We start from the raw sequence: 66,549 nt of genomic DNA, 5'->3' as shown, positions 1-66,549 counted from the left end.
TGGAGTCAGTTAGCGTGTCGCCACAAGTGCCAAAAAAAGAGCCAAACTCCCCCTACAAAAAGGAACTTTTTCAAACTCTGGACAGAGAGTCGGCACTGGGGGGAAGAAGAGAGGGCATACAGAAGAAACGTTATCCGAAGGACACTCTTTTTCACCGGGACTGATATTTGAGTTTACTCCGCTATCAGAGCGGCGGTCAGCGGGTCGCGGCCGGTGGAAACCCCTGGGGTATTCGCATCGCTTGTCAGGGCGTGTGCGTTGTTTTTTGAAAATATCCACCACCAGTTTTTCATTTAGACACTTTATTGTAGAAGCTAAAGCCATGGTTGGGGAAACAGAGGTGAAGGAGAGACCCAAGTCCAACCCGGACTACCTAATGCAGCTGATGAACGACAGGAAGGTGATGAGCTCCCTGCCCAACTTCAGCGGCATCTTCTCGCATCTGGAGCGGCTGCTGGATGAAGGTAACTTGGTTTATTTCCAGGGAGTTAAACCCCGTTTATTGGAGACTCTAACCACTTGTCACACTACAGAGACAATTACCTTTTTTCTTGGCTAATTTGATGGTCAGTGTCATAAAACTGACATTATTGACTCACTTTATTGAAAAGTCATTAACTGCCCGAATTCCTCTCTGGCTCCTAGGAAACAAATGTCACCTCCATCACACCCTGAATGATGCGGACGATAAATTATGAAACTCTTTCATTGTACTTGTTGCTTTTCACTGAATTCCCTTACAGAGATGAGGTAGTAAATACAAATTAAAAAACCAAAAGAGATGTGAACCTTAAGTAGCATATTTAATGTGTTGAGAGCAGCAGATGAGCACACACACACACACACACACACACACACACACACACACACACACACACACACACACACACACACACACACACACACACACACACACACACACACACACGGGCAGTTGGTGATGGGAACAAACAGACAGTTGTTAGTCTTTCCCAGTGACCTAATGCGCAGGCTTATGTGAATGCTGCAGCCCATCCCTGAGCAGGAACGAGAGCATGTCACTGAGTAAAATATTTGATTTGAGGCTACTTTACATGCTGCATGTGCAACTAATCAATGCCCTTCACTTGTTGATGTCTAACAGTTTTTGTTTTTTTTGCAGTTCTGAAGTAACACAATCTCACGGCATTGCAACAGTTGATTTCAAAGTGAGGTCTTATTTGCCAAACGTCCCCTTTTTAGAATGTCAAGGCCTGTTGTTGCTACTGTTGTTTCACATCAGGATCACCAAGATCCTGACTTTGTGCGCTTTGACAAGTCTCATGACGCAGCAAGGTTGATCTCATACCAGACGACCTCTGCAGCCTGACAAATAGGTCAAGTTAACATCTCCAGTCGTGTACATGTTGACGACTGACAGCCGGGCTTATTCGTCCCTCACCCTTAATAACGTGACACCCTCGGTTAGAATGAAAGGCATTGTGCCATGCTCATTTTCAGCCTGGCTTTGTCTTCTGCCTGAGTAATGTGGACAAGGGCATTGTACCAAAAAAGTTTTGCAGGGTAACAAGAAAGCCTGTCAGTCAAACATCTTGACCGGCTGCATGTTTGTGGCATATTTGGAAACACAGTGCGGTGAAGTCCGGTTTAAATATAAACCATTGACAAGTTGAAGTGATGAGATAAGGCCTGCTACAGTCCCCCCCACCACCACCACCACCCTTTATCTCTCTCTCCTTCCTCCACTCTCTTGTTCTTCTTTCACTTCTCATTTTCCTCAATGCTCTAACTGAAGTGTGACAAAAGCCCTGCTTGCCTGTGCAGATTTGTTTGTGTGTGTCTGTGTGTGTATGTATGTGTGTGTGAATTTTAATTGTCACTCTTAGTCTGTAACAGGTCAGAAGAGGTTATTAGAGGATCATCATTGTCCCTGTAGCTGTGGCTGTAATTATAGCATCCTACTGTAGTTATTATGGTCAGACTTATCAGAGCAGGGAGACATGCCTGTCAGCCTGCTTAGGTCAGATGATATTTGTGCCTCGAGGCAGATATTCTGTCGTGTGTGTGTGTTGGTGTGAGTTCAAGCCGGGGGTCTGTTGGTATGTGTTGCGTATGTGTTTGTGTAGCGCAGTAGTCAGTTATTATTGTGCCAGCGTGTCATTACAAAGGCATCAGAGGCTAACATAGGTCATTGAGACAACACCAAACAAGCAGACAGCCAGACAAACATCTCATTTATTTAGGATGGAGTTTCCGCACCAAACCTAAGGCAACATTTGGACCATTTTGGTACATTTTAAGAAAAAATTGCTACAATTCCAACAATTGCCAACATTTTTTGCGATTATTTGTAACTAAATTAATATCTTTTAGTTTTAGACTGTCGGTCTGAAAAACACATATGAAGACTCCTAGGAATATTTATTCCAATTATGAAATAATAGCCGATAAATGATTGTCTGTTTATAATAGAAAATTGCTTTCCTAGACAAAAAAAGGTCAATATCAACACACGCAGATACAGTAGGTGGCAAAGAAAAACAAGCGCATCACGACAAGACATGTCACAATTTGAAATACACGTTTTTTAATGTATATTTTTACATTTATCCATAAACTCCAGGATATTAGCTTCTTTTAAAAGAAAAGAAAGTCAAATGATCTTATGTGTATCGGCCATGAGAAACAGCTGATATTGGTATCAGGTAAAGAAAAAAAAAACATCATGAATCTTCGCTTTTACTGTTGCCTTGAGCATATGATTTATTGAGGAATCTGAAAATGTTTTGAAAAATAATCACTAGTTGCAGCCTTACTGCTTTGTAAAAATATCGATGGCGGTCTATATTGATGTTGCAACACTGTCTTCTACAATAAACACTAAAGGGTCGAGTAGGTCAATGTGACCATGCTGACATGTCTGTTTTTTTTCCTGTTATTTACTGAGTAAAAGGGTAAAATGTGTGTGTGTGTGTGTGTGTGTGTGTGTGTGTGTGTGTGTGTGTGTGTGTGTGTGTGTGTGTGTGTGTGTGTGTGTGTGTGTGTGTGTGTGTGTGTGTGTGTGTGTGTGTGTGTGTGTGTGTGTGTGTGTGTGTGTGTGTGTGTCTGTGTGTGTCTGTGTGTGTTGGACACAGTTGGAAATAGAAATGGAAATAAATAAATTGTCTGTAATAGAAGAGGCCTGGTTGCAGAGCATTAGGTGGTTAGATTCTACGTTGGGTTGTATAATTCTGGTAACCGTCTGTCTGTCTGACTGTCCGTCTGTCCCACTCAGAATTTCCTGTAATTCTGGTGACAGTGAGTCATCGTCCTAGTTAAGGACGGTCTGAAGAAACGTGACACTTATGGTTGCTCATTTACACTCAGTTTAATTTTCCTCCCTCTTTCTGTCTTCCAGAGATCGGCAGGGTACGCAAGGACATGTACAACGACACAGTGAACGGTGGCATGTTCAACGGGCGGGACATGGAGGAGCTTCCCGAAGCTGTTGGCCCCGTGGCTCAGCTCCAGGAGAAGCTCTACGTGCCTGTCAAAGAGTACCCAGACGTGAGTGGATAAATACGTGACCTTTGACCTTTGACAAGAGTTTCTGTTTACTTTATCAGGTCATTTTATCTCCTCTTAGTGACAGAAAGGGCTGCCAAATAGTTACTGAGGCTTTTAATCACAGCTTTTCATTTAATCTTAAAGCTGATTTCATTCTGAGATCATCTCTGCTCACACCCGATGATGTAATCGAGACTTCAAATAAATCAATAATGAACCCAGGCCAGTGTTTCCAAAAAGATAAAAATGAATATATCACATTATGTTTGAGTCAATATTCCCAATCACAATATTTCATTTAACACCATATATATTCATGAGAGCTAATTGCACCGAAGTGAAGAAACAAGTACGTATCAGCCCCCGCCAAGCACAGTTAAGCGCTCCAATGTAAGTTACGTTGATCCAGATTGAAATGGCTCACATGATATTCTCCGCGCATCAGCTCGCCAATCACTGAATACAATGACAGGCTGTCCTCACTCACATGACAGGAGGTTAACAGGACACACACACTGCAAAACGGTTGAGACAAGGTTACATTTAGAGAGCAGTTCCTCCTTCTGGGTTTGTGTGAGTGTGTCGAGGGTTATAGTAGAGCAAATGTGTTGCAACTAAAGTGAACATTAGTTTAAGCTTGGTGGAAGAGGCTAGACAAATGGTTTGAGAGACAAATGTGAGAGACAGGGGAATGAAACACACACACACAGAGGGACAGCTGTCTAGTTAGTCACTCAGTCTTAGTGACAGATAAGGTTAAGAGAACGGCGCTGTCCTGTTATAACACCAGCACCAGCCAGCACCCAAATAATAATCTATTTTCGTCTCTGTTAGTAACACATCGCAGATGCACAAACATTCACTTGCAGCACATGCAGATACACACACATTGTGAATAGACAGTCTTTGATGTATGTGTGTGTGTGTATTTCTTCCTCCAGGCCTTCTCTTTGATTATCAATGAGACTGTTTTTGCTCTTTGGTGTAGTTTAACTTTGTAGGGAGGATCCTGGGCCCACGTGGACTGACGGCAAAACAACTGGAAGCAGAGACCGGCTGCAAGATAATGGTGCGAGGCAAGGGCTCCATGAGAGACAAGAAGAAGGTATGCACACTGAGAAACACACACAAACACACAATATACATGCTTTCATGGTCAGTTTCACTTGAGTAGCTCTGTACGTATAGATGTTATGCATGTTCACATCACCTTTACTTAAAGGTTACTTAATAGTTTGAAAGTCTTGTTTTCTGGTCAAGCAGAAGAGAAAATCCAAAGCCCTCACGTGTCTGTACACTAAATATGAAGCTGCAGCCAAGAGACCTTAGCTTAGACTCAAAATGGGGGGAAGCTTGACTCTGTCCAAAAGTAAAAACAGTATTCTCTTCTCTCCAACCAAAGACTCCAGATGATAGAGTTACATTGATTAGTTAACTAAACTAATGTAGAATGTGTTAACTAATCAATAAGAGTATCTATTGACAAATGATCTCCAACTCTTTTGATAGTCTCCTAGACATGTTCATGCTTAAAATGCTGTATACAGCCACTCCAATATAGAAGTCTCTGGAATTTGACCCATTTAACTGAACATCTTTTGGACTAACAAAACAAGCAGCCAAGGGGAAGCTGGGAACAGGCTTAGAAATACCATTACCCAGTGAAACCATAAGGTGGCATATTTACACAGCACTTTTTGTTCGGCTATAATACTGAGATATAACGTGTTCAATTAGTGTGCATTAGGAAGCTTGAGAAGTTCTGCTTAGCACTTAGCTTCAGATAGAGCCAGGCGAGCTGTTTTGCCCAGTTTCCAGTCCTTATGCAAAGCTAAGCTAACTGGCTTGGGGTTGATTCTACAGATATGAGAGTGGTATCATGTTTTCTTATCTTACTCTCTGCAAGAGAACCCAAAACATTGGCAGCAGTTGGTTCCAATTCACTTTAGCAACGTTTTAAAAGTCAACCTTCAGAAACATTTGGTTAAGCCAGGGATGCCGTCCAGATGCACTTAATGTGTACTTCCATTACTGTCAAAGGAACAATGTTGACATGCTTCAAATTGATTTCATTTTAGTAATGCAATACCACTCAGCAACAACAAAACAATAAAGATGGGTACATGGTGTTCAGATGCATTTAAGAGGAGCAGCTTTGACCTGGAAGGAAGTCAATAGCAGGCTGCAGGCTGAGAAAAATACAAGGATCCATCTATCTATCTATCTATCTATCTATCTATCGATCTATCTATCTACCTATCTATCTATCTATCTACCTATCTATCTATCTACCTATCTATCTATCTATCTATCTATCTATCTATCTATCTATCTATCTATCTATCTACCTATCTATCTATCTATCTATCTATCTACCTATCTATCTATCTATCTATCTATCTATCTATCTATCTATCTATCTATCTATCTATCTATCTATCTATCTATCTATCTATCTATCTATCTATCTATCTATTTATATATATATATATCTATCTATCTATCTATCTATCTATCTATCTATCTATATATCTATCTATCTATCTATCTATCTATCTATCTATCTATCTATCTATTTATCTATCTATCTATCTATCTCTCCCTCCTCTCCCTTTTCTCTCAGAATGAGTTTTTGGTTGTCAGTTTTTCTGTCCTGGTGTTCGGTCCATCTGTTCCCTCTTCCTCTCCCCTGGTGTCTGCTGTTGGACGGCTCAAGCTTTCCAAACGGCAGGTGGAGCAAGTCCAGCATTCCTCCCCGTCCCCTCTCTCTCCAGAACATTCTCTACCTCTCACGCCCCTCAGAGAGAGAGAGAGACACACACAGAGACAGAGAGGAAGGAAAACAGAGACACAGTGGGAGGCAGTGGGGGAGATGAGAGGAAGATGTTGACTTTTGGTGTTTTTCAGAATGATGCATCTCACTTGACAAAACATAGCGGATAGGATGTCCCAGCATGCCTTACTGAATACACAGAGCACTTCATAATTTCACTTTGAACTAGGGATGAAACAAACCGTTAATCTCATTAGATATGTTTAAATAACTGATTGTTCCCGCTCTGAAATGTAAAGTTGTACTTAAAGGTGACTTTTCCCGTAAAATGTGTACTTTTTTAGCTGAGAGTTAGATGCGAAGATTGATATTACCCTCATATCTGTTTGTTGAATATGAAGCTACAGCTGGGAGGAGGAGGTTAGCTTAGCATCAAGACTGGAAACAAGAGGAAACAGCTGGTCTGGCTTTGAAGTCACTGCGGACAGCCAAGAAATAGGTCCAACACATAAAGTTCCGGTAATGTTTAAACAAAAGTAGTTTGTAAGACGGGTTGCCTAACATATTGGAGATAAAAAGTGATCAAAGTTGTTTGGACACACGCATTGAGAGGGGGGTTGGATATTGTTTAAATACGCACTACTCAACAGTATGGAAGTCTTCATAGTGTTGCACTAAGTTGTTCACATGAAAAGTGAGAAGAGGAACTAAAGATTCGTGTGCAGTCTCACTCTTTCACCTCTGCACAGCTGGACGATCACGGCATGGAGTTCAGTGTGAATGTTGGAATTTCAGAAAGTTACTCTCCAATCTGATGTTGGAAAGCCGTGGGGGGAATTGGTTTCTGAAGCTTTTCATCCATCCAATAACCACTTTCAAAGAAGCATAATGGAAGCTTAACCACCCATGAAACCACAATTTGTCATTTTAATTTAGCTTTATTTTTAAAAGATAAAGAAATCAAGATTCAATTTACTGATTTGGTGAGCTTTAGAGTTGGACTCTAGTAAGCATTTCACTGAGCGAGGCTAGATGTATTCCAGACTTGGCTAAGCTAATAGTATCTGGACTGTAGCTTCAGATTGAACAGATCACATTGTCATATTGATTTTTCCCTTTTAACTCCTAGCAAGAAAGCAAATAAGCAGATTTCCCAAAATATAAAAAGTATCTTTTTAGCACATCAGTGCTTTAAGCAAGTATTTTACATGATTAAAACTTAGCGACTTAGCATGCAAACATTTGTATTTAGCACTTATTACAAAGAACTGAGGTCGCCATCAGTTTTGAATGTATTTCATGATGAAAGTAGTGGGCAAAGTGCCTGTAGTGCAAAGTGCCCCTACAAGATCTACCAGACCAAATAGTTCCCAGTTGTAAATTATAAAAAAAGCTTCTCTAACGAGTTCCCAGAACCAAATACACTTTCTTAAATTGCTTAATTTGATGAGCATGGAATAAAATACAGATTTGTAATTGTATTTGGAATGGAAAGCTATCCAAAACAGACATTTACAAATCTAACCATGTTCATCTGTTTTGTTCTATTAACTAAAGGGAAGGAGACCAACAAATACAACCAACAACAAGGTCATTATTATTATTTTTGACTTAATAAACTACTATAATCATAGATGCTGTGGTCAAAATCTGAATTTCAATTAGTAGACTATTAGGCATTAGTTTAGATAAAGTGTCGGTGAGAAAAAAGGGAGTGAATAGATAAGGAAATAGCTAAGTAAAGTGTGATTTGGGGAGTGCTTCCTTTAATAAAATGCACTGTTAAACTTGAATTCTTTGAAAAGCAACAAGGTTATTTCACGAGTTTGATAACTCTTCCAAAGCTCCGTTACACAACCTTGAGCCTAGTGTGTAGTCTGAGGCCATCCAGAAAATCAAGCCAAACTAGAAGAAAAAGTGAAATCCTGTCCTCTCACTGTGCCAGTCATGAGCTTGTGTGGTGCATTCAAACGGAGCTTTAAAAAAGCTTTTTGTGTTTCAGGAGGAGATGAACCGAGGGAAGCCCAACTGGGAGCACCTCAGCGAAGATCTCCACGTCCTGATCACAGTGGAGGACACCCACAACCGGGCCAAGATCAAACTCCAGCGGGCTATCAACGAGGTCAAGAAACTTCTCGTGCCAGCTGTGAGTATCAGTGCGAACCCCTTCAGTGTCCCATATTATGGTCTGGACTGATGGAAAAGCTGCGTGTGACTAGATGAGAGTTCACTGTGTTGGTATGCATGGAAGGGGGAAGGGGATTGTCAGTCCAAAAACTGTGTGTGTTTGTGTCTTTTTTTTGTGTTTTTGTGTGTGTCTCTGTGTGTATGAGAGAGTATGTGTAAGGGGTTAGGGTAATTAGGGAACACGCATAAAGGGGTTTCCATAGTAACCCCGGGTTGTTTGAAAGGCTGCGGGAATGAATGGAGAGTCTGTTCACTTGTTCTCCCCACTCCATCACTCCTTTCACTCGTTCACAACTCACTTCATTCCCAACTACTGGCTACAGTATTCCTTTTTCTTCCTGTTTTTTTGTCATCCACACAAAAGGACATTTTGATTGCACTCCTCCACATTTCTCACATTCTACAGCCCACCTACGTCCCCCCTACGGACATACATGCATGAACGTGATGACAAATAAGTAACGCATTGATTACATAGATGCAGGAACTGTCTTAATTATCCCGTTAGACGCATTAGCACAAAAGCTCATATTGCGAAAATCACAAGGCACCTTCCTTTTTTCCCTCTTTGCATTATTCACGACAATAGAAACTGAATGAATAGACCAGCAGGGGGATTTCTATTATAGCAATCAGCCGTCACTTCCGCTCTGGTCACAACACGGGGTCGGCCAACTCCAGAAGTTAAAGGATGTAAGAAATATATGTGGGCAATCAGGAGCTGGACACCTGTTAATCTTTGTTAGTGACTGCGTGCGTGCGTGCGTGCGTGCGTGCGTGCGTGCGTGCGTGTGTGTGTGTGCGTGTGTGTGCGTGTGTGTGTGTGTGTGTGTGTGTGTGTGTGTGTGTGTGTGTGTGTGTGTGTGTGTGTGTGTGTGTGTGTGTGTGTGTGTGTGTGTGTGTGTGTGTGTGTGTGTGTGTGTGTGTGTGTTGAGGGTATGGTTAATGATATGTGTTAATTTAACCCAGCCAACCTTGCTTTCCAACTGTAAATCAGTCAAGCTTTTCACCAAGCTGTAACTGGAGCTAGGAAGTTAAATATGTCCTGTGTGGTGAAGTCACTGTATTCAAGGACTGGTCAACTGCATTTCAGACAATGACATTTGTTTACATGCACACTAATGTTACACTATGGTTACGAACTTGATAAATATTCATGTTGCAAACAATCCAACTGACATACGGTTCAGAAGGCTGGGGTTGATGTACATGCTTCAAGAAAAACAGGTGGTCGGAAGTAAAACACACTTTGAAACATTATGAAAAAGCTTTTTATTTTACAAGCTTTTTGATTTGCACAAATAAAGCATTTTGGACCTGTTTAAGAAGGTGGTTTTCGGAACAAAAGAGAGAGGCTGTGTTCCCCCGGTCTAACAAATCTGCCACCGGTAGAACACTTTGAAATAATTGGAGTTGTGCATATCAACATTTGTCTGGGAATATTATGGAGATATCCTTCTTTTTACTGTTTTATTCAATCATATTAGAGTAAATATATTTTGGTTTTGGGCTAAAAAATAAAAGAATAAAGACATCATCTCAGAATTTGAGAAACTGTGATGGACATTTTCAATTTGTTCTGATATATCATAGCCCTAACCAGATTTGATAAAGAAAATCATGTAATAAACAGTAAATCATGTAAATCATGTAAACAGTAAATCATGTAAACAGCCTTGTAGGAATATTGTTTTTGATTTTTCTAGGGCAAAACCTGAAATATTTTGTGCATGTTGTGTTAATATAATAGAAGGCTAGTGCAAACACAACTACGTCTTCCCCCTGACTTCATTATTTGTTCCTGCATAGTGTAACATTTGCTGACTTTTTGACTCCCACAAAAGGGAATTAATTCACTTGTCAAATGACTGAATGACTGTCCTTGCTAAGTAAGCTGATTGTGCTGTTCTGCTCTGGTGTAGGCTGAGGGGGAGGACAACCTGAAGAAAATGCAGTTGATGGAGCTGGCCATTCTCAATGGGACCTACAGAGACGCCAATGTCAAGATGTGTAAGGATGACATCATGGTTAACTTGTGGAGGAGGGTTGGTGGGTCTGGGTACAGGAGTCCACTGTACATATGAACAATGCCTTTGTTTTTCCTGGTAAATAGACTGTTTGTCTTCTCCTCTTCTTCCCTGTCTATTGTTTGTGTGTGGGTGTGTGCATACTTGCATTATTGCAAATTTGTGTGCTGCACAGCCTGCGCTGGCTTCCCTATGGGGACACCTCAGGCGCCTCGGCTCATCACAGGTCCGACGTCGTGCCTGCCTCCCTCAATGCGCAACTCCGCCCAACTCCCCACGCAGACCATGTTGCCTCTGATTCGTCAGATCCAGAGTTCCGCCCTCATGCAGGGAGCCAATCCACACCAGGCGCTGGTGCAGCAAGGGCCTGAATCTGGAATCATCTACGCACCCTACGACTATCCCTACACACTTACGCCATCCATATTGGAATACCCGATTGACTCAACTGGAGTTTTAGGTACTTAGAAAGAAAAAGTTCATAATTTCATATAGAGTCAATGGATGTATTATGAGAACTGGATACTGGCCTTCAATGGAAATTGCTTACCAATCGCATACGTCAACAACAACAAAACTAAAACCTAGGACACCAATTATTCGACCGAACATCAAGCAATATTTGCATTATTGATGGTGGCTAATTGTTGTTTGAGTTATTTACAGTCAGAGTTGGATAACTGAAAACATGGTATTCAACAAGCTATTTCAATTTGGTCCCGTTCTATGACAAATGCAGGCTCATTATTAAATACCGCCCCACATCTGAGTATCTCCACTTGAGGCTTGAGAACTACCGTTGCATTTTAAAGCATGTCAATCAGAGCATCGCTAACATCAAAGCATGTAAACATGTTCTGGTAAATCCAAAAATACATGTATGAACCGGAACATTTGCATGCTATATTATGGCATCAATGCTGAAAAAGGGCATCTTCAATTCAACCCATTATCTTTGAAAGTGGGTTTTATTTGACCTACACCAACAGTGAAGAACGAGCTGTTTCATTAATGTCGATGATTTAAAGAATTTGCAAAGTTAGTTAAATATCAACCTTTTTTGAGGTTAGAGTAAGAGCCACGGAAAATGTGCCCGTACGTCCCTACATGCACAAAATAGTTTCTTACTTCTGAAGTAGCGAACCTCGAGCGAAGACCAAAGTTTTAAGAATCTTGACAGCCGTGATATTTTCAGATTTTGTACCATGGTTTGCAACTGGTACAATTTGGAGGCCAAATCCAGCTCTTGTAATACATCCGGGTAAAATGTATAAATGTATACTGAAGCTAATTGTTGGGCTAACAGTCCCTTCTTCCTGTGTTTTCGCAGGTATGGCTTTCCCAACCAAAGGCTAGGGTGATAGCAACCCTTCCTAGCACACTCAAGGACTGGCTTGCAGAGACCCCTCCCCCCTCCCTACATACTTGTCCCACATAGCAAACACTCAAAGTTTGCTCATACTTTAGGATGACAGACAGTCATTCTGTAGTCAAGTGTCCATTCCTGTTAATTTCCTCTTTGTATTAGCAGACTAGTGTTGTGGTTTGACAGCTATTTAACTTTTTTTAATAGTTCAGCTTCCGCTTGTAATTTTAACACATTTTAGTGAACTCATAGATATTTTAGCGCCGCTGTTTGTGATTTAATATAACCTTATTTTAATCACAGAGCTATAGAGTGACTTTGCTTACAGCTGATGTTGAATCTACTAGTGAAGCTTAGTGAGAAATTAGTGGTTTGGATTCATATTTTCTTTAGAGAACAGAAGACCACAAAACAACAAGAATTCTGTGTCTCAGAGAAGCAAGATGTTTTCGTTCTTTTTTACTTATTTTTCGCCCTCAGCCTTGAACACTTTGTAAATTCCTGGTTTCACTGATGTTGGTGCCATGGGTGGACTGTTTGATGTCTTTCTGATGAGTAACCTTCTGTGTTCTGTTTTGGCGATGTCAATGGCTGTTAGCAGGTGCCATGACCACTAAGGTACGACGCCACGACAAGAGAATCCATCCTTACCAAAGGGTAGTGACCCCAGACAGAGGTTAGTTAGCTCACCAGCCACTTTATGTGTATGTGTGTGTGTGTGCGTGCATGCGGACCAATGGACCAATTTCAGTTTACACTTGTTTGTAGAACCGCATGCCTAAAGTAAAGAAAATAAATATCAGGCGCAAAGGGTCACACGCTGAAGCAGCTTCAGTGTAAAATGTGAAACGTTTTTGTTGCAGTGAAGTGAAATAAGCGAGTAGATTTGGGAGGAACTATGTGAGGGGTGACAGCTGTGGCGTTGTCTTCACTCACCCTGGTAGATAAACTGGACGGCTTGCAGGCCGGGACCCTCTCAATTATAATGGATCGCTCCGTTCATGTGACTCAGTCCTTGTGACTATGGAGTCCTCTCTCAGAATTTTTTCGTTGTTGATGTTTTTATCTCTTCAGTACTATTTTTAAACCCTGCAAATAACTGTGGGAAGTTTTATTTATACCCAATTTCATTCCAGTAGATTGCCACAAATGTTTTTATTATTATTAATTAAATCCTGTGTTGTGCCCAATGACTATATGACACTTAAAGTAACAGTGATTGTCTTTTTTTCTGAAGGTCATCCAATTCAATATGATCTTTGGTCTTAACTACTAAAACACAGCGTGTGATAACTACTGAGGTCTGTGTTACAAGCTCTTTTGTATAAAATACTGTTTTTTGTGGTCTTATCAGTCGCCCACTGGACTTGATCATTGGGGCTGTTTACATCTTTCATATATTTCCTAGCCAGAGTGGTGCTGTTACCATGTATTTAGCTGCAAAAATAAATTTGTATATAGGGATTTTAAGGATTTAAGTGCTTATATGAAACTTATCGAACAAGATCGCTTTGGAAATAGTATTTTTCTTTTCTTTTTTTTTTTAGTTTGTATATTTTTATTTTTGTTTCTACGATATGCTTTTTATAGATGAAGTGTCTCCATGTAAACTTCAAACTTTTATTCAAGGTGTGTAGCTACTACTGTTTTAGTCACCTCGAAAGGTGGCAATGAAGGCAGTGTTTTGCTCTGTCTATTTAAGACGAGGTGGCCTTCTCAATTCACAGGCCTCTTGACTGTTTTATGCAATAGAAAATGGACTAGCTAGCTACGATATATGTGTGTGTGTGTGTGTGTGTGTGTGTGAGAGCGGTGGTGCTCTTGTTGTACATGATGGACAAAAAACACTAAAAGGCAATAAAGATGACTATTGAAAAAAAAATCTCTAAACAAAACCAAAGCCTCTAAATTCTTGTAGCTAGTCTGTCTACTGTTAAATTGTTTCTAAATACCCTCTTAAATCACCATCTCTTAACCTCTCATCACTATCTCTTTTGGTGCCTTTTTGCTTACTGTAGTCATTACGTGCTCTTCTAATACTTCATAGCAAATTGATCAAACCATATTCACAACTTTTACACACAGATTTTACGTCTGCTGCTCAACAATAGCTCTACTTGTCAGTAAGCGTCAGTATTTCTGAGGCCCAGACACTTTTCTTGGACATAAAGGTCACTCTCTCACCCACATGAAACCATGCCGTCTCCCTCTCTGTCCATGGTTTCACTGTCTGTCGAGTAGTATCACTATAGCAGCGGTCCCACAGCAGGAGGGGCATCTCCTAAAACGTAACCCTGCTAACACCTTCATGAGCACACGTGAGCATCGCTAACCAGCCATTCCTCGTGTCACCACCCGTGGTTGATGTGAGTCCTTCTGAATGGTCATGCAGGGCTCATGAAGGTGTTGCGCAGCTCCTCCTGTAGCGCCCCTCATGCTGTGAGACTGTAGTAGATCTGCCTTGTTGTCATCCTGACGCCACTAGCTGACACTAATCTCTCTTCTATCTTTTTTTCTTTTTATGTCCCCTTTTATGTGCCCTTTTTGTTTCCTTTCCACGTCTGTCCGTCTGTGTCTGTCTAACTCTAGCTGCCACGGCAACTAACCCATGACCCCTTGACCTTCTGACCTTTCCGCCCACTGATGACCCACCCATCTCCGCCTGCTGGCGTGCTCATTGGCCCACGGCCCCGTCACTCCCCAAGCTCAGCCAACCAGACCAGCACATTGGGAACAACCCGGCTGCTTCTGTCTAATCAGCCAACCAGACGACAGCGATCATGGGAATAAACCTCAGGACCCCGCCCACCACCAAGTCCTAACCCAAACTTTACCAAACGTGCCTTCCTTCCCAAAGTCCAAAGCCAGTCGGAGAATGTTTTATAACCAGTCGAAATCCCAATCTGTAACAGCTGCTGCCTTGCATAACAAGTAGACTTTACTGGGGATGGGCTCCTAAACCCAGCTGTCCTGCCCACAGCCCATGTGATGCAATAATAATGACTATTAATATCATGGTAACTATACTGATGATAATGGTACTTATCCAGCACAGAAACCTTCCACAACACTAAAACAAAGAAGGATATGTTGGTATTCACAAGCTTCTTTTCTCCTCTTATTTAAAGGAAAATCGACCAAATGATCATTTGTATATTAAATTCTCACCCCATGAGACATATATCTGTGAAGAAAACGTAGTTTTTATCGCACGACTACATGGTGAACAAAGAATCGAAAAACTGTTGATAATTTAAGAATTGTCTTAATTTTTTGATTCTCTTTTCACCGTGGTGGAATGCAGTAAGACAAAGTTTTCCTCAAGAATTCAAGGGGAAACTGGGTGAGTATTTGACATGCTACTGGCAATTTTGAGTGGAAGAACTAATTATTGTTTTCCGCACACTTTTTAAAGGGAATAATGAGATACATTAATTGTTTACAGATTATAATTGGCTTTTACATGTTAATATGTATACACACTTTCTCTTGAGTGGTAAAACAAACAATGTATTTAAATTGTTACTTGTTACTTTTCTTCTCGTATTATTTTGTGCGTTAATTCCTTAAAAGATGAGTGATTTTAAATGTTTCCTTTGGCAAATAAGACAAAAAAGCCATCGCTAGAGTAAGGTAAACATTTTCAAGGTAAAAAAAACCTGTGATCAGAGAAGGAATCCAAAATGCCAAAGTATCTTTTTGAGCTTTTTCTAAATAAGTAAATAATCTCAATACTGACTCAACATATGCAGTATAAATGCAATGTCTGTACTACAGTACGGACACACACACAGAGGGAAGGTTGCACTTCTTATTTCTAAACAGAGGACTTACACAGCGATGCCTTTTTCACACTACAGTATTGTACGAGCTTGAACAACAGTACCTTTATTTATTTGAGAGCGATGGAACAATGTTACACCTAAATCTTTCCCTGCATTGTGGGTTTGTGCCCAGCATGAAATTCTGTCCTTTGGGTTTATGCAGATTATTTGTCATTATCTACATTTTATGGCCCACATCCTCTTCTCAATTCAGATGTTAGTGCCAAAAAAGTGGCTCATTTGAATCGGAAGTGCAATGCGGTATTGAAGCAGCAGCTACGATGTTTGAAATGTTTATGTGTGAGGTTTGGATACCTCCGGAGAGCAGTGTTATATTCTATCTTTTTGTTTGTTTGTGTTTTTGATTGTTTTTGTCCATATTTCTGCATGTGTATCCACTTTTTCAGAAGGTGTGCTACGGTTAAACACACGCAAACCAACTGATGCCTTGACATACAAAAAAAAGAAGAAATCATGGAGCCGTAACATTTGTAACAAGTTTATAATGTATTTTTATATTCTATTTTGTACGTGAGCATAACATTAAATGACCTTTTCAGATACAAAACATCATGCCTTATTACGGAGAGTAATTTGATGAATTTAACGATCCTTCATGTGTCAATATTAGTAACCAATGTCCTAATATACTGGAATCTCTGATGTCCTCTGTACGATGAGCCTTTGAGATCCTTACTTGCCTTCTGTGCCTTTTGTAGACTATAAGTGTGACATTAACAGTGTAGAACAACATTAATCTACTCTTCAGTGACAAGTGTAGGTTACTAACTGTTACCACTTCTGTGACTATTAACCACTTTAATGGTATCTGTGTCTGCTTTGGAGTCCTTTACAAAGAAAACACGTGTGTCTAAAAAATTGAAAGATATGTGTTGAACTTTTAACTTTGAAAGTGAGCAGGAATAACTCTTTGTACACTATTAAACTCATAGTTGTTAAACTAACACACTTTGTTGCTTTTTCTCTGTAGCTCTTAATTATGCAAATCAGCTTCCTTTCTGCATACTAATCACCAAACACTCCTTAGATACCGCGGAGGGGGGAAGAGAAACTGGCAGATACTTGAGACAAAATGCAGGGAAAAGGCCACAACATGTTTTTCCCACTTCTCCTTTTCTGTGCTCCTTCTCTTGTTCTCCTCCTGCTATTTAAGTAGACATTACACACATGGATGTCTGTAATAAGAGAGAACAAAACACACCCAGCTCACCATGGTTTCTCTGAGGCATGCACATGTATAACAGAAAAGGAGACGGGGAAAGGGGGGGGGCTCAGGTTTGGAGAATGGCTGGGGAATTAAGGGGAAATTGATTGTGCAAGCTCGCCCTCAAACATCTGCAGAGTAAATATAACACGGGATCATAGTCTGTCCCCGATGTCTCTGGAATGTCTCATGGTAGCTAGATTTGTTTCAATTAGGCTCTTCTTTGTCTCTCTCCTTGGGTGTAATTATTAAAAATCAAACCCTAAAGAGGGTCATTTGAAAAAAAAGGGGGAGGGCAGTGGGAGCCTTTGACGCTTGAAGTTCCCTTTAAACTGCACATTTAAGGTTTCACACGCCAGAAGAAGGGGAAAAAAGGTTTCCGTGGTGAATGCAGCAGTGGGTGGCTCATTCGTCCTCTTCCTGCCCTTCCTGCCTTCATTGTGGAGTTGAGGGGTGATATTGAACTTCAGGCTTGGACTTGAGCCTGCATGCTCAGTGGCCGATCACAGACAGAGAGAGAGAGGGGGAGAAAGAGAGAGGGGGAGAGAAAGGACATAATGTGACCGCTGCTGACAATCTGGACAGGAAGAAGCGGAGTGAGAGATAGCGAGTGGGAGAAAGTACAAGAATACACTGTGTGGATATCAATGGGTGGGGGTGCATGAGTGTTTGGATGGATGGGTGTGCACTCTTCTGTTTTTCCTGTTTTCATTCAAGTTTTTTTAAGAGTCTAAAACACTCTTCCAGCATCTGCTAATGTATTCTGCAGTCAGCTCTTCTCCACTGCCAACACTGGGGCCCACAGAGCTCCCAGCGCTTACAATCAATGTGTGAGAGAGTGTGTGTGTGTGTGTGTGTGTGTGTGTGTGTGTGTGTGTGTGTGTGTGTGTGTGTGTGTGTGTGTGTGTGTGTGTGTGTGTGTGTGTGTGTGTGTGTGTGTGTGTGTGTGTGTGTGTGTGTGTGTGTGTGTGTGTGTGTGTGAGTGAGATAAAGAGAGAAAGTGTGAGGAAAAGACAGGTTGATTTACATTACTATGTATACACAGAATTCTCTACATAATGAGCAGCTCCAGATTCTCCCTGCTTGGTAAATATTTGATAGCGGAGTGGCGGAATGATTTTCGAGCTGAAGAATGAGAATCCTATAAGCAGCTCAGAAGTTGTATTTCAAACCTTTCTCTCTCTCTCCCTCTCTTGCCCTCTTCCCATGTAAATAAGGCCAACTCCCCCTAACTCCACACACCCCTCTGAGGCAGTTTAAAGACCCAACACTGTCTCCTTGTCTCCTTGACAACCAGCATACACTGGGGTCCTGTCGTGGCCTCTCTGTCTTTTGTGTTTGGGAGCTCAGAGAGACAGAAAGAAAGAGAAAGAAAGTGTGAGAGAGAGGAAAAGAGGAAGCAAAAGAAGGCCGGAAGAAAAAAAGACGACATAGATGACATCACAGCTAGTTTATCCCACAACTGAACATGTTGGTATGTAGCCCGACGGTGATGATAATGATAATAATGATGATTATTAGCCAGAGGCACAAAATGGGTGGCAATGGCTTAGTTTGAGAGTGTGTGATCTGAGAGAGAGAGAGAGAGAGAGAGAGAGAGAGAGAGAGAGAGAGAGAGAGAGAGGCCCAAGGCTGAATGGAGCATTGTGGGAAAAGACAGTGGGCACACTGGGCAGTAACACCGAGAACACTAACTCACAGATCATGCCAGAGAGTCTGAAAACACCCACACTGGGCGACAATGGCAAACTTCATCGCTCCAGTTGGCCCCGTCTGAATACACACATACAATGGCAGAATCCAAATAAGATGCTCTGTTATTCGTGAAATTCAGCACACTAAATTCCTTCAGTGCCTCTGTCCCTTTGACCAGCAGCAGATGGCCCGGGACCGCGCCGCATTGATGTGCACGTACGTGTGCATGTGTGGTCTTGTTTCCTACTGTTGCATCATGTGTGAGAATGCTGTACATTTGAAAGGTGGGAAATCAATATTTAAAGGTCTAACAGGTGTCATTTTTGTTGAGATCTACTGCTTTACTTCTAATAATGCAAAAAAGACCAGCAAATACGCTTGTATGTAAGGGAAGGAGAAACACATTTCACTAAATCAGTCGATTAAATCAGGTCTAATTAGAGAAAGGGCAGACTAAATGGTACCAGAATCAACAGGTTTGTCCATCAATGGCTGGTTTTACTAGCAGCTGTCTGCTGCCACCCTGTGGAGATTTGCAGCTCTAAACCAAGATCGACGAAAGAATGAAATGTATTTGGTGAGCAGCAAAAAACAAAGAGGAAACGATTAGTCGTTTAACAGATAATTGATGTTGAGTACTTTTAGCATTTACATTTTTTCCATTAAAAGTCAAAATAACCAATAATAAAATGAGTCATCCATTCTCATTCCATAATAATGTTTATTATATTATTGAATTATGTTACGGTGAGTGAAGCAAGCTGGACCCAAATGCAGATAACACTGATATCACCTTTATTTCAAGGATAATAATATAACTCGGACAAACAGAACACTCCCCGGTGAACTCAGTCACCAACAAAAGACGAACCAACACTGAACACAGGAAGAGACTAAATACAGGGAGGGGTAATCACGAGACGAGAAACAGCCGGGCAGGGGAGGAGAAACACAAGGGCAACAGGTGAACACAATCAGACAATTAGACACACCAGGGAAACTAACGACAGGGAGGAAAAACACAGAGAGAGGGACCAGACAATACACAAGGAGGAAAACATGACAGGGAGAACCGAACAGCAAAATCAATATCACTAGGGCCAAAAGGGTGGGTGGAGGGGGTCTGGAGGACGGGCCTGACAGCCCAGGCACACGGCAGAGGACCAGGAAGGGGTCTCGGGCGGACGGCCTGGGGGCAAGGCAGAGTTCATTGTGGGAATCTCGGGCGGACGGCCTGGGGGCAGGGCAGAGACCATGGAAGGGGTCTCGGGCGGATGGCCCGGGGGCAAGGCAGAGTCCATGGAGGCGGTCTCGGGAGGACGGCCCGGGGGCAAGGCAGAGTCCATGGAGGGGCGAAGGCCACAGCGGGCGAACTCGGGGGCAGGACTCGAGGGCGAAGACCGCGGCTCTCAGGGGGCCGGGCTCGAGGGCGAAGCAAGCGGCGACGGAACATCTCTGGAGGACGGGCAGGAAGGCACTGACGGGACAGCTCCGGAGGCCCGGGCAGGACCCGGTGTCGGCCGGACAGGACCCGGTGTCGGCCGGACAGGAACCGGAGCCGGTGGGACAGGGTTTGGCAGGATCCCCCACGGAAGAGGACCAGGAGTTGGCAGGACCCCCGGCAAGACAGGTGACGGCGGGACCTCCAACGGAACAAGACATGGGATTGGCAGGACTCTCAGCGGGACCTCCAACGGAACAGGACATGGAGTTGGCAGGACCCTCGGCAGAAGAGTTGTCGGCGGGACCTCCAACGGCACAGGACATAGGGTTGGCAGGACCCCCGGCAGAAGAGTAGTCGGCGGGACCCCCAACGGGACAGGACATGGAGCTGGCAGGACCCCCAGCGGAACCTCCAACGGCACAGGACATAGGGTTGGCAGGACCCCAGGCAGAAGAATCGTCGGCAGGGCCTCCAACGGCACGGGACATAGGGTTGGCAGGACCCCCGGCAGAAGAGTAGTCAGCGGGGCCTCCAACGACACAGGACACAGGATTGGCAGGAACCCCGGCAGAAGAACAGTCGGCAGGACCCCCAATGGGACAGGACATAGGGTTGGCAGGACCCCCGGCAGAAGAGTAGTCGGCGGGACCCCCAACGGGACAGGACGTAGGGTTGGAAGGAACCCCGGCAGGAGAGCAGTCGGCGGGACCCCAAACGGGACAGGAAACAGGGTTGGCAGGACCCCCGACAGAAGAGTAGTCGGCGGGACCCCCAACGGGACAGGACATAGGGTTGGAAGGACCCCCGGCAGGAGAGCAGTCGGCGGGACCTCCAATGGCACAGGACATAGGGTTGGCAGGACCCCCAGCAGAAGAGTAGTCGGCGGGACCCACAACGGGACAGGACATGGAGTTGGCAGGACCCCAGCGGAACCTCCAACGGCACTTCAGTAGGGACTTGAGTAGGGACTTGAGTAGGGACTTGAGTAGGAACTGGAGAGGGAACTGGAGAGGGGACTCAAGAGAGGGCTTGAGAGAGGACCCGAGAGGGGACTTGAGAGGGAACTCGAGAGGGAACTCGAGAGATGACTAGAAAGGGGACTCGAGAGGGGACTCGAGAGGGGACTCAAGAGGGAACTCGAGAGGGGACTTGAGAGGAAACTGGAGAGGGGACTCGAGAGGTGACTTGAGAAGGGACTAGAGAAGGGACTAGAGAAGGGACTAAAGAAGGGACTTGGGAAGGGACCAGAGGAGGGACTAGAGAGGGGACTAGAGAGGGGACTAGAGAGGGGACTAGAGAAGGGACTAGATATGGGACTAGAGAAGGGACTAGAGAAGGGACTTGAGTTGGGACTAGAGGAGGGACCATGGCTGCTGGGGCCGGAACCAGGGCCGGAACCACGGCTGCTGGGGCCAGAACTGGGTCTGGAACCATGGCTGCTGGGACCAGAACCGGGGCCGGAACCATGGCTGCTGGGGCCAGAACTGGGGCTGGAACCATGGCTGCTGGGGGCAGAACTGGGGCTGGAACCATGGCCGCCGGTGCCAGAACTGGGGCCGGAACTGGGGCCGGAACCATGGCTGCTGGGGCCAGAACTGGGGCCGGAACCAAGGCTGCTGGGACCAGAACCGGGGATGTAACCATGGCTGCTGGTGCCAGAACTGGGGCCGGAACCATGGCTGCTGGGGCCAGGACTTAGGCTGGAACCATGGCTGCTGGGGCCAGAACAGGGGCCGGAACCATGGCTGCTGGGGCCAGAACAGGGGCCGGAACCATGGCTCTTGGGACTCGGGCTGCTAGCCTGGACTTGCGACTCCTTCTCTTAGGAGCCTTTTGGAGGCTCCGTGGACCTCCGAAAGCCAGACGAGTTCCCGAGAACACCTCCTGGACAGGAGCAGGAACTGGGGCAGAAGCAAGGGTTGACTTCAGACGGAACACACCGAGGCGTATGGTTTCAGGTTGGGAATTGGGAGGCAGGGAGCTAGCATGCCTGGGGCTAGCAGGCCGGGAATCACACACCGAGAGGAAATTCAAAATCCAGCCAGGTAAGAATTTCATCAAGCCTGGTTTCCCCATAGCAATCTGGCGCGCCTCTGCCAGAACAGCCTCTCGCTGCTGAACACCGGACACCCCCATCCATCGATCAGAGCAGTAAGGAAAGATTCAATAATTCCTGCTCAAACGGATCTGCTGGGCCCATCCTTGGTTGGTTGGTTCTGTTACGGTGAGTGAAGCAAGCAGGACCCAAATGAAGATAACACTGATATCACCTTTATTTCAAGGATAATAATATAACTCGGACAAACAGAACACTCCCCGGTGAACTCAGTCACCAACAAAAGACGAACCAACACTGAACAGAGGAAGAGACAAGACTAAATACAGGGAGGGGTAATCACGAGACGAGAAACAGCCGTGCATGGGAGGAGAAACACAAGGGCAACAGGTGAACACAATCAGACAATTAGACACACCAGGGAAACTAACGACAGGGAGGAAAAACACAGAGAGAGGGACCAGACAATACACAAGGAGGAAAGGGAGAACCGAACAGCAAAATAAACCCAAACCTAGACATACAAAACTAAAAACGTGACATAACATAAGAATGGTGACAAATTATAACCACGGCCGGTTTTTTTCATAGCTGGTCGCCTAGGGCGCCAGATCTGAGGGCGCACTGCGCTGATGGGCGATGTAAGTGATGAAAGTTGGGGATGTTGGCTTATCTGGCGCCCGCAGCTCACAGCCAAAGTGCGAGTGAGCGTGGGTGCGAGGTACAAATGATGCACCCCCGTCGTGAAATGCACCCCATGGCCTGCCGTAAAAAGCACCCCCCCAAAAAATATTCTTCTATTAATCCCACCCTCAAGCACTTTGGAGGGTATAGTTGTAGGACTACCAATAAATGGGGCAAGTTTCGTGTCACACGTTTATTGTCAGAGATGGCAGTCTGGTTTCAAGGCAGGTCACTCAACCGAAACTGCTCTCCTCGCTGTCTCTGAGGAACTGCACACTGCTAAAGCAGCCTCCCTCTCCTCTGTCATCATCCTTTTGGACCTGTCTGCTGCAATCGACATGGTGAATCATCAGATCCTCCTACGCACTCTCCAGTAATTTGGAGTTTCAGGCTCTGCACTTTCCCTCCTCACCTCATACCTCAAAGACCGCACCTACAGGGTAACTTGGAGAGGGTCCGAGTCTGACCCTTGTCAATTAACTACAGGGGTCCCTCAGGGCTTTGTTCTTGGTCCCCTCCTCTTCTCTTTGTACACAAACTCGATCGGATCAGTCATTAGCCCGTGTGGTTTTTCATACCACTGCTACGCTGACGACACCCAATTAATTCTGTCCTTTCCCCGCTCAGAGACCCAGGTCGTCGCACACATCTCTGCTTGTCTAGTAGACATCTCTCAGTGGATGTCTGCTCACCACCTCAAGCTCAACCTTGACAAGACTGAACTGCTTTTCCTTCTGGGAAAAGATTGTCCCACTCTGGACCTAACAATCAACATCGGCACCTCTACTGTTTCCCCGACTCAGACTGCAAGGAATCTGGGTGTGACCCTAGATAACAAACTGTCCTTCACTGCAAACATCGCTGCTACAACCCGCTGCTGCAGAAACACTCTTTACAACATCAGGAGGATACGTCCCCTCCTGACCCAGAAAGCGACACAACTTCTGGTCCAGGCTCTCGTCATCTCACGCCTAGACTACTGCAACTCCCTCCTGGCTGGTCTACCTGCATGTGCCATTCGACCTCTGCAGCTCATCCAGAATGCAGCGGCTCGTCTGGTCTTCAACCTTCCAACATTTTCCCACACCACACTGCTCCTCCGCTCCCTTCACTGGCTTCCAGTAACTGCTCAAATCCACATCAAGACACTGGTACTTGCGTACCATACTGCGAATGGATCTGGCCCTTCCTACATCCAGGACATGGTCAAACCATACACCCCAGCACGTGCACTCTGCTCTGCATCAGCCAAACGGCTTGTTGCACCCGCACTGTGAGAGGGACCCAAGTTCCCATCAGCAATCCTGGCTCCAAAATGGTGGAATGAGCTCCCCATTGACATCAGGACAGCAGAAAGCCTACACATCTTCCGGCGCAGACTAAAAACTAATCTCTTTTGACTCCACTTCGAGCGATAGAATTACTAACAAAGCACTTATATACTAACAAAGGACTGGCTGATCTAAAGTCAGTTGAGTAGCACTTAAAATGTTTTGGCTCTATGAAACCTGATGTACTTATATGATTCTGTTTTCTTCAAGTTTTTATCTTCTTGGTCGAATGCACTTATTGTAAGTCGCTTTGGATAAAAGCTTCAGCTAAATGCAATGTAAGGTAATGTAATGTAGTTGTAAAAAATAAAGTAAGAAATCATTCCAATGTGTACTATAGGACAGTAAAAAAAATAAAAACAGTTTAAAAGGGGAGTGATTAGTAAAATATGCAAAAAGAAAAAGAAAGAATGCTATAGGTAACATAAGATAAGAATAAACTAGTTTAAATGATTTGTTATTAGTTGTGATCATATTCAAGGATTATTGAAAAGTATAGCTCTCTTTCATATGAGCGTTGAGAGCTGTATCCATCAATTAATTTTGTGCTCAAAGTGCACCAGATTGATGCATTTAACTTCAACATTTAAAAAAAAATCTTCCCGGGGGTGCATGCCCGGACCCCCAAGAGTATGTGAGGTCCACCCCCAAATAAAGCAGGTTAAAATCATGAAATTGCTTACATTTTCTTTTAGTAAACACTGAAAACAGGTCCCACAAACCCAAACAGCACACAAAGGTTAAAGGTAAGCATATAATAATGTTCAAATGTGCTAAATATATACACTGCAAAAAACAAAAAAAAGAGGAGTAAAAGTAGCTCACGACTTGTTTTAGTTTTTCAAAGTAGCTCTCATCCTAAAAAAGCTTGGAGACCCCTGTTATAGAACGATACATTTAACAATTTTAAGCCTGGCCTACCATTTTATTGGAGCGATGAGGGACAGGTGGTGCTTGAAAAGGCCCATCTGTTCAAAGTGGGGAATGGCAGAAAAAGTTTGAGAACCACTGGTCTAAGTTATCTCATTGGGTCTCAAACGTTTTGTACAATTTATGTAAACACATATTTCCAAGGCACTCCTTTATAATTATTGGGATAAACAGGTTTGAAATCATTTCAATGTATACGACAGTAAACCAAAAATATTGTTTAAAACTGGAGAAATAAAAAAAATGTTAACTAGGTAAAATAATATATGAATGAACAACAAAAATAAAATAAGTTACATGTATTTGTTATTAGCTATGGTAGGTTATTGGTTATGTTCACATACTTATTTGATTACTAAAATGTAAACCGATCTTTTTCATATGGGTGTTTTAGAGTTGTACCCCCAGATCTAGTCTCTAATAATTGCTCAAAGTCCACCAGATTGAAGCATTTTACTTTAAAATGTTCCAAATTCCGAGGGGGTATACCCCTGGACCCCCCCTAGAGGAGGTGATGTCCACCCCCCAATTCAAACATGTTCATACAATACTGAATACATTTGAAGCCTTTTTGATGTATATGACCTATGTCAATAAGTTTCTGTTTTTGAAGTGTATTTGTCTTTTGTAGAGATGTTTCATTTATTGTTTATATATTCTATAGGGAGGGGGGGGGGGTGCCATCTAAAATCTCGCCTAGGGCATCAAATTGGCTAGAACCGGCACTGATTATAACTATAGGTGCATCAATGTGTGTTTCTGTGGCACTAATTTCAACTAATCTATATTCTTTTTGCTAAATAATATTGATCAATAACCTTTAATCTTAATCCATAATATCTCATCATGCATTATCTGTTAAATTAGTTTTACCTCAACAGATTATAAAAAATATTTTAAGATACAAAATCCTTATTCTAGGAAAAATGTCTAATTATTTAGAGTTACTAACTCATTATTTTGAGATACGAAGTCATTATTTTATTCTGAGAACGTCTTTAGTTATAAAAAATGTATTTCCCCCCTTTAATAAGGCTAATTCCCAATACAAATCAATACTAATACTATGTTAATAGTAATACTTAAATTCAATATTAAGTTTGTAATGTATACGTAAACATTGTTTAAATAGTGTGGCACTTCCAGGTTGCATCACAGCACTTTATAAGCCAGGAAAGGTACTTGAATCCTGGGTAAAAGTGCTTTAAAATGTCGTGGAAACTTGTTTTAAATGGGAGCAAAGTGTAGGCTCCAGCAGACAGCTTCAGCTAATTTTACAAGACTGTACACAGAGAACAGGCTGCATCACAGTTCTTGACAAGGCAGGAAAGGTATTTGAATCCTGGGTAAACGTTGTTTAAATAGTCTGATACTTCCAGCAATTTACAGGCCAGGAAATGTGCTTGAATCCTGGGTAAAAGTGCTTTAAAATGTCGTGGAAACTTGTTTTAAATAGGAGCAAAGTGTTGGCTCCTATTTTTTGTAGTTGTTACTTTTCCCTGCAGAATCTCTTTTCCCACTCCAGCAGGTGGCGGTAATGCACCTCTACTCGTGTTGGGCACCTGTCAGACGAACACCACAGAAGAAGAAAGCGGAACGTGCTGCTGGAGGTCAGAGGATAGACGAGAAGACTTTCTCAGTATCTGTAACACAAATCTGCATTTTCACGTTTAAAACTCAGTGAGGATTTAACATTCACATCAGCAGGACACTTTCTACTGCTGTCAGTGAATCCAGCAGCTCGTCGTCGACCAGTCTCTCTTGGATTTTGATTATTACGACATAGCTAGCTAGTGCTTGCTAACGGCTAGCAGCTCCGGTGTTCACCAGGTGACCCTCGGATCTCCTCACTTTACAGCGATGGACAACTCGCAAGGGTCGGGGGGAATGAAAGGAGGTATCGGGGGTCTTTTTGGAGGAGGTGAATACTCCAACACAGAGCTCGCCGGTGTTCCCTGTAAGTGTTCCCTTTGCTGTAGTCTGCTAAGACCGGTAATATCTGTGCTAGTTGCCAGCTCTATCCCCTCTGGATGTCTTGTTGATACAACCGTTACACAAGTTAAAAGGTTAGCTAACATGCTATTGTGATTTCATTTCAGTGACTGGAATGAGTCCTTTGTCCCCTTACCTCAATGTCGACCCTCGGTACCTTGTTCAGGTAAGCTAAAGTGGAATGTATCTTCTTTGTAAATTCAGATTCTGTTAAGTATTATCATTAGGCATAATGCAGATATGAGAAATGTGACAGCCTGATAACCCATTTGAAGCTTGACTATGGGCTCAGACAATAAGCAGATTTATATTATTTTAGATATTACAATGTTTCCTACATGTTGTCTAGATTTGAAAAAGTGAATGTATTGAACAGTAACAATAACAGCCTACAAGACAACCAAGAACAACCAACTACCCTATAATCTAACCATACCTTATATTTTAAGTGAATCCAAAACAATATTCCATCACTCAAATGTCATATAAATTGAGTCATATGGCAAGTCAAAAATAACAGTACAATGGATTGATTTAGAGAAGAAGAGTAACACATTTACAAATGTGTCTTTTTTAACAAAATGTATTTTCTAACAGCTGTTGATGTTGTGTTTCAGGACACAGATGAGTTTATTCTACCCACCGGTGCCAATAAAACAAGAGGAAGGTTTGAACTGGCTTTCTTTACCATTGGAGGCTCCTGCATTATTGGTAAGGCAAAGTACACGTGTTCTTCACATATATTTACTGTATATAAATCCCTTTCACTTTACATCTTTTTTTGCTTTGTAGTAAAAATGATAAACGTGTGTAGAATATGAGTATACACATTTCGTACACGGGGTGTTTAAAGTGCTTTACAAAAGAATAAATAACAGGTTAATTAAAACTGGTGCAAATTCTTCAAGGAATGAGTCACACATTAATACAAACAAACACTCAAAAATCTGTTTATTCTCATCACTGCCCAATAAAAAAAATAGAACTTGTTGAGCTTGAAACATGCAAATGCTTGCCTTTTTTACAAGACTGTCAACGGCCTTACCTCACCTCCTCTTAGACAGTGTGTTAACATACACACAACTGCAACTAGGATAACAAGAGGTGCAACGAGAGGAGATTGCATTATTCCACTCAGAAAAAGTTATTTCAGTCAGTCTTCATTTTCTGTTAAAGCTGCTCAGCAATGGAACTCAATCCCATCTCCAATCAGAGACCAGACCACATTCAGGTTATTTAAATCAAAACTCAAAATATGGTTAGTGAGGAATCAGCTCTGCCAACACTGACCCAATCTTCTGCTCCTTACAACCCACTGTCTCTTTTAACATCTTCTTTTGTTTTGTTTTATTTGTTTTGTTTTATTGTTCTGTCTTTTAAATTGTTTTATTTAAGTATTCCAGAAATGTGTGTCCCATGTTTTACATTTATTGTATTTACTTGTTTAAAATGAAATGTGTTTTATGTTGACTTTTAAAATCTGTCCAGGGACTACAGATGAAAAATAGCCTCTTCGCTAACTCTGGCACATTTACAGAAATGTTAATTAATGTGCACTGTCCCTGTTAAATAAATAATAACTGGAACATAACTTATTTTGACTTCAGGAGCAGCATTTGGGGCTGTAAATGGTCTCAGGGTGAGCCTGAAGGAGACTAGAGACCTGGGATGGTCCAAACCTCGTAATGTGCAGTGAGTATGGACACTTCAGTAATATTTATTTAATTACACCTGGATCACTGGAGCTGTCTTCTAAATGTTTGCATTCTCCCTTCAGGATCCTCAACATGGTGACCAGACAGGGGGCTTCATGGGCCAATTCTCTGGGCTCTGTTGGTAAGACCTAAGGCTGCTCGATTATGGCAAAAATCTTAATCACGATTATTTTTGGTCCAAATTGATATCACGATTATTAAATACGATTACTCATTGACTTTGAAAACATCCATTTATTGAACTTTTTAAAAAATAATAATAATAATTTGAACAGAATGTTTTTAACAGTTGATTACCCTGAACTTTAAGTATAATTTACATTTATATCTATATTTAAATAAATAATATCAAAATAATAAAGGTCAACAAATATTTTGGAGCGCACTTCCACAACCTACTAAACATATATAAATATGATCTCTAATGTCACTCACAACCTGTCATGTTTAATCTGCTACACGCAGTACTCTTATTTTGGTAACCCCTTATCCGGAAGTAGCGAGCTAAGAGGTTCCGGCTTGACGAGGTTAGTAAAAGTTGACTGTACGCTAGAGGCCGGAGCATAAAGTAGACTCTCCAGAAAAACGCGGGCAAAAATCCTAGATTATGCGTGATTAATTCCTTGATTATGCGATTAAACATGCAGGGATTTTATGTGATTTTATGCGGTGAAATTGCGGGAAGTTGCGAAATATGCGGAAAGTTGCGAAATATGCTAAATATGTGGGAAAAAAGAATAACAATTTTTGTAAATATTGGGCTGTCTTATTTATTCTCTCTCACACACAACCTGCCACTAACGTTAAACCCCTTTACTATTCAATTAAACACATTCAATGTTTATTTATTGTAAAAGCAATTGGGCTATTTTAATCTCACACACACACACACACCCCCCCCCAAACACACACACTTCTCCGCCTCATTCTGTTTTCATTTACTCGTTCGTTATCTGACCAGCTTCAATCTTGTAGGCTATTCATTTCGTTTCTTGTAGCCCTCGAAAGGCTTTTGGAGGTTGATGCCTCGGTGAACGTGAGTTGAATGGCTTTCTTGTCCGCAGCAGCAGAAAGCATTTTCGAATGTTTGAATGAATCAAAGTGGGTCGTCAGCGTCGATTTTCTCTTATGCTCCAACACACAGTTGCACGGGGTGCAGAATAGTTTCCCCCCACTTTTTTCCCGGTCTTTAGTAGAAATGTTCGTCGGTAAATGAGATGGATTAGATTTTTTCATCTTGGTGTTTTCTCTATCGTGTGAGCTCCACACATTCACTCTATACAGTGTTGTTTACATTATGTGATGCGCGAGCTGATGACGCCACGTCAAGACGAGTTAACTTTTTTTTTTCTCAACTTTGTGTGGAAAAATGCGGGGATTATGCGGCCTTTTGATAAATATGCGGCCTTTTAAAAATCTGCGCCATTTTGCTGATTATGCGGTAAATTCTGCGATCGCAGAATCGCGTTTTTCTGGAGGGTCTAATAAAGACACGGCAACTAAAGCTTCCCTTGTAACGTCTTCATATGGCTTTATTAAACGGACTGCAAGTCACAGCACAACCTGGCCGAGAGGTCTTTTAGGGAGGGGTGAAAGCGCACGCGCGGGCAGGATGTATAACGCAAGACAAATTGAGAGTATCATTGCGAAAGAGAATGCAGCAAAAATTATCGTTTTATTTCGATTACGCTGTTTTCGTAATCGTTGCAAGACAAAAAACATTTTAAAATGTGATGAATTGCACAGCCCCAGTAAGACCCTTATGAAAAACTAATCCCAAATCATACTGCAACATCTAGGGAAGCTTTACTTTATTTGTATACACTACATATTATATTGGAGTGCTTTTATGAATTTGTGTTGTTTGGTATATTTCTTTTATGAAACCTTTTTGTTTTTTTCTTTGCAGCCTTGTTATATAGTGTTTTTGGCGTGGCGATAGAGAAGGCCAGAGGAGCAGAAGACGACATCAACACGGTGGCCGCTGGGACGCTAACTGGGATGCTCTTTAAATCCAGCAGTAAGTGTCTTCTCTGTTGTACACCTTCCACTTATGTGCGTGCTATTTGCAGATGTGTTTCAATGAAACAAAGATAGCCCAATTTTAAAATTCATTGTCTCCATATAAAATCCTCCTGTGGAAAAATTATGTTTTCACAAGTTCTCAATTAAATTAATGCAACTTTAATCCTACTGAACCACCAAAATGCAATGTTTTTAATGCTATTGGGCTGCAACAAGTGATTGTTTATTAAGCTAGGGATTATATACTTTTCTTTATAAGTAATCTATTAAATTGATGCCTATTTCCACCTTGCACGAGTCATAAGTCTTCATTTCTGAATAAATGTTTTCTAAGATCCCATTTCTACAGTCATTGATTAAATAATTGGAGTGCACAGATACACCTGATTTTATAATATGGAACTTTGGACTATGGTCTGGAGTTATTTTCCTTTTTTAGATCACACAAGTCGACAACAATCCGAGCAGGTTAAAACACAATGAATATACATGCATAAAAAAACTGTGCAAAATGTTGGTTTTAAATCAATTAGTGTGGAATGTCAACATTGAGAATAAAGCTTAAAACTACGCCGTAGAGCCATAAAACAGAAATCTTTCTGAAGTTGTTATTTGGCATGTTTTAATGCATTCTACAATGTTCATATACAGCTCTATCATTGATTCTGTTTCCTCTATGTTAGCAGGTGGATTGAGAGGTGTAGCCAGAGGAGGCCTGGCTGGTTTAGCCTTATCTGGTGCCTACGCTCTCTACAGCAACTGGGACAACCTCAAAGGCTCCTCCCCCTCCCAGTCCTCCAGGCTGTACTAACCCTCTCCCACACAGATCTGCTTTACATTAGGGCCAAATATCTCTCCAGGACACAGCCTTTCACCACAGCGCTAAGAGGAATTACACTCTGGTCAAATGCAGTGTGCTTTTCAGGGAAGTGTGGGCTCTTCCCAGTACTCTGGTTCACTTTCCTTTCCAGGAGCATTCTGGGGAACATAGGATGTGGTTGAAAAGAAAAGGGAGATTGGACTAAACTCCGCTGGGAATCGAGATGTAGACCGTCCTATAACACCCCTCTCTCTTCATTTATCTGTGGCATTCCTGTCGCTGATCTGATTAGTCATAAGAAAGGTTTTTTAAAGAAGTGTGTCATTTGTTATATTATTGTTTATGTGAGACTTATAAGTCTTCTTTGATGCTAGTTTTGAAATCAATTAACCTGTTATATATGGGTTAAATAAGCCAAAGGGTGACACCTGGTGTGTGGGGTTCACCTGATGAACGACAGCATGTTCTGTTTCTGGACTGAAAGACTCTTCTAGTAGACGAGCAAAGAGATTTTCATTTACGATGTACAAACACAGAACGAAGCCTTAAGGTCAGTTCTAAATACTGTTGTATTTATTGAAGCGTATATGCAGTGTTTCCTGTTTTACTGTGCCAGAAGAAATCACTGTAAAGCTGTTGGTGTCTCCATCACACTCGCTGTATTAAAAACGATATTAAAAAAAATGTTGACAAAGATTTAGCTTTTAACTATTTTATTGCACAATTGTAGACTGGATGTAAATGTGTTGTACATTATGCACGACTTTGTTCAGAGCAGTGCATAGTGTACACTGTCAAATATGTGTTTAAAACCATAGTTACCCATTCAGAACTTGCATTTACATCTTGAAGTGGTTGCTGAATGGACTATGGCACATCAAAACAGATTGTTGTCTCATGTGGACATAAGACATTAAACAGAGCTTAAGTTTGCTGCCAGCACAGAGACACCGGGGACACGTTTAGTGCAGGAAGAAGTCCCTGATGCGCGTCGCCTCGATCCAGGGGATGTAGGCAGCGGTGCGAGTGAAGACGCTGGGTTTGTTCTCCACGGTGCAGCCAATCGGGCCGAAGCTCACCACACCGTGCACCTCCCAGCGGTCGTGACCCTGCTGGCACAGCAGAGGGCCGCCGGAGTCACCCTGAGAGACGGAGAGAGATAGTGAGGAGGTGGCATCTTTTAAAAATTCATTATTTCTTTTACCCCCAAAATATTCAGTAAATCGGAGTCTAGAGTTCAGTGTTTAGTCGACAAAATTATATATCAATCAAGTTATCAAATCATCAGTATTTTTTTGTGCTTAAATGACAGAACCTGCCTGAAATAATGGAGATTTGCTTTGTGTTTTATATTGTATTCACATTTAAAGGGGTTCTAGTATGCTCTTTTTCAGGTACATATTCGTTTTGTGCCTCTACTGTCACATGTCTCTATGCTCTAATGTTCAAAAGTCTTTATTTTTCTCATACTGCCTGTGCTGCAGCACCTCTTTTCACCCTCTGTCCGAAACCAGTGCCCAGTCTGCTCTGATTGGTTAGCTGGCCGACTTTGTTGTGATTGGTCAACTGCCTAGAGATGTCCCGCCCCTTAGCCATTGTATTGGAGCTGTAGCCAATAGAATCGCAACTGTTACGTAGTGATGTCACTATGTCGCTGAAGTTAACAATCAAGGTGTTTCAGGCATGGGGGGAGGGCGGTATATTTGGGGGAGAGTAACTCCCTCTGGAGGGAACTTTGGGATTGTATTCTTTGGAGACCATTTATATGCACAAAAAACAATATAACACACAGGAAAGAAAAACCCAAATAAGTATAATAAGGCCTCTTAATCCCCTTGGAACTGGGATGGTTGATTATCACTATTTTCTGACATTTCATAGACCACGATATTACTCTGAAGAATCTTCAGATTCATAGGTAATGAAAATAACTGTTAGTTAGTTGCAGCTTTATGTTTGTCATACCTGGCATGCAGCAGGCGGGCCCTCAGTGTCTCTGAACCCGGCACAGATCATGGAGTCTCGGACACGCTCACCCCAGAATTTCTTCTGCCGGCAGGTCTTGTGGCCAATGATGGGTAGGCGGGCTTGATTCAGGGCTTCTGCCAGAGACACATTCTCCTTCCCGCCTGAAATGGAGTAAAGGACAACAATTTTTATTTTAACTGCATTTTAAGTCAATCAAGACAATTGTCATTAAAACACTGTTATTTTGCTGTGACAATATGACATCAAACACTAAGTAGAGTAATGATAGTCTATCATTTCGGTTTGAAATATCTCCCCTGCAGTTTTGTACAACAGTACATGCACACATTCAAGATCCACACATTTTAAGATCTCACTATTTAAATCACTTCAGTATAAACAGTACTAGCCACGACAATTACTGCCCCGGCACCAGTGTGAGCATGTTTATATGGTAATTTATTAAAAAGTAAGGTTTTAGTGGAGATGTCTTGGAAGTACTGGATAGAAGAGACTTGGAAAATATAATGCATGAGTTTTGGGTGTTTTTAGTTTTTAAACAGGTTTTTTTTAACATATGTTAAATGTTGTTAACACAGCCCCCATTTAGTTTCATTCATCAAGATTTTTCTTTGATTTTAGTTTCCAAGTTCACTGTGTATAAGCATGTTTTTCTTTTTCAATTCAAGATAAGACAATCTAAGTAACTGATAAATAAATGATCATTTTGAGGGGAAGTGTGCCTTTAACAATCCCTCTCTTCCTCTCACCTCGGGTGTCTCCCCAGCCGGTGACCCAGCAGTAGTGTCCCGGGTTGAGGCTGGTCTGCTTGCGCGGCAGGCAGGCGTAGCGGATAAAGTCTGTGGGGACGATATCTGTGGCAGCCTTCACCAGGGCGATGTCGTAGTCCAGCTCGCTGTGAGCCGGATAACGGAAGTTCTCGTGCCGGTAGATCCTTTTCACGGGAAAGACCCTTTCTGCTTTCTCCGAGCGTCTCAGCTGGTGCTTCCCCAGGACGATCCTCCAACTCCCAGCATCCTCAGCTTTCCCCCTGAGAGGCCAAACAAATAGTTAAAGCAAGACCATAGTGGTTCTCATTTTGTTTCTTTTTTCAAACCTTCTGTCTTTCTTCTTCTGTGTTCCCGTTTTCTTACTTTTGGAAGCAGTGAGCAGCAGTAAGGACCCAGTTCTTGTGGATGAGAGTTCCTCCACAGACGTGAATGTAATGTTTGCTTCCCCTGGGACGAACCTACAGGAGACAACCAGACACCCTCCTTAGTGATGTGAAAACATTTGGTTATACTTAATTTACTTTAAAAATGGTCACCTGACAGAGGATTAATTATGATTTGTTATTAGTGAGTAAACAAGGATGTTCTGTTGCTCACCATGTGGTTGGTTCACATTTGATAGAGCATCAATGTTGACTCAGTTCATTCACACATGTTTTAATATATGACGCAATTAGCCCTATTCTAGTGTCCATTTACCAGAGGTGGACGAAGTACTCTCATCTTGCACTTGAGTACCAGAGTGTATAAATACTCTGTTACAAGTTAAAGTCCTGCATTCAAAATGCTACTCAAGTAAAAGTAGGAAAGTAGTTTCATCAAAATATACTTAAAGTACCAAAAGGAAAAGTACTCATTGTGAAAATTGACCCATTTCAGAATAATATATATTATATGTTTTGATTATAATTATTGATTTATCAAATGTATGTCAAAGCTGGTAAAGGTGCAGCTAGTTTAATGACTTTGTATACTGCAGTGTAGCTTGTGAATTTACTCCAGGTGGAACTAATACAGTCTTATTTAAGTGTGGATTCACATCAATAATGCAAATCTGCTCATTTAAGGTATTCAATTAATCTAGTAGAGGAGAAGTGCAAAGTAGCAAAAAAGGAAATACTCAAGTAAAGTACATTTACCTCAAAAAGTACCGTACTTGACTAAATTAAAGGGTGGCTGTGGCTCAGTGAGTTAGTGTGCTAATCTTTGAATCAAGGGATAGCATGTTCAAGTCCCACTGCAGTCAGCATGTCATTGTGTCCCTGGGCAAGACACTTCACCCCAAATTGCTCCTGTGGGCATTGCCCACAGTATTGAGTATGTACGTCGCTTTGGATAAAAGTGTCTAACATGTAATGTAAATTAACTCAGTTACTTTCCACCTCTGCGATTTACATAAAAGCGTATTCATCTATGATAACACCTTTTCTCCTGCTAATGTTAATTACAATCATTCATGTTTAAAAAAAATAAATGTAATTGTAATATTCTCAAGTGATTAGTCAATTAATTTAGTCAAATACACGTGTCAAACTTATTTGTGCTTAACCACCCCTTTCTACCATTTAAAATAAGAGAATTGACTGATTTTCTCTGTTTAACAAGCATCTATATGCTTTGAAAAAAGTTGTGCATATGAAATAGATAATTTAAAGACGTCACCTTTTGCTGTGGGAACTTATCATGGGCATTTTTCTCTATATTCTGACATTCAATACAATACAAGGTTAATTGATAAACTTCTTAAGACCCGTAATTGCAGTCTTAGAATAAATAAAAGTGTATCTGGTCTTAGTGTATTGGATTTTTGAATATAACATTGAATATAGCATTGAATTTAAGACCTCCCTAAGCTGAACTACATCAATGGAGAGGCAGATGTACCTGCAGAGACACCTGCCAGGGCCAGGAGTGGGGTCTGGCCTCGTTCCCGGAAACAATCCTCTCAGCTACGTTTGGCTTGAAGTGAGCCAAACCACAATCCCTTGGCCAGTCTGAGAGGGAAGCATAACAAAAAAAAAGTAAAGCTCCAAAACCAGAAAGTTGATATTGAAAAGTAGGTTTTGCATGTTTTAACAGCCCTCACCCAGGTGGAGCAGCTTGTGCTGGGGCTGCCGTCCGGGGGTGAGCGTGTATGCATTTGCTGGCAGAGATGCCTTGCTCAACAGCAGCGGCAGCAGCAGAGACAGAAAGAGGAGCAGCGGAGGTCCGGGTACAGCCATCTTCATCACAGAATCCCCGGCCGGCAAACGTCCCACGCTATTTATACCAAGCAGCCAACGCACACAGATGTACATGCACAGGTACACATACAGTACACAAAAACACACACAGGGACAATAAGCTGGGTCACAACAAAGGCCAAGCGCTGGATTGTTCTCCTCCAACTGCAGGTTTCCAGTGCAGCTGAGAAAAAAATGGCATTTTGGGGAGTCCCATCAGCACTTTCACATACATATAGTATGCTCACACACAGTACACCAACATGCACACTGCACAATGCAGCACTGTACACAAACATCACATCATGCCACATGACAGCAGTGACATAGTGACCTGAAGTTGACCTTTATATCTAAACTCTCAACACTACAGTGCATCCTTTGTAAACGTTATTGGGTAAGATATGTGTTGTTAACCTAATAGACATTTAAACGGTGAGTAGTTTATTCTTATTTTTTTAAGTTTTTTTTCTTCCTTAAATGTAACCAAATGTATAACTGCTGTTAATCATATTATTATATGTGTTTGATAGTTATCCTTTTCTTTCTTTTTTGAGACTGTTTGGCAAATAAACAGTATTAAAAAAAAAGAAATATATTTTAAAAACTATTGGATGGATTGCCATGAAAATTGGTAGTGACATTCATGTTCCTTTGAGGATGATTGTTTTATCTTTTGAATCTCCTGACTTTCTATCTAGCATCACCATTAGGTCAAAGGGTCAATGACTAAATACCTGCTAACAAATGGCATTTATATCAGCTATGTGTACCACGTGTTAGGTGCTAATGCATGCTAACATTCTAAACCAAGATGTTAAACATGCTCAAGATTATAACTGCTAAACTCGAACTAGTAAGCAATATTACTGTGAGCATTTAGCATGCCGCTAATTAGTAGTTAGTTAAAGCCTTTAGTCTCACAAAGCAATAATCCTGGCTATATACTATCAGGGCAGCCAACATTTGAGTTCAGCTTGGAGTGAGATTTTTTTTTTGGTGAACCTAGGGTTTCCCATTAATGTACCGGGGGCGCTACAGTGGAATATGCACATACACAGTGTACCTGCGACTCTTACAATCAGATGCTATTTTATAAGTGGGGGGGGAGGTCCTCACCTCCTCTAGGGGGGTCTGGGGGCATGCTCCCCCTGGAAGATCTTTTTTTAAATATTGAAGTTAAATTCATCAACCTGGTGCATTTTGAGAGCAAAATGAATTTATGGATACATCTCTCAACACCCATATGAAACAGATCTGTAAACAGATTTTCTTTTTCTTTATGGATATTTTACAAATCACCTCACCTTTTAAACTGTATTCTTGTTTTACTGTCATTTCATAACTGTTTTTCATTTATTCTCATAAATGGTGACCAAAACGTTTGAGACCCACTGAGATAACTAGACCAAAGTTAACTATCTAAACACTGTCCCTTACTTCACTGAGCTGTAGTTATCTCTCAGTCTGACAGGACAGAGAGCTCTCTCCTTGTTTTAGAAACAGCTTCTAATATCCGTTAGTGCAGCTAGCGAACCAGATGCTAACAACAACAACAACAACAACAACAACAACAATGCAAATAGTGAATTTGGTAGAAATATACTGTATAATGGTAAAGTTATTCAAGATGATGCCATATGTATTGAACATTTTACATTAGCCTATAAATATTCCCCCAAATTATTCAAAAGCATATTCTTCCAAACTCCTTGCTGTAGTATGACACACATGGGACTATTGATGTGTGTAGTGAGTTTGGTAGTAACAAGCTGTATAATAGTGATTGAATAATATTGTATTCTCTTTTTTCGGAGTTGCACTTTACAGACGGTCCCTGAGCACTCGTTTCTTCTACGGCTGCGGATAGAGACCAATGTAATGTGCCCGGCTCGGAGGACGGCGCGTATTGGCTTTTTGTTGATCAAAATGTGATTGTAGTTCGTTGTCCTCCTTACCACGGTACTTAGGAGACGTCATTTGTGTCTGAATAACATTTTGTTCATGAGTTATTGATCCGTGAAATCCGAATCTCCCAATATCGTTCCAACTTTACTGAACTAAGCCAGAAGACCGTCTAAATTTCGTAGACCGCTCGGTTTGCTGTTCCTTCACTTTATTTTTATATTTATATACATTTATTTTGGACGAAAACTTAGCGTGAGGAAAGGCATGTGTGGCGTGAGATATGGGTTAATTGCGTGACTCTCAAGCTCAATGCGTGAGTGTTGGCAGCCCTGCTATATAGGCTACTCTTAGTGTTAGTTTCGTGTGATATACCGTCATTTAATGCATATCAAAGTCACACAATTTTAAAGAAGAATAACTAAGTGTATCCCAAACAATAACATGTTTGTTTTATGTTTAGCTAATATATTCTTATCACGTGTTTTAAAAAGCCTTACTGATATTGGTGACTGCCCAAAAGCTCCAGTGTTGATCGGCATACAGATGCTCGTATAGTCCGCTTATACAACATAGAAACATCATTTTAATCCTCGTTTTAATCAGTTTCTAAGTATATTTACAGTTTTTTTTGTGGATTGTTTAAAGTGACAGCAACAGAGACCCTAATGTCCACTCGACACACATCTGTGAAAATATGAGGACTGCAGTGGAAGCCACTAGTGAGTTGAGTTTTTTTTTCTGCGGTGAATGAGAGAGAATGTGCCTGCTCATCTGAATGGCAACGCCTGAATGGTCAAACCTCACCACTGTGGTTCACCAAGTTTACACACAACTCAATTTTGTGTATTTTTTTCCACTGTGAATGGGCTGATAGTGTGGGAAGAGAGCGAGGGAGAGTTATTGGGGTTTTTGAGTTGGTGTTTATTCACAAACAACAAACATATTTCAGCTGAGTCACCTCCTGTGGAATTATATGTGTAAATATTTGAGTGTAAATGTGTTTACCCAGCAAAAACTGCAAAAACTAAAGTGCACAAAGCGAACTATTGACAGAAGTATTGGCTTTTTACTGGAGTACATAATCATTGTCAGTATTGGCAAAAAACAAATTCTGTGTGAGGCTCAAGTAAACTTCAGAAGTATAGTTATGATAATATTAAGTTTACTTTTTACTTTCTAAAAACAACAAATGTCTACTTGAAGGTGAATCCTTACTACTGAACCTTGATTTATGTTTCATTCAGGCATATTTTATTAGAATATTAACTGTAGATGAAACAAAATTGATCAAATATATCTGAAAAACAAGCATAGCGAGAGCTCCTCCCAATGCAATATGGTCTCACTAAATATACTACCAATTACATTTTGGGAGAAACATTTTCAGTCAAAAGTACCTTTTAAAAGAGGTACATCCATATCTTTATTGGCGTAACAGTATTTTAAGCAGAATAATAGTACTGCATAAACATAGCCAAGTAGTGTTGTTGCGCTTTTGCTATTTGTACATCAAACCATAATGTGTTTAAAATTGCCACTGTGGCTCTTGGGAAAATACATTGACCTCAAAATGTAATTACAATGCAGTTTAACTGGAAACATGATCAAGTTAATTGAGCTGAGCTTCATGTAGAGTTTATTAGTAGAGCTCTGCAAATTCAGGACCGGATCAGCCATGATTTATCCAGAGTCAATAATAAGTCTGGTCTCCAGGCTCAGTCATCTTCATTCCTGGAGCTTCCACACCATCCAGGCCTCCTCAGTGACCTCTTCTTACCACTCCCATACAAGGTTGATTTTGGATGTCTGCTGCCTTCATGTCCGTAAACCTCATCATCTTCTATTGCATAAGGTGCCTCAGCTCTGCTTAATCTACGACCAGCTTCTAATCTTCCCTCCTTTTGGCCTCTCCCTTCCCCCTCAACTTCACTCCATCCTTCGTCTGCCTCTCCCATCCCTGTAAAAGTTGAGGTAATAATCGTCACAGGCGGAGGATGTTCTGGGGCAAAGACCTTCACCACATTCGATAGGAGAGGAGGCATCGGTGCTTTTTTCTTCTTCGAGGCGAGTTTTGGAAATCTGGGGCTGTTCTGGATTTCCAGGTGTTTCCGTATGGCTGTGCTGAGCTCTTGCGGATCCACCGACGCTCCGTGAACATCCCATGTCATCCCGTCCTCGTCCCACTGCACCTGCTTCATGCTCCCCCTCCTTCCAAACTGGTCCCTTTCCACTCCCTGGAAGATCTTCATCTTTAGACACGACCTCCTCCTCTCATGGTGGTGCAATGACGATGTTAAGTTAACATCCCACGTCGGGTCGTCTCCTTGCCTCTCCTCCTGCTCCTCACCCTCTCTGCTGTTGGCTGGGAACATGCTGGAAGTCGGGGAGACCAGGTTGGAGTTGGACCCCACTAAAGTCTTCAGGTTCAGTCTTGATCCTGGCGGCGAACCCAGAAAGGAGTGGGAGCCCATGTTGGAGGTGTCCCTTTTGAGGCCCCACAAGGAGCCGTAAGGAGAGACCGTCTGCACCGCTGCGTCTACCAACTCGCTCTGTGTCGTCATTGTCCCTTCCTCCCTGAACTCCGGAGCCTTTTTTATGCTCTCTCTGTTCAAGTTGCACCTGCAGCAGTCGCCCAATAGAGAGTCGCTCAAGGAAGAAACCAGGGGTGACGTCCAACCCCGGCTTTGTCTCTGTTGCCATGGCAGCTCAAGATGGCTGACTGACGCTCCTCTTTCTGATTCCTGTCCGTCTGCTGGTGAATTAGGCGTCTGGTAGCCTAACATTTTCCCTGGGCTCATCACTTCTCCACCCCGTGAAAACTGTGAGCCTCCAGGACTGTACAGCTCTTCTATAACGCCATCGTCAAGGCCTTCAGGATCTGTTGACGCACCTAACCCTGCTAGGCTAACAGATGATGGTATCGGGGATGGGAATATAAAAGAAAGCGAGTTATTCTCCAGGAAGCCCTCATCCTCCGTGTTAGTGGGCTGCAGGAGATTGGGGGAGTGGGATGGGGAGTGGGATGGGGAGTGGGATGGGGAGTGGGTTGGGGAGTGGGATGGGGAGTGGGATGGGGAGTGGGTTGGGGAGTGGGATGGGGATGGGGAGTGGGTTGGGGAGTGGGATGGGGATGGGGAGTGGGATGGCAAGGGTGACGCGGTCAGAGCACGCATTGGTGACTGAAGTGGGGATTGCGAGGGCACATGTAAGTCTACCTGATGCTGTGGGCTCAGCGTAAGTGTTGAAGAAGAAGAAGTTAAGACATCTTCAGTTGCCTCTAGCGGCGACATGAATGGAGAGTAAGTGGTCATATTGGAAAAGGGAGAGCAAGGGGTTTCCTGGGTTAGACTCGAAGGGCGTGAGGTCCCATCTTTCCACACAATCGTATCTGGAGTGCTGCTGCGACTGTGTGTGCTGGTGCTGCTCTCACTCCAGCGATGCATGTTGGCGATCCAGCGCTCGCTGAGGGCGGGGGGGCTTTTGTGCATGTCCGTGTTGGCGGAGTTGATGTGCTGCCACATGCGAGGGTGCAGCTTCTGCAGTGTCACAGAGTTCTGCTCAAGGTGTGTGTTGGTGCTGGAGCTGCGTCTCAGGTCCATACCGATCCAGGCTGGGTCACGCATGTGCGGCGGTGCCGTCGCCATGACCACATCCATGGAGCTCTTGGAGAGGGATAAAATGCCCGTATGATCATCTCCATCCTCTGACACCATACCGTTTGCTCCACTGGAGTAGGAGACCGACTGACTGACTGAAGACCAGACCGGCTGGTAGTTTTCAGACACAGGGTGCCCGGGCCTCGCCATGGCAACACCACAAACCTGCGAATAAAGACATACCTTAGTGTTTAATTGATCTTTCTCCATTGACCTTCCATACCATTTGGGTTTATGGTAGCGTAGGTCTCTTTAGCTGTTTTCGAATAAATAGAAAGAGTTGGAGGAAAGTACATGAGGGTGAAAATGCCAGTTGTAGATGCATGTTACATGTTAAAACATATTCCAGTTTGGGATCAATAAAGTACCTCTTATCTTTATCTTATGTTGTAGAAGCATGTTTTGACGAGGCTTATTGAGCCTAAGATATGATGACCTGATTCTTATTATGGTATACTCAGCTGTGATTGGCTAGTAGGTGGATTTTGTTCCCGCTGAACAGAGTAAGGCTAACTTCCCCAAATGTTCTAGTCTGTATGCTAAACTAAGATAACTCCCTGGCTCATTTGTCTCATACAGACATGCGAGTGATATCAATCTTCCTATCTCTGCAAGAAAGCACATAAAATATATATGTCAAAATGTCAAATGTAACTATTCCTTTAATCTTTAATACCTTTCTGACTGAAACACCCCCTGATCCCACTTAACACACTCACAAACACATGCACACAAACACACACACAAACAACCATACCCACAGGCATGACCAGATTAGCCTAATAGGATTACACAGTCCAGATTATTTGATCATTCAAACAAATGTTGTTTGATCGAAACAGATTAAAAGAGCAGGAGGGATACAAAAAGACAGTGACAATGAAGAGACAATAATAAATTGCAATTATGTAATAACCGCTCCAATAGCATTTTTCCCCTTATTTACAGTTTCTGTTTATTTATGATTTAAAAATACACTTATACCAGCTCTTCATTCTCTCTCTTCCTAAAACCAACACTTGTACTCTGTCTTATTTTGTAGCACAGAAACATATGAATCCATATTGAGTTTAAAATAGCTACCAAATCCTCCTCTGTCCTAATGTGACCCCCCAGTGTTTCCACCACACCTACTTGTAGTGTGTTCGCACTGGAAAAATAAAAAGCCAGTTAACCCACATATCTAGTTCAATATCAGAGAAATTAAAACAAATATAATCTTACCTTTATGTTCACACCTTCTGTTCTGTTCCTCTTCCTTGCCACAGAGCAGGTTGTGCTAAATGGCGTCTTTCCTACCTCCCGTCATTCCTCCCACTCTTTTTCCAACTTTTCTAAGAATAATTCTCTAATTTACAGCCAACTTCAAAGCCTTAAATATTCTGACTAAGTCTTCTCTCATAAATGGACTTCATGTGAAGTGGTCTGCGATGTAACAATGAGAATATCTTTATCTGAATGTGTACATATACGTGTGTAAAGGAGAGAGGGCCATTACTCCACCTTTAGCTCTGAGGATTAGCTGTCATCGCATTAGCTGCTGTCCAATCTCTGAACAGATTGTGTGTGTGGGTGTATGTGTGGCTAATGAGCATTTGATTCTCAGTTAAGATCAGATCAGTGTTAAGAGCTGTCATGTTGCATGTATACTATTTGGTTATTAACATATGTACTGTATCAAATTCCATGGCAATCCATGAAATGTGATACAGGTTGTGACACAGTTAAAACTTAAAACCATAAACATTAACCTCATAGCGATGCTGGAGAAAAAGTCAGTGGATAAAGGTAAGAGTAGGATTCATGGGTACTGTGGATGTCTGTCATTGCACTTTGCACTTTAAATTCTTAATCAGATATTTCAGTTTGGTTGGTGAAGTGTTGCACTCACTCCCTTGATGTTGCCAATGCCAGACCAAAACTGTGCTATTTTAGTAACTTAAAGTAATAACTTTGAAGATTTTGATCTAAATAAATGTTGGTCAAGTTGCTGTTTCTTGTAGAATCAGGTAACACAACAGTTATTGAAGCTATGACCCAGTGGTGATAGTACTGCAATATGTAAATATTTGCATTAATACAAACTTAAGCATCATTCTTTCAAGGAAAAGTTTCAAAAACGGAAAAAAAACTCCTGCTTCTGCAGCTATTACATTTAAAGCATTCAACTAGCGTTGCAGGTTTACCTTAATTATAAATTGTCACAGGAAATGAAAAGTGTTTGACAATGAGCTTGACACTATAATTAATCAACAAAGGGTCTACAACCAGATGTAACATCTTCCCTCTTCTCATGGTTTCTCACAGAATGATGGAAAAACTACAATTATTGCCAAACGTCTTATTTTTAAACTACAACAGTTTGTTTCAAAAAATGTAATATTTGTTGATTAACCAGGACTGAAATCTTAAGGATGTTACTTTAATTTCAAACTCTGTACACCATGTAATGCATTCTGTATGTCCGTCATGTCATTTGTTATATTTGTAAAAATGATGGACCGATTAAGTTAATGAGAAAAGGCCAAACGACTCCCAAGAAAATAAAAATGCATTAGAGAATCTAAAAAACAACAGCATAGTTCAAATGATTGGCTTTAATGTGCACTTTTGGTAGCTTGTAAATCCTAAATTAGTGGTATGGTCCTTTAAAGGGGTGCCCCCGTGTAGCCACAGATAACAGCTTGCTGAGAACCATCCAGCTGTGTCATACTCTCTACACACTGCACACACTCTTCACTGCTAAAGAGACTAACATTAACAAGTGCTTTAGCTTCAAAACTTTAAAGCAATCATTGCAGGTAAGCTGTACACTGACTTAAAAGATATACTCTAGAAAATACTCTCGCTCTTATGACCTTTGTATATGTGGTTATTTAGACCAGGTGTTACTCGTGGCTGTTGGTCTGTCTGTGGGTCTCCTGCTGCTGCTGGGGCTGATGGTGTACTACCTGTGGAGGAGGAGGGAGAAGAAGAAGGGTCGGAGTCAGTACGAGGAGCTGCTCTCTACCGCGCCGTCAGTACCAGCATGCACTGCTCCGGTTATCCTCGTGTCTAAGGAGTCCTGGATCAGGTCAGTAAAAAACATGAAAGGAGCAAGAAGGGTGCTTGAATTGCAACAATTGTGGGGAAAAACATGTAGCATCTTAGACCCTGAAACCACTGCTTCTTAGAACAAATATCTCAATGAGGTTCTTGAAAGTAAGGGACTTGCAGTCTTATTTGATTACAGTGCTTAGTTCAATACTCGTCAATTATGACATTCAGGTTCAACATGACCATTGCCAAGGATGCTCTGATCATAGAACCACGTCAAATCATATTAAACATCAGAAAGAAGTCTGAAAATAAATACAGAGTTCAGTTTTCTGTCCTTGAATTATTTTCAATAGCTTCAATTTCATTTGAAGTAATACATTCAAATCAATGCAGTATTGTATTTTTATATTAGACATGTAGGAAACAATTATTTTTTAAATAGTATTTTTGTGTAATTTGAATTTTATTAGAATATTTAAAGAAAAATCTGCATTTGTTTTTGTCTATTTTCTGTCTATTGTTTTCAGTAGCTTCCATATCATGTGACCTTGCAACTCAACATCAATGCAGCTTTGTTTCACTCAACTGGATAAGTAGGACACAGCTCTTTGTGTAGTCTAGTCCACTTTTTAAACACTTTTGTGAATATTTGTATATTTGTGTGTTTGTTTGTGTGCGTGCCAATTAAAGGCCAAGTGAGATCCCTTTCACCTTGCCTCCTCGCTTCACGTCACAAAATCATGCTGATCCCAAAAATGAGGAGGAGAAAGAAGACAAAGAGGAGGAGATGAAGATGGAGGCCCAGAGGCCACTGGCCCATCGTGGGTCACTCTCAGTAAGGAGTAAGTCTTTACTGCCTCTGCATTGTTGACACTGGTTGTGTACAGTACTTTTGAGTTTTGGTGTGAAATAAAGTCATTTTTAAATTAAATTCAGATATAATACAGGGACTAACTAATGCGGCCTATTAAGAGAAAATGACTTTCTACATGACACATAACACATCACTGGATTGAAGGGGATATTGGATTTTGGGGTGGGATAAAGGTATTTCAATTCAATTCAATAGCTTTATTAGAATAATTATAACCTTACTGACATACAGGATTGCCAAAGCTTTGTACAAGTGTGACATCTATACATAAGTATACATTTGAAATGTACTGTTAAGTTCATAAACATTTTGAAGAAATGCAAGAATAATAGGTTTTCTTTACACGAAAAAAATATTTTAACATGAACTAGAAAATTCATTTAAATATAAATAAATCAAATATTATTTTACTACCAAAGACTATAAAAAAACAATTTAATAAAAACACAATATATAAGGAAACTAAACTATCTCTTGTATAAGTTATTTGGACCCTACACACTCCCTAACATGCGTCTCCATCAGTGTGGTACCCGGTGGGCACGGTGCTGGCCGGTCTCTACTCTTCCCCCCCTCTGAACGAGGTGGTGGCCCCCCCTCCCGGCATGGCCACCCGCCTCTGCTTCTCCGTGGAGTACCGGCACAGCGCCGAGCAGCTCATGGTATCCTTGCTCCGCCTCGCCAACCTCCTTCCTCGTTTCCACGGCAACGTCACACTGGTTGAGATCCGGCTTCTCCCTGACGACCGGCGGCCCCGCCAGGCCAAGGCCCGAGGCACGGGGCCCGACCCTGAGTTCAACGACTGCTTCGTTTTCCAGGTGAAAGCATGGAAGGCTCACCGAATATTTGATCATTTGTTTCACACACATAAAAATCCCACTGTATAAATATGAAGTACATGCGAAGATGTGGAACAAACATGATGGCTTTTATCAGGGCCGGCCCTAGACTTATGGGGGCCCTAAGCGAGCTTTGGCTAACTACACACAACACGGAACCAACTTTTGTCTTATGATGTTAGCGTAAGCACACATATTGTATAAATAACCATGTAAACACCGTGGACCTATAGGGGGGTCTGGGGGCATGCTCCCCCGGGAAGATTTTTTTTGAAATATTGAAGTTAAAAGCATCAATCTGGTGCACTTTGAGAGCAAAATTAAGAGATCTATGGATACATCTCTCAACACCCATATGAAACAGAACTGTGAACAGATTTTTCTTTATGGATATTTTACAAATCACTTAAACTGTATTCTTGTTTTGTCATATAGTATTATTTCATAACTTTTTTTCATTTATTCTCTCTGGCTGTCCATCTCATAATGTTCACATAGAAACTAGCTGTCAATAGGAATATCATTCAGAAGAATTATAATTTCTTGCAAAAATCTGTCACAAAAAGAGGTTGCACATTTAAATTCAGGTGTTGTTATGGCAACATCAGTGGCCAAACAGCCACATTTACTGCTGCAAATACGTTCAAACATGCTGTTGACACGCAGTAGCAACTATGCCACCATTTCAGATGACTTTTTCTCAGAAATACTGTCACATAACATCCATATATTTCAGGGCTAGGTTGATGCTTAGCTAAGCTAACTATGAAACACTTTAACTGACAGGACTCCGTCGAACAGTAAGTCAGCATTTCCCAGAGAGCTTTCTTTGAAATCACTAGGTAACGCTAAAAAACATAACATTTAAATGACAACGTGTTTATTTAATATATCTGGCTAGCTATAGCTATAGCTACTTGCTAACGGTTTAGCTTACCCCTGCGATTCAAAGTAACGTCAACGTAGCTGTAATTTATGCTTTGCTTACATGTTCGCATAACTTGGAAGTTAACTGACATTTACAAACCATGTTTACCTGGCTCAAGTGGTGGCTCTGGGGTTGTTGTGTGAGCCACCACTTGAGAATTGTCATCTTTTTTAAGAACAAATGTTCTTCTGTCCATCTTCAAAAACTCTGAGTCCGACTGACAGTTTATTTTAAACATTGTCACAGCTCACAGGATAGGTAACTGTCATCCAATAAGATAGATGTTTATTTCCATTCAACTCTCTGGTTGGTCTGGTGTCTTGCCTCTGTTGCATTCACTGAACAAGGGAAATTACAATCCTGCCATCCTCTCTAGTTTCATGATGAGGTTCAGGTAAAGCACAGTTAATGTATTACATTATTGACTCATAATACATGACTTTGAGAGTAGGCAATCTAGGCATATTAACAACATTAATTAAACATACTTATCACGGCGACGGTGTACTGAGATTTTTTTTGTTTTTTGCTAGGGGGCCTCTTAGTGGCTGCGGGGCCCTAAGCGGCCGCTTATGTCGCTTAATGGGTCGGGCCAGCTCTGGCTTTTATAAATAAAACCCAGGAGAACATACAGAAGGCCAAATGTAAACACACAAAACCACCATTTCATTGTATGCTCTTATGTTTCCCTGCACAGGTTTCAGGTGTGTGTATGCCTCAGAGCACTCTGAGTGTGTGTGTCCTCAGTGTGGGGCAGGAGGGAAAACGCCATGCAGTGGGCAGGGTGCTGTTTCCTCTAGAGGGGGAGCTCGCTGGGGCCGGCAGGGTGCTCTGGAGGGACCTGGAGACAGAGGACGACACACAGGTACCAGGCTGTAACGTTTACTCAAGTGCTGTACTTGAGAACAAGTTTAATATGCTTGTCTATGAGTATTTCCATTGTATGTAACTTTACACTTCTTGCCAATTACATTTGACTGACAGCTTTAGTTACTTTTGAGATTACAATTTTTCATATCAGTCCACTGAAAACCATTTATATGTTGATGTGTTGAATTTGAATCTTTTGGATGAACTGAAGGAAAAGGTGTTCCTTTAAAAGTTGAGAAAACTCTTCTTAGAATTCCCCTATTTTTCAAAATCCACTTCTTCATGTCTTTTATACATTAATATGTGTCCTCTCTCTGTTAAGAGATTAGGACAATTTCAGGAAAAAAGACCCCCTCTCTTTTTGTCCTTATCCATCTATATAAAAACCTGTCTGAAAATGAGCTGATCAGATGTTGGCCATGTTGTGATGTCACAATGTTTTTTTGGTTGTGCAAGCATTAGCCAATAACAAACTGAGGGGGATTATGGGATGCTACAATGATCTGTCTGGTATTTTGAGCCAAACTTTTCACAGACATGATTCTTATATTCCTGAGACCTATAATATATTATTGAAAAATAGTATAATAGTGGACCTTTAAGCTTTAATAAACTTTGATGGAAAATGCTGGAGTTTTTCACGCTGTGGTTTGAGTACTTTTAATGAACATATCTTCCACCACTGCCAGGTAAACACATGAATAAATTGCTTACATGTGCACAGAATTGTTCCTGGAAGCTTATAATCTTTGTCTTCTCTGTCAGTGTTCAGAGCTGGGTGATGTGCAGATATCCCTCAGCTACAGTCCGTCTCTGCAGCGCCTCTCTGTGGTGGTTCCCAGGGCTCGAGGCCTGCAGCTGCTCACAGACGCAGGTACGAGGGGTTTCATGTAAGGGAAAATCATGGTTCTGACTCTGCAAACCAAACTCTATGGAAGCTCACAGTTATACAAGAGGAAAAAAGAAGACCCCCCCCCCCCATTATAATGACAAATGTTCTCGAAATAATGACTTAGTTGCTCAGAATAATGACTACTATTATTGAGTGATAATAAGTCAATACTTCACTTAAAATAAAGAAATCTATTCATTTTTAGATATTATGTTGATAGTAAGTTAACATATAAAAAACACTCCTCATTTTTCTTCTGATATTATGTCAGTCTTTTGAGATACTCAGTCATTATTTGGGGAATATTAGTAGTCTGAAGTCTGTCAATGGAGTCACATCGCCTGTGTGCTTCCCAGGTGTGTGTGTCCAGGTGAGTTTACAGATACACACTCAGGTGGTGAAGATGAAGCGCAGCTGTGTGGCGAATAGCGAAAACGACCCCTGTTTCGACCACAGGACGACGTTTAAACTGCGCTCGCAGCACCTGGACGAGGCCTGTCTGAGATTTGAGCTGCAGCAGCCGAACCCCGTCCTCCCAGGTGAAAAGGTTAACATAATGTGCATGCTATCTGCTGCATTAGCTTCAGTATCAGGTCAGTGTGTATTCACCCTGGCTCTGCTCCGTCTTCCTTGCTCCCACAGAGCCTCCTGCCCTGCTGGGAGTGCTGGTGTTGGGTCCCTTCATGTACGCTAAGGGCCCGCAGCTGCAGCACTGGATGGACATGGTCAACACACCGCAGGAGCCGGTCCAACTGTGGCACAAACTGAGAAGGGCCACTTAGTACACATATCACACACACATCATGCATATATTTAGGATTGTCAAAATACAATTCTTTGCCTGCCTAAGTTTAATAAAGGAACACGTTCTCTCGATTTCAATATTTTTGCAACTGCTGATTAAGAACCTTGCAACTTTACAAGGCATGTAGGTGGAATAAAGCGACCAGAGCGACTATCTTGTCTTTTCTGTCATCCTTTGGGTTGATATTTTATAAACTGAACGATAACTTAATCAAAGTTATTTGTATTATTACTGTGCAGACAAAATAAGTTTAATTCTTTAAAACATCTGAACCAGATATTTTTCTAAAGATATAAAGTTAGCAAAATCAATCAAATTCAGGTAAATTATGCTTGATACTTGAATAAGCTTTGAGAAAACTAACAGCCTTCATCACATATTTTAAAAGGTTTTCTTTTCTTTTGTTACATAAAGTGTTGGCAGCACATTCCTTAAAACAGGAGCCTCAAATTGTTTCTAATAAGGGGAAATATGAAGGGTCTATTTTAAGTTTGTTATGCAAATACGTCTTCTTTATTTAGATTTGTTAGAACATTGTTTCAACTTGAATTAACTGAATGTATTTGAAAAGTGGCCTTATTAACAGATGAATACTACTGTGTAATATATGTTTAGATATATATTTCAGAATTACAATATAAGCCTGAATTTGCTTAGGGCCAATTAAAAATGGACAACCGGCCGCAGTTGTCCCCCAGGCCGTAGTTCATGCCGTAGTTGGACAGCCTGAGCTTTATGAATGAAAGCTGAACTCGGTACTTCCGGATGTCGTCCAGCAGGTGGCGACCTCCTCCAATGAATGAGTGTGCGCAGCCGCAGTTTTGGGTTTGAACCGGAAGTAAATGAGTCGCTGAAATCATGGGCCTGATGCGCTGATGCTGAGCTAAACGTTATTTTATCAGTCATATCGGTGGTTCATATCCTGTTATAACAACATGAAGATAAATGAAAACACGTTACTGGAGGGAAAACAAGTCGTGTTGGTTCCTTACAACGCAGAGCACGTGCCCAGGTATTACTAACAGATGCTGTCTCTGTTATCTTTATTATTACATTCAGTCTGTATCTTTTATTCTCATTTCTGCGCTTTTGTGTTTGCATTTTTCTCAGCTCATGTCTTCTTAGTGTTTCTATTATTACCTTTACATTTGGCCGTTTTTTCTTTTGTGTTAAATCAATTGCAGATGGTACATTTCCTTTTAAGAGTCTGAAATGAAATTATTTAGTGTATGTGAAAGTAATTTACTTAAGTATTCCCCTATGCGATTTTATATTTCTACTTCTACTATACTAGACTTTGGAAATACTGTTACTCTTTATATGACATGTTACGTTTTAGATCATAATTATAAAATGTAAATTAATCAATTATAATATTTACTGATGGACAAAGAGACTCAGCAGAATATCAAGTAATTCAAGTAAAGCCTTATTCTGCATGTTATGTCTGTCTGTTTCAGGTACCATGAGTGGATGAAGTCTCCTGAGCTGCAGCAGCTGACCGCCTCAGAGCCGCTCAACCTGGAGCAGGAGTACGAGATGCAGCAGAGCTGGAGGGAAGATGATGACAGTAAGGGCTCGTCTTCCTGCAGGGTGCACTCAGAAAACACTTTCATCCGTTAAAAATGCTGCAAAGCGCCATATTTACGAGTTAACTTAAATCAAATATCTTAAAATTAGATCTTGAATTGATGCACATGTACTATTTCCACATTTTGGTTAAAAGAAAACCGGTTTGAATTGAAATGTTTTCACTTAAATCTTTTCAGAGTGCACGTTCATCATCTTGGACAAGCAGCGGTGGGCAGACGGCAACGCAGGGGAGGAGCAGTGCATGGTGGGAGATGTGAACATCTTTCTGACGGACCCCACAGACCCGTCCCTGGCTGAGCTGGAGGTCATGGTAGCAGGTGAAGGGTGGCGTCTTATCTAAAAGCAAAGGCTTTCCAAACACCTACAATCATGTTTTTTTATCATTCTAACCATTTCCCTCATTTATGTCAACACTAAAGTCGTTGTATTCTGAATTCTATGGTACTTATGAAGTTCTTTGGTTACAACAGAGCCAAGTCACAGAGGCAAGGGCATCGGGAAAGAGGTGACGCGCATGATGATGAGCTACGGTGAGCATCTTATACAGTCTTTCAGGGAGGGAAAATAAATAAACATGTGCTGTTACTTAAAGCTCAGAGACAGTAACAGGTTAAAGCCACTGTGTACAATTAGAGGATTCCTTATAGGGTGCAACTTCGGTGCACCCTTTCCCCCATGGTAACGGTAACTAACTCTCAATCATTTACAAATATTGGAAAAAAAGAGAATTGATGTACAATATATTTCCAATTCCCACGATTGTTACCAATACATTGTGGAAGAAATATGTGCCCAACATGCTTTGTATGTATCGAACTTCTTGCATTTTCATAACCTTGTGGAGTTTTGGGGTGATTTTTGAGAATAAAATATGCCTTTCAAAGTGTTAGATTGTCATGTTTCTTTGATTCTCAGGTAGTGTAATCTGCTACGACCATCATCACAGCTCCTGTCTTCACTGAAAATGAGATACAGTTAAATCACTTGCAACTGACTGATTAGGACAAAACAACATCTTGTATGAGGTTTATGAAAGCTTCACATTAACCTTCAAATGAATCGTCAGATATTTTCTTTTTCCCTAGAAATATTCTATTAAAATTCCAACACACAGTGGCTTTGACATAGTTTGAGCTGGAAAGAAAATATTTCCGCTATAGCTTTCTGTCTATAATTCCTTCCTGACTCCCTTGAGACTTAATCCAGCATCTTGGAGTAAACTGCTTACAGATTGTGATTAACAGTTGTCATCTTGTCTTCCACCAGGAGTCACTAAACTCGGTGTCAAACAGTTTGAAGTGAAAATTGGTCTGGACAACCAAGTCAGCATCGCCATGTTCAAGAAACTCCACTTCCAGGAGGTAATGAAACCTTAAAGTCATTGTGTGTGATTGCTCCAGAATAATTTAGTAAGTGAATCCACCCATCGTCTTCCTGTCTGCCGCAGGTGTCGGTGTCTAAGGTGTTCAAGGAGATGACCCTGGAGATAAGGGTGGACGACTTGGTCCGGGCGAAGCTGCTTCACGACACGGCCCACATGAAGGAGAGAGACTACGGACAGACCTGCAGGAACAGACAGGAGCTGGTTTCCAAGTGAAGAGCTGAGCTGCCGTCACGTCCCACACAACACTTCCAGCTTCAAAGATTATCATTCTGAAATGTGGTGCGTGCTTGGACATTTACACACATCTGTAGAGACGAGAAGCACATTTGATAGTGAGGAGGTACTGGTTGTTTATGTTAGTATTTTATGTTGGGATGTATTACTAATATATTTCCCACCACTTCATTTCAGAGGGGAACATTGTACTTTTTCCTTCATATCTGACAACTGGGGTTACTAGTAACACAATGGTATGTTGACACAACAACATGTTATTCAATCTGCTGCTAGAAAAAAAAAAGTGTACTTTTGGCAATATTTTGTGTATTGCAGATCCATTTTTTAATCCAACATAAGTTACATTTCACGTATTTTAAAACATTGTTCAGGATCTCTGAAAACGTACTTCCCACTGTTTTCGCTCTCCCATTTTTTCTTATTATATCTTCAACTTATTTCATTTTCCGTTTTATTCTCTCTTATTTGAAGACATTGAACTCTCCTCCTGTTTTTACTACTCTATTACTGATTTTTTCATGCATATGAGATGACATTTAACTGCAAAGACTTGAGTAAAACATCTGTAAAACTTTTACTTGTAGTGTTGTGTGTTTCTGTTTCGTGTTGCCCCTTTTTCCAAATGTATTCCACCTACGTAGACTAAACAAAATTAAAATAATATCACGTGTTACCAAGTGAGCTTTAAGGGTGCGGGAGGTGAATTGTGTTAAACTGATCCAGGCTGGCTGTTTCCTAGCCATAATCAGCAAGTTTTTGTTTTGAATCTTGATTAGTCATCCCTTTCCCTGAAACATTTGTGGGAGAGAGAGAAATGACATATCAATGATCGTCCGGTGGTTTTGAATATGTTTGTTTCTAGCGGAAGTTAATCATTTTATTGGGGTTGGTGTCCAATTAAATCTTCCACAATTGACAATACAAAACTTCTAAATGTAGCTTTTACAAAGCATTAAGGATCCTAACATCAGTGGACTTGGAATTACATATAAGCAGGGTTAGGAGTAAACCTTTTAAGTGCATATTAAATGATGTGGTAAAGAGTGGCATTTTCCGGTGCACTAGCAGTAAAGGCTTGACTGCAGTAAAACACATCTGTTGTACATTACTACAAACATATCTGTCTCTTCTTTCTCCTAATTGAAACATTAGTCTGCTATCTTACTCATCATTTTCTCGCTTTAAAACCAAAAGGCTGCTGGGTAAGATCAATTTCCAACAGCAGGAGCTTTATTGAACAGCTTTTATATCACACTAATGACCCAGAGTGTGTATTGGAATAATAGAAGTCTGACTTTCAAACCTCAGTGTGTTTTTCCTCCTGTTTCAGTTTGAACGTTTTAGACATTCATGAAGGTTTGGGAGGGCTATCTGGGATGTACGTTACAATAACCCGTAAACTAATCTGGGTACCACTTTACAACTACCCTTATAAAGGATTCATAAAGGGTTTATAATTAGGTTAGAATTACATTACATTTAGCTGATGCTTTTATCCAAAGCGACTTACAGTTAGTGCATTTGACCAGGAAGATACAAACTTGAAGAAAACAGAATCATATAAGTACATCAGCTTTCATAGAGTTAAAACTTTTCAAGTGCTACTCAACTGGCTTTAGATAAACCAGTCCTTTATTAGTATATAAGTGCTCTGTTAGTAATTTTTTATTAGAATTAGGTTGTAACACTTTATTAATCATTAAGAACCATTTAGAAACCAGTTCTAACATAGTTTTCGTACTAACACAGGCGCACTATTTGGCAAGATGACTAAGCCTTATAGTGGCTACTAAGCGAGAGTCAACTCATTGAGCAACAGATACCAAGGATGCTAGCTCATGAAGAAGATGAAGTAAGCTACTGTAGGTAGCCAATATAAGGCTTAGCAGTACGGATAAAAGTGGGCTCACTATTTGGCAAGCAACCGGTCACAGTTGCCCTGTTTATCTCATGTCTTATAAAAGCTTATTAATTATTTATAAAGTTTTCACAACCTAATTAATAGATGAATTACAAACTATTGGTAAACCCTTTATAAGGGTAGTCTTATTGTAAAGTGTTTCCTAATCTTGGTATCACAATATGAAAGTAATTTAACCAGATTACATTACTTTGGGAATAAATCATTAATCAAATGCAATGCCAAGAAGTCAAATCCAATCCTATATCCAATTCTATAGCACATTGAAACAGAGTTGAATATACATCAACAACTGTATAAAAACATAGCATAAATACATAAAAACAGACAAGACATGAAACAAATGTAAAACACGAGACAATGAAACCAGATCAGAAGCCACCGACAGAAAAACTCTCCTACATGATGTAAAAACAATACAAAACACTAGTAAGTTAAAAACCCAAATGTAAAAGCACAAGTGTCATACCTGGCCTGTAAAAGCCAGGGAAAAGAAGTAGGTTTTTAAACGAGATTTAAAAACAGGCAGAGTTGGAGCAAGTCTAACCTGGAGGTTAGAAAAGACAAAATACTGTACATTCAAAAAATGGTTTGAACTTAAGTGAACTATGTATGAAAACAGAACAATGTGAGGAAGAAAAAGAAAACCTGCCTTGCATTAAGCATATTCATCCAGTAGCCCATAGAGCAGAAACATGTTGTACAGTTTACAGTCATGTTGTTGTTGCTATTGGTCCCTTGTTGGTTATGCTACACCATCGGGAAAAGTTCCTTTTTGACATTCGACATACTACACTATTATGTTTCTTCTGGAAATGTTTACATATTACACTGTGAACTTTTTTTCAACATTTGAAATTATGCCTTTTTTTATCAAATACTACGATGTTTTTCAATTTGTTTCTGATATCTTCAACATGCCATGTTGCATTTCTGATATCTTTTTGCATACTATGCTATGACGTTTTTTCTCATATTCTTCTAATTACTATACTATGATTTTATTTATATATAGTCTTTTTCCCCTGCTGCTTTGACATATTTTATTACTTTTTCTATATTTTCAACATACTATTTTATGCCGTTTTTTTCTAGTTTTCAACATACTACAATTAAGTCTGTGACAACCCTGTGGTTGTCCACCATGTGGTGCTGTTGGAATCTGGGTTTATCTTTGTAATCAGCAGTGATGAGATCCACCTGTGGCACCTGGCTCCAGCATTTAAGAGGGCTGCAGAACAGGCTCTCGCTCTCTCTCGGCTGCCCTGCTCGGTGCAGCAGGACGCCGCTCCTCTGTTTGCATTATTGTTGGTTGTAACCACTGTGTTGGGTTAAATAAATACTTGTTTTGGGCAACTCCTGTGTGGAACTGTTGTCCTTATGTTACAAGCAGAGCCAGCTTGTAACAAGTCATACTGCATTGTGCCTTTTTTTGTACAAGCAACTAAACAAAACTAAAAACCTAATCCTGTAGGTTCCGTTTAAGCAAAACATTATTACACCCTTTAGTCATTGTCAATTAATCACATTTTGAATACAAGTCCTAACTAGTCTAACTCAACTCAATTTATTTTCTAGTAATAAAAACAGACCCAAATATTTGTTGCAGTGCATAGCCATTTATTATCGAGGACAATGTTTGAGAGCATGGACAACGCTGTACAAGAAGCACAGCAGCAGATGCAGCCTGCCAAAAATGTTGCTTTTATTTTTATATCGAAAACTTAAAACATTAAAGAAATCTTGATAACCAAATAATAAATCAAGCAAATAATCTGCAGATTAAATAATATTGAGAATAATTGTAAATTGCTGACAACACAGTGTCTAAATGACCTCAAACATATATTTTTGAATTGTTGTACTGCTGTAAATTAGCCGTTATTCACTCATATGCTGTAATACTGTCATGATTAAAGGCTCATGAATCAGTCACATTTGGTCTCACGCATCAACACTAATTTCTGTTAAGAGGAAAAACACATTCCTAACCATCCAAATCCGATTGTACTTAGATGCGCTGAATAATGAATCCCACTCGATCATGATTTAGGCGTGCTGCCAATTTCATATTCTTAGCATAGGTAACGCCCACCATAAGGGCAGTTGTTGTGACGTGTGCAAATACTCTGGCACACGCCCAACAGTTAGAGATCCAACCAAAGCAAGGCGGTACAAGGTGAACATTTTACTTGAAGAAAGTTGACAGTATTATAAACAAATGCAAATATCATAATCCAAAGGGTTTCTGAAGTCTGGGTTGAATCAATGATATTATAATTAATTAAAAAAAATTAAAAAAAATCAATTTTTTCTTATCTTGTTTTAGATCGCTCTCAAATTGTCGAATTTCGGAAATCATTGGGTACTAACTAAATAAAAACTAATCGTGGATACAAAATAAAAACAGAATTTTTGTGTTTTTGTTTGTGCATGAGGCCCATTTTGAAAGCTGGGTGATCGGGTTGAACTGATTTTAGCCTTTAAAAAACAGAGAAGGCCACAGATAGCTTCCACTGCACATGCTCAGACGGCCACCTGTAACACCAGCTCATGCACTACTCTGACTGGCAGCTATCATGTGACCCGGCACTCCAGTGCAGCACAGATAGGATCGCCTGACATTCGCTGTACGTTGTTTTTACAAAAACAGGCTGTAGTACAAAGAGGGTACAAGAATGACAACAATTCCATAGGAATTTAAGGCGATTTCATCTCGTGTCCATCCCCCTTTTGTCTATCTGAACCTCCCAACACACCAAACAGGGTGAGGGGATGCAGGGTTGCACATCTTAATGATATTGAGCATGTACAAAAAAATCCCAGGATTCACAGATGGGAGAGGAAACCCTGCAGCTCTGTGAGTTGATGGTGGCAGAGGAGAGTTTAGTTCTTAGATGCTTGTGTTGATTCAAGAAACTCCTTTGCTGCAGAGGACAGATTCTGCACCAACTGCCGGACCACGCCCTCCTGCTCTTTGGCCCAGGATAGGCCGTCGTCCACAGCGACATTGACCGGCACGCACATGGCTTCCTTCTTCAGGTCGGTCAGGCGGCAGGCGGCTGCGACTCCAGCCAATCCCGTCAGCAGCAGGAGGAGGAGCTTGAACACCAGGCCAATCAGAGAACGTCTGGGTTTGGGCGCTGTTTTCTCAGCAGCTTTTTTATCTGTTGAGATGAGGCAGTGAGTAAGAACAAATCCTTTAAAAAAACTACTTTGAAAGATTTAAACCTGGCTTTCGCATTATCATCAACCAAATACACAAACCATCACAATTGATATTTGAGAGTCAGCTGTTAAACACCAATATTATCAATGCAACATTTCCCAAAATGATATCTATGCTTATCACAAAGTCCATCATGAATCATGCTCGAGTGCTTCAATGCTGATTCTATTTAAACTGTCTTTAGTATCATCAAACCACAGACTTGTATGGATTCAAAAGAAATACATTTTATTTTAGCACACGCTTGTACTTTTCATATTGGAAAGTTCTTCATATCCTAAAAAACAGTTAGATGCTTTTATTATGTTGCATGAAGTTGGTTATTTCCTTTATGCTACACTAGGATATTTTTAAAGTACATTTTTACGACATACTTTGAGATTCTTTTACACCACACCTTTATAAGATGAGTTTTTTTGCTTACTTTACGACCAGCGATTGTCTATATATATTTACTTAATTGTGTGCTTGTGTGGCTCTCACTCAGGTTTGGTGGTAGAACCTTAAACAAAAGCATTATCTCACCTGCTGCTAGTCCGTTCTTTTTCTTCTTCTCCTCGTTCTTCTTCTTCTGTTGTTCTTGTGCAGCCATGGCCGCCTTCTGAGCGTTGTACTCTTTCCTCCTCTTCTCTTTCTCCTCCGCCTTCTCCCGTTTACGAGCCTCCTTTTCTTTGGCCTCCCGATCCTTCTGCTTCACCTCCCTCTTCCTCTCCAGCCCTGATTGAAGGAAGTGTTATAAAGAATGGAGGCAACTATTAACAATCTTTGTGGTGGAACAAGTGATTTTAGTAGAATTTGCTATGCACAACTAGGATTTTGAATGTAGGACTTTTATTTGTTCTGCAATATTCCCACGTTTATTGATGTGAATGAGACTGTGTCGAACACTTTGATCAAAACGGCATGTCATAAATGATACCAGAGTTTTAGCTGTTTTTCTTTACTACAAATCTGAGTGAACGTTTAATGCCAGTTGATGAAAATGTTGAAAACATTTTGAGGCTGAAATAAAGAGATGTCCTGACACCCACCTTTTTCCTTCAAAAGGCGTTTCTCTCGTGCACGATCGACCTCATCCTGAAGTTCTCTCATGTGCTGCAGGACCTGGAAGAAAATGTCTTTGGTTTAAGATACTAGAGAGAGAATGCCTAATTCAACTTTTCAAAAGTGTTAATCTCTCCGTCTCTCACCTTGGAGGCACACTGTTTGCACTGCTTCTCGTCCAGACAGTCTCCTGCTGCCTTGGCCAATTCAGCCTCCAGCGGGTTATCCTTCAGATCGCACCACTTCAAACTCTAATGAACAAAAATCGACCAAACACAACCACAATGCAATACTGTCAGAGATCAAATCAAAAACAAGAGACACTACCTAAAATATTGTGGACTTAAGAATGTGAAGTTGAACTACATTTGAGTCTCCATGGACATCAATTTCTTACAACCAACAAGGTAATAACATACAGAGGCCCTAAACACATAGAAAAAACTAAATATCTTGTGATCTTGAAGTTTATTGCGCCGGCCGAAATGTTCTATAAATGGAGTCTGAGTTTGAAATGTATAACTTAAATAATTCCTGTACTGTCATTTCAACACATAAACATAATGGTCTCCCTCGGGTGCTCCACCTCCTCCTGTGTGCACTGGTAATTTGTGAGCATTGGAACGTTTTTCTTTTGTCCATATCCACTTAGGGGCTCCGTAATAAAATGATGACTCTAATGAATATGTACTTTGAGTCGTTTGAAGCTTCAATTCATGTCTTTGAATGTCAATCATCGTAATTTTTGATATGTTCACACTGCTCACTATCTATCAGATATAGCTGAAATCCAGGAGTTTAAGACGAGCAAAATTAATTAAAAAAAGAGCATTTGCACACTCAAACTTCACAAGGACATTTTAAATAAGCAAGATTTAAGTCTGAGACCTTCTTCCAGGCGTGACCTTATCACTTAGGATACAAGAACAGTGCTAGTGTGTGGCACCCACTCTGAGCTGAGAGAAGCTGACAGGCAGGACAGTCAGCTTGTTGTTGTACAGGTCCAGATGCTGAAGGCTGGTCAGGTTCCCCAGGTCATCTGGCAGACAGGTCAGCTGATTTTTACTCAGATCCACCTTCACCAGGTGGGTGAGGTTGCAGAACTCTGGCTACAGGAAGGAAAAGCAGCCAAAGTAATAAGAACTAAAATCTTAATATTCATACTTTGTTATTGACAACGCTGGGCAATCTGCAGGTTATGTTTAAGGTTAGAAAAAGTGTAATTGTTCATTATATTGATCTATAATCATATTTGCTAAAACAAAAATACAGTGACGTCAGTTTTAATTTTATATGTATGCATCCCAATTCCAAACTTGGAGCCTCGGAGGGATTTAGAACAAACTCCATAAAAAGAACCCTTTAACATACGATAAATCATTTAACAAGGATGTACATAATAACATGGATTCAATTAATCCTCAATTCATTTAGAATTGTTGTGTTTAAGATTGAGGGATATAACACATTTAACAATAATTAAATATTAGGCAAATGGTGATTTAAGTATTTAGGTGAATAATTAATGTTCGTACTTACAGGAAGTGATGTAATGTTGTTGCAAGACAAGTCCACTACAGTTGCTTTGGTGAATAAAGCCTGTTGGGGATAAATAACAGACCAATCAAATGTTTCGAGTCAATTCAGATTTAATTACGAATTGAAACAAAAATCATGCAACCAACCACAGCATGGCAGCATTATGTTCCAAGATACACCACATGTATACAATGTATACAAGACATTTATGTTTAATTTGATAACATTTTCACACAATAACTGAGACACGAATTGTAACTCACCAGCTCTCTGACAGGCACCTCGGTGAGGTTACACAGGCTCAGGTCCACCTCATTCCCATTGATTTTATCCTTCAGGTTCAACACTTTGCTGTTTTTACTCATTATGGAGGCTGTAGAGTACATTTGAAAAATAAACACTGATAAGAGGGCATTTTGAACACATTTAAACAGACTGCTGTTCCTTCTGACTAGCAGAGAGCTAACATTGACGTCTCACATGATTTGCTCACCTGTTATACAAGCGGGGACACAACTGTGACACACGAAGGAAGTGAAATGAGTGGTCCCAACTCCTAAAGGTGGAGAAAGTTAGTGGAAAGGCTCTGAGACGTAAGTAAGACAGTAGTAAATGATTTCTGACTGCCTCTATGAAGATCCACGTCACAGACTGAACGACAGCGAAGGGAAGATTAAGCGATCAGCGCCCCCCGCAGCACTGGAGGACACACAGCAGCGACGTTAGGGAACAGACTCTGTACAGAGGTGGGGGAAGTACTCAGATAATGTACTTGATTAAAAGTACCAGAGTCTAGGAATACCAGTGGTGTACTGGTATTTACTAAATACATTTACTCAAGTATCGTACTTAACTACAATTTTGAGATACTTGTACTTTACATTTGTTGCTACTTTGTACTTCTATTACAATTCAGAGGTAAATCGTATCTCCACTGCCTTTATTTAATACCTTTAGTTACTTTGCAGATTTTGATTAATGATGTGAAATAGAAACAACACTTAAAGAAGACTTTTAAATAGTTAAGTAATTGCTCATAGTGATGAATTCACTTTTTAAAAATTAAATGTAGCCTACTGTACAGCTCCCCTTCGCGCTGAGGAGCACTTTAGTGTCTTTCAGCTTATTGTTTCAGTTTTTTGTTTTGGTTCTATCTCAGTCATTGCCCATACACAGACACACATAAAAAAAACAAAGAGAAATAGGTTTTATTTTATAACGTTTATTTTTTTTTGCATTACAGCGAGTCTGTTACATCTCTTTAGAGCCAGCAGAAAGTAGATATCAGGAGATCATGAGAACAGAAAGCAGACAGAGTAATGTGCATTATGTGAAAAACCACAGAAAGACTGAAAACAATTATTTATAAAAAATATTGGAGATATTCAGAATATAACAGATGAGTAAACAATTATTAAAGTGGCACCTGACAATTTTTCAAGTTTTACATGTCAAAGGTAATTTATTTTTTGTGCAAAAAAACTTTACTGCAATGTGCAAAGCATGCCGGTCGAAACCGGTGTAGAGCACAATATGACGGGTTTAGGAGTTGAAACTCAAAGGACAGGACTTGAGAATTGCAGGTCTTGACTATAGTCTAACTTGTGGCCCGTACTCGTAACAATGAGTTGATCACTCCTCTTTCTCAGCCTCCATTGAAAAGATTTTAAGAAATGAATTTTCGTTCATGTTAGAGCATTGGCTAAAGGGGAGGCAGCATTATGAATCGAGCTTTGATAAGACTCCTGCAGAACAAAGTAGTGAGAACGTAAGAATGTATTATATGGGTTTGCTGGAACTAAATTGAATGCTTTTTTGTTTTTGTCTTAAATATTTTAAATCTGTCATTATTACATATTTAAAAATGTTGAATAGATTATACCCAATATATTAAAGTACACAGTAAAGATACATTTCTGTTGGACAACTTTCAATGTTGCACCTGCAAGCTTAATATTTAAAAATAGTTGTATTTGTGGACTTTTTGTTTGTGTGTGTTTGATGCAAACCATTGTTTGAATTAAAACATGCAAATGTAATTTCTGTGTAGTTGTAACACCACTGAAGGATTAAATACTACCTGAACGGCCACATATACCTTAATCAGGAAAACTATTGTTTAGGTGATTATAGACAAGTTTGGAGAGAGGGTAGGACACAAATTACTGGCACCAACATTGTGAGGGCAAACACTTTGTAATCTCATCTTTGCCTCTGCACAAATTGACCAGCAGCACTACTTGCTGTCAGTATTAGGAGTTATTTATAATTATTTTCACAATTTTTCTACTTTTCTCCAAAGAAAATACAGACATAGGAAAAACACAGTGGCAGCTATTAAATAGAAAATAAAGAAAACTTTGTAGATGGTTTTCGACACTCTTGTCCAGTAGCCAGCGACTTAAAGAGTTTGAAGAAAACATGGTTAGTGCATTTAAATGTATGTATTAAGAGGATTTAAATATAGATTAACGTCCAAACCTGTTGAGGGGAATCTCACCTCTAGAACTTTTTTGGAAGCTGTCTTTTTCCAGTTTGTCCCCAAAGTCATTACTCAGGATTTGGTCTTTATCTGCCTCATTGTCTTTTTCGACCAGATGCATGATCAAAATCGTCTCCATGAGGCTCAGCATCATTAAACCAAAGATTCCAATGCAGTAGACCACTGAAGGAGGAATGCCAACATCATTATTGTTGACCAATAACCACCCAGTACACAAGCACAGAAACAAACCCTGTGCTGCTTTACCTATAAGTGGGATCCTGTTTGAAGAGGCAGGTAGAATGTCGTTGAGAATAAGCTGCATCACAGTGACAGCGAGCAGCACAGTGACCTTGAAGCTGAGCTTCTCGCCCCCTTTGTGTGAGATCAGGAAGGAGGCCAAGTCCAGACAGAAGAAGAACTGGATGGGCACTAAAACGTTTGCGATGTAGAGGGCAGAACGCCTCTTCATATTGATCTGTGAAAAGAGATTCAAGGGTCAGGTGTTAAAAACTAACCCAACCTTAGACTTTGCTAAATAAAACCCAGCATTGCTCCTAAACTCTGTTTTGAGTGACAGAAGATAGATTATGCACTTAGCTGTAGGAATGTAAAAAAGGTGTTTTTAGTATAGAAAATATATGAAAAAAACAACATAGTATAGTCGGTTGCAAGTATGAAAAAAAACATATAGTAGAGTATGTCCAAAGTATAAGACAAAACTAACAGTGTATGTTTAAAAAAAAGAAAGAATGACATAGTATGTCGAGACTCACTAATTGGAAAAACTACAGTACTAAGTACTTTTACTTACTTGATAAACAGAGCATTGAGCAGCTCTGTGTTTCATTCTCAATACATACTTACAGTGTAAACCAACATGCTTTGGTTGAAACCAAAATTGTCAACAGTTTTTTTGTTGACTGTCATGTCGATAAACAGCCACCTGCATAATCCTGCGAGACCAGTCAGCGTTCCACATGGGATCTTTCTCCGGAACAAACTGCAAATCTTCATCTGAGGTGGGAGGTAAATATAAAATGTGAGGTTTCTTTGCACCTTAACATCAAGGGAATGTAGAGTATTTGTTTTCAGGTGACATTAAACTGTTGGATTCAAACTAAATGAAAACAAATGAAGAGGTTACAGGCTCACCCAAGTGTGTGACAGACTTGAATGACAGGGTGCAGCTCTGACACGTCGAAGGGAAATTGGTAAATATGCATCCTACAGGTACTGACCAGCACCATATCATTCCTAAGCATGACCGTACCGTTATTCTCAACAATGAGTTGAAGACTTGGGAGGGTTTTATCCTTCTCTGTCCTGTATGAGAACAAAGTCGATTTTTAGAAGCTCAAGAAAATAGCATCAAAAATGTAAAAATGTGATATGTATATTTAAGGAACACTACTGGGAAGCTACAGATTAAAATTCAAAATATAACAATCTGGGAAATGTAACAATCAAAGGGTATTTAACAAACAATATGTTCTATCACTGTTATTATTGTCAGTGTATGTGGCTTTGGGAGGGTGAGAGCATCCACACATTGCAACTTACATCTCTTCAATTGTTAGATCTGGCTGCCATAATAATTTAGTGGGAAGATAAATCCTCTCAATACCACAGAATTCATCAGGGTTCCAATTAAGGTCATAATTTTCCCAGGACTAAAGAGGAGAACAAGGGAGGAATTGCATTTCGAACTAAATTCATTTGGGTTTTTGAACAGTGACAGATGTGAAGCAATTCCATTTTTTTTTCATCTTCTTCATCATAGAGATCTCACCATATCAACCCAAAGGTAAGAAACAAACCGCCGTCTCTTTTCGTCCTATAAGAAAAATAATATAAATGCATTCAAATCTTTCCAGCCAGACAAACCTCGCACAAATTCAGTGTTAGGGCCTGTGGCCAAATAGCTTCGCCCCCTTGATTGATTATAGAGAGCCGAAGCCCCTCCCTTTCCGGTGGACCTCCATGGGACCTTATTTCGGAAAAAATATGTATTGTAGACAATGGCGAGAAATAAATTATCTCTCGATCCCGTCGAATTGTGCCTAACTTTTGTGTTCCTAAAACTGTACTTTTAGAAACAAACCTACACTATATTCACAAGCTTCTCAAGCAACAAAACAAGCAGTACATTCATTAAAAGTGAATCATTTAAAATATAATCTCTTAGGCCCGTTAAAAACGCAGCTACTGCCCCGCATCCGAAGGTGAATTAGCTTCCCCTGGGAGCATTTCCCCTTCGACTAGTTTTGTTTTTACTAAAGACGAGAGCTTGAAACAAAATATTAATAAAACGCTTGTGCGTTCGATAAATACTTTAGATGTTATATTTATTATATGCCACTTATTAGCTACATGGCCCTAAACTGTAAAGTTATACAAGCATTTGTACCAGTGCTTTTCACAATAGACTCTTGCAGGCCAAAGTAGCTGGAGTAACTCAACAAACAAAACAGACATATCTGAGAAGTGATCAGGACGAACAGAAAGAGGAAAATAAAAAAAGAGTACATGAAGACATTAGTGAAGAAGAATACATTTATGTGAGGAATAAAGATGAAGTGTCCGAAAGAAGGACAGAGGCAGTGATCATGAGGCAGATGAAACTCCAGATGGACCACATGGTATGTTTTTATTCTCCTTGCATGCATAGTTCAATACAGCAGCACAATCTAGCAGTTCTTAGTATTG

At 40.9% G+C, this 66,549-nt stretch overlaps 6 protein-coding genes across 10 annotated transcripts in view; 4 read left to right on the top strand and 2 right to left on the bottom strand.

Moving 5' to 3' along the window:
- The window catches only part of qki2 (QKI, KH domain containing, RNA binding 2), a 16,762-nt gene extending 95 nt beyond the window's left edge, over positions 1–16,667 (top strand). The window contains exons 1-9 of one of the 4 annotated variants that reach the window (XM_079659466.1): positions 1–464; positions 3,377–3,525; positions 4,514–4,630; positions 8,301–8,444; positions 10,408–10,495; positions 10,688–10,972; positions 11,819–11,842; positions 12,480–12,554; positions 14,468–16,667. The exon at positions 1–464 is cut by the window's left edge and continues 95 nt beyond it. In XM_079659466.1, the coding sequence (XP_079515592.1) occupies positions 323–464; positions 3,377–3,525; positions 4,514–4,630; positions 8,301–8,444; positions 10,408–10,495; positions 10,688–10,972; positions 11,819–11,842; positions 12,480–12,554; positions 14,468–14,490 (1,047 nt within the window). In that variant the 5' untranslated portion in view covers positions 1–322 and the 3' untranslated portion in view covers positions 14,491–16,667. Of the gene's footprint in view, positions 465–3,376; positions 3,526–4,513; positions 4,631–8,300; positions 8,445–10,407; positions 10,496–10,687; positions 10,973–11,818; positions 13,761–14,467 lie in introns of those variants that run through there. The other 3 variants (XM_079659465.1, XM_079659467.1, XM_079659468.1) reach the window with 3 other exon arrangements.
- A 9,916-nt stretch (positions 16,668–26,583) lies between these two features.
- timm23a (translocase of inner mitochondrial membrane 23 homolog a (yeast)) lies at positions 26,584–32,315 on the top strand. Its single transcript, XM_079659472.1, has 7 exons — positions 26,584–27,024; positions 27,167–27,225; positions 27,677–27,770; positions 28,667–28,751; positions 28,837–28,895; positions 30,684–30,794; positions 31,483–32,315. The coding sequence occupies exons 1-7, from the start codon at positions 26,928–26,930 to the stop codon at positions 31,608–31,610; spliced, it is 633 nt and encodes a 210-aa protein (XP_079515598.1). The 5' UTR covers positions 26,584–26,927; the 3' UTR covers positions 31,611–32,315.
- A 42-nt stretch (positions 32,316–32,357) lies between these two features.
- Positions 32,358–39,089, bottom strand: LOC307024948 (elastase-1). The gene is made up of 7 exons (XM_079659469.1): positions 39,006–39,089; positions 36,465–36,637; positions 36,263–36,372; positions 34,742–34,836; positions 34,358–34,638; positions 33,585–33,748; positions 32,358–32,761 (listed from the first exon to the last, which is right to left on the bottom strand). Exons 1-7 carry the CDS (start codon positions 39,077–39,079, stop codon positions 32,582–32,584), a joined length of 1,077 nt encoding a protein of 358 aa, XP_079515595.1. The 5' UTR covers positions 39,080–39,089; the 3' UTR covers positions 32,358–32,581.
- A 73-nt stretch (positions 39,090–39,162) lies between these two features.
- On the top strand, positions 39,163–50,562 carry syt15 (synaptotagmin XV). 2 transcript variants are annotated; one of them, XM_079660236.1, is made up of 8 exons: positions 39,163–39,227; positions 45,045–45,237; positions 45,894–46,045; positions 46,603–46,895; positions 48,542–48,709; positions 49,480–49,588; positions 49,963–50,145; positions 50,249–50,562. In XM_079660236.1, exons 1-8 carry the CDS (start codon positions 39,203–39,205, stop codon positions 50,386–50,388), a joined length of 1,263 nt encoding a protein of 420 aa, XP_079516362.1. In that variant the 5' UTR covers positions 39,163–39,202; the 3' UTR covers positions 50,389–50,562. The 2 variants fall into 2 exon arrangements, with proteins under 2 accessions (XP_079516362.1, XP_079516363.1); XM_079660237.1 differs by lacking the exon at positions 39,163–39,227 and adding an exon at positions 44,765–44,965.
- Positions 50,563–51,236: 674 nt separating this feature from the next.
- On the top strand, positions 51,237–54,202 carry nat9 (N-acetyltransferase 9). The gene is made up of 6 exons (XM_079659598.1): positions 51,237–51,423; positions 51,872–51,981; positions 52,181–52,321; positions 52,475–52,534; positions 53,271–53,365; positions 53,452–54,202. Exons 1-6 carry the CDS (start codon positions 51,347–51,349, stop codon positions 53,599–53,601), a joined length of 633 nt encoding a protein of 210 aa, XP_079515724.1. The 5' UTR covers positions 51,237–51,346; the 3' UTR covers positions 53,602–54,202.
- Positions 54,203–57,145: 2,943 nt separating this feature from the next.
- On the bottom strand, positions 57,146–62,044 carry lrrc59 (leucine rich repeat containing 59). The gene is made up of 8 exons (XM_079659735.1): positions 61,852–62,044; positions 61,622–61,731; positions 61,359–61,418; positions 60,770–60,928; positions 59,966–60,070; positions 59,807–59,879; positions 59,301–59,492; positions 57,146–58,713 (listed from the first exon to the last, which is right to left on the bottom strand). Exons 2-8 carry the CDS (start codon positions 61,721–61,723, stop codon positions 58,433–58,435), a joined length of 972 nt encoding a protein of 323 aa, XP_079515861.1. The 5' UTR covers positions 61,724–61,731; positions 61,852–62,044; the 3' UTR covers positions 57,146–58,432.
- Positions 62,045–66,549: the final 4,505 nt, after the last annotated feature.

Source organism: Notothenia rossii, assembly GCF_949606895.1.
Source record: "Notothenia rossii genome assembly, chromosome: 11".
NCBI lineage: Eukaryota > Metazoa > Chordata > Actinopteri > Perciformes > Nototheniidae > Notothenia > Notothenia rossii.
Note: the sequence above shows the minus strand (reverse complement) of the source record. Positions and strands in the feature narration are given on the sequence as shown.

Coding starts and splice junctions, on each gene's coding strand:
- LOC307024948 (XM_079659469.1), bottom strand. CDS start 39,079: ATGTTGTATAAGCGGACTATACGAGCATCTGTATGCCGATCAACACTG. Junction 36,373..36,464: donor GCACAAGCTGCTCCACCTGG/GTGAGGGCTGTT, acceptor CTTCCCTCTCAG/ACTGGCCAAGGGATTGTGGT. Junction 32,762..33,584: donor GCCCGCCTGCTGCATGCCAG/GTATGACAAACA, acceptor TCCGTCTCTCAG/GGTGACTCCGGCGGCCCTCT.
- syt15 (XM_079660236.1), top strand. CDS start 39,203: ATGAGGACTGCAGTGGAAGCCACTA. Junction 46,046..46,602: donor TGGGTCACTCTCAGTAAGGA/GTAAGTCTTTAC, acceptor CGTCTCCATCAG/TGTGGTACCCGGTGGGCACG. Junction 48,710..49,479: donor AGACAGAGGACGACACACAG/GTACCAGGCTGT, acceptor CTTCTCTGTCAG/TGTTCAGAGCTGGGTGATGT.
- lrrc59 (XM_079659735.1), bottom strand. CDS start 61,723: ATGAGTAAAAACAGCAAAGTGTTGAACCTGAAGGATAAAATCAATGGG. Junction 61,419..61,621: donor AGGTGCCTGTCAGAGAGCTG/GTGAGTTACAAT, acceptor TATCCCCAACAG/GCTTTATTCACCAAAGCAAC. Junction 59,880..59,965: donor GCAAACAGTGTGCCTCCAAG/GTGAGAGACGGA, acceptor ATTTTCTTCCAG/GTCCTGCAGCACATGAGAGA.
- timm23a (XM_079659472.1), top strand. CDS start 26,928: ATGGACAACTCGCAAGGGTCGGGGGGAATGAAAGGAGGTATCGGGGGT. Junction 27,025..27,166: donor AGAGCTCGCCGGTGTTCCCT/GTAAGTGTTCCC, acceptor ATTTCATTTCAG/TGACTGGAATGAGTCCTTTG. Junction 27,771..28,666: donor TGGAGGCTCCTGCATTATTG/GTAAGGCAAAGT, acceptor TTTTGACTTCAG/GAGCAGCATTTGGGGCTGTA.
- nat9 (XM_079659598.1), top strand. CDS start 51,347: ATGAAGATAAATGAAAACACGTTACTGGAGGGAAAACAAGTCGTGTTG. Junction 52,535..53,270: donor GCGCATGATGATGAGCTACG/GTGAGCATCTTA, acceptor GTCTTCCACCAG/GAGTCACTAAACTCGGTGTC. Junction 53,366..53,451: donor AGAAACTCCACTTCCAGGAG/GTAATGAAACCT, acceptor TGTCTGCCGCAG/GTGTCGGTGTCTAAGGTGTT.